General features: G+C 57.0%; 3 protein-coding genes and 1 long non-coding RNA gene across 9 annotated transcripts in view; 2 read left to right on the top strand and 2 right to left on the bottom strand.

Moving 5' to 3' along the window:
* The first annotated feature begins 5,090 nt into the window (after positions 1-5,090).
* Positions 5,091-5,963, top strand: LOC106844250 (mas-related G-protein coupled receptor member D-like). The gene has a single exon (XM_014861595.1). The coding sequence runs from the start codon at positions 5,091-5,093 to the stop codon at positions 5,961-5,963; it is 873 nt and encodes a 290-aa protein (XP_014717081.1).
* An 18,203-nt stretch (positions 5,964-24,166) lies between these two features.
* On the bottom strand, positions 24,167-52,488 carry IGHMBP2 (immunoglobulin mu DNA binding protein 2). Of its 3 annotated transcripts, none has more exons than XM_014861610.3 (15): positions 52,299-52,488; positions 50,103-50,272; positions 47,531-47,723; positions 47,213-47,310; positions 45,562-45,725; positions 43,722-43,922; positions 42,202-42,349; positions 36,858-37,032; positions 34,422-34,604; positions 33,958-34,076; positions 33,284-33,378; positions 32,205-32,328; positions 30,349-31,176; positions 27,974-28,146; positions 24,167-25,274 (listed from the first exon to the last, which is right to left on the bottom strand). In XM_014861610.3, the coding sequence occupies exons 1-15, from the start codon at positions 52,382-52,384 to the stop codon at positions 25,077-25,079; spliced, it is 2,955 nt and encodes a 984-aa protein (XP_014717096.2). In that variant the 5' UTR covers positions 52,385-52,488; the 3' UTR covers positions 24,167-25,076. The 3 variants fall into 3 exon arrangements, with proteins under 3 accessions (XP_014717096.2, XP_014717097.2, XP_044617880.1); XM_014861611.3 differs by having other exon boundaries at positions 24,170-25,274; positions 43,728-43,922; positions 52,299-52,477; XM_044761945.2 differs by lacking the exon at positions 34,422-34,604 and having other exon boundaries at positions 24,170-25,274; positions 52,299-52,477.
* A 10-nt stretch (positions 52,489-52,498) lies between these two features.
* MRPL21 (mitochondrial ribosomal protein L21) lies at positions 52,499-65,287 on the top strand. Of its 4 annotated transcripts, none has more exons than XM_070488332.1 (9): positions 52,499-52,612; positions 55,961-57,757; positions 57,916-58,166; positions 58,419-58,504; positions 59,676-59,839; positions 62,353-62,405; positions 62,707-62,810; positions 63,119-63,330; positions 65,170-65,287. In XM_070488332.1, the coding sequence occupies exons 3-8, from the start codon at positions 58,087-58,089 to the stop codon at positions 63,304-63,306; spliced, it is 675 nt and encodes a 224-aa protein (XP_070344433.1). In that variant the 5' UTR covers positions 52,499-52,612; positions 55,961-57,757; positions 57,916-58,086; the 3' UTR covers positions 63,307-63,330; positions 65,170-65,287. The 4 variants fall into 4 exon arrangements, with proteins under 4 accessions (XP_070344433.1, XP_070344435.1, XP_070344434.1 ...); XM_044761948.2 differs by having other exon boundaries at positions 52,505-52,612; positions 55,961-56,031; XM_070488334.1 differs by lacking the exon at positions 63,119-63,330.
* A 3,045-nt stretch (positions 65,288-68,332) lies between these two features.
* Positions 68,333-68,562, bottom strand: part of LOC139040822 (uncharacterized) — a 6,197-nt gene continuing 5,967 nt past the window's right edge. Inside the window, exon 3 of the long non-coding RNA XR_011495195.1 lies at positions 68,333-68,562. This exon is cut by the window's right edge and continues 1,863 nt beyond it. This is a non-coding gene — a long non-coding RNA (uncharacterized lncRNA).

The raw sequence follows: 68,562 nt of genomic DNA, 5'->3' as shown, positions 1-68,562 counted from the left end.
GAAGCCCGCCCTGATTCTAGAGGGTAGGGGACACCAGAGAGGGAGGCCCTGTCCCCTCACCTGGAATACAGCCCGGCTCCTGCCTCCCGGGGGCCCACACGACTCCTTCCAGCGCCTTTATTGTCTTATCCTCCTCTGTCTCCCCCACTACGGTCCATCCTCCTGCTGCTCACACAGCCCAGCGCATTTCTGACTGAACGCTCACTGTTATCTCCGCCTGAACCCCCTTCTCCCCAATAATTGGCGCCATCGCACCACTAAGACCCCAGCTTGGAATTTGCGCCTCCGAGGGCACCCCGCCCCTCCCTCTCCGGTATCCCCCGGCCACACTCTGTGTCTTCCTGCTTCTTTGTCTGCTCGTTTATCACCCAGAGCTTGTCCCCAGCTGCGTTCCAGCCCCAGCACTGGCTTACAGGTGGTGCCTCATAAATGTCCGCTGAATGCATGCATGAGTGAACCTCCGTCCCGGAGAAGACTCGGTGACATCCCGGACTCCCCATTTCTTGCTGAAGCAGCAAGGAAGACTCAGTCCCTTTAGGAAGGTTTTTCAACCACCCTGTTACAAGTCAAAGGAGGTCAAAATCCCTTCACTCATATCTGTGTGACAGTCACCGTTCTCAGGTTAAAGAGGCCCACGGGGGCTTCTGGCCTCATTAGTGACAAGCAGGATGCACTGGGTGTGGTCAGAGGCACCATCTTCTTCTCCTATGGCTCTTTAAAGTTGACTTGGAGGGGTCAGTTCCTCCCCCCCGGGGGTGAACACTTGGGCAGGCCCCGTGATTCCCCTGGTCAGAATGACCAAGTCCTGATTCAGAAACAACACCCCAAATCTTGCATCGTAGACCTGGGGGCACTCGTGGACTCGGGTGTGGACCCCTCTTGGGCTGTGGGCCTCCCCTCCTCCTTTATGGTGATTCTCGTTTCAGAGCAGTGGGAGGAGGGGCGTTCTGGAAAGTTCTTGCTGGATTGGCCCTGTCGCCATGGACCCACTCTCGCTGGGCCTGATGCGCATTCGCGCTGACTACCTCCCTCAGACGTTCCCCTGAGCTCCCGTGAGAGGCAGCTCTAGGAGCCGTGATGGTCGGCCCATCAGCTCGGCAGTGACAGCATGTTGGAGTTTGAGGCCAAGCGTGCATGCCAATGCCTTCAGTCACAACAGCCCTGTGAGGTAGGCGCATGCCAACAACGGGGAAACTGAGGCAGAGAGCGTTAGGGATTTGCCAAGGGCACCCTGGGGTGAGTGTTGAGCTGGGGGGCTGGCTCCATGAGCTACGACGACTGCCAGGGCCTTGCTGCGCCCGCGGGGCCCACGTCTGGTCCTCGGGGAAACGGTCCCGAGTGCCATCCTGAGAGGCACCCCACTCCCCACGCGGCGGGCCCCCTCGGGAGCAGCGCCAGCCTCGGTGCCTCCCAGGGGAGAGGTCACCGCCTCTGAGCAGTTCTCCAGAGAAACCCTCCTCCCCACCCTCCCCCAGGCTCCCAGCCCGGACCCTCGGCTCATCTGCCTCTTCCTGTCCCGCATCCCACTCTCTGGGGCATCATCTCATCTCTCGAAGTCTCCGTGGAAACTTGCTGTGACACATAAAGGGACAAACCAAGGTGGCAAGAGGGACCTGCCGGCATTAGCTGACTTAGGGCTCAATACGTCTTGGGATTCCCGGTCCAGAGTTCTGTCTTTCCGGTCCCTACTGGGAGTAGCTTCAGAGAACCAGAAGTTTCCACGTACCAGACATTCTGCTCCTGCTGGCGCTGCAGTGTGAGCCTCGTGGCCTCCCGGCTCCTGGAGGCACCAGCCCCTCTGTGGGCCCTCGGAGGTCCCAGCTGGGGACCTCCCACGGCCCTGGTGGCCCCTGTGCCCTGGACCAGCTCTCTCTGGGGTGAAGTGTAGACACCGGTACTACTCTGGCTGCCCTCCCCGCCTCCACCGCAGGCCCCCAGCCGTCCCTCAGGGCCCGGGAGCTGGGAGGGCTTCCAAGGCAGGCCCATTAGCCCACAGCGGGCTCGGCTCCTGCGGGAGAGGCTAATGCAGCTGCCTCACTGGGGCCTCCTGGGTCCCCGAGGGCTGTGCTTCCTGGAGCTGGGTTGGGTGCCTCTCCCACTTCTCAGAGGAGTCAGCGTCCTGCCCAGATCCCAGGACAGGCCTCCCCTGAGGTCAGAGAGCTGCAGAAGACAGCGCGAGCACACAGCGCCTGCAGCAGGAGCCGCTCAGGGGCCGTGGACCCCGGTGCTGCTGAGGACCCCAAGGACACCAAGGACCTTCTCCAGGAGGGGACGGCATGTGGGCAGGCCAGGTGAGAAGACCGCAGCTTCAGGCCCGAGTGAGAGAGGGGGCCCTGGGGCTGAGCGGTACCCCTCCTCCGTCCTCTCTGGTCCCAGGTTTCATCCGTAGTTGCAGATGATGCCGCCCGCCGTGTGGGGCCTGCAAGGTCAGACGACGCCCGCCATCAGTAAGGCGGCTTCTCCTGCGCATCCTCACCTTCCGTGGCCAAGGGTCTGGACCCAAGGCCTGGAATGTTCTAAGTCTCCACTTTTGTGGGAAAGACAGGGGAGAAACCAGCCAGCTGGTTGGGGGGGAGTCCTCCCTCCCGCGGGGTCCAAGGGGCCTTGAACCTCGGAGGTGACCCGCCCCTTCCTGGGGCACTTCGCTGTGCTATTGTCTGTGTTCATAAACGCAGGGGCAAGCACAGGGCACAGGGCGGGGCCGGGAAGCACTCTCGGGGAGCTGGGGCCCGCTGGCCCCCCATCCCCTGATGTCCCTGCCCCTCCTGACGACCAGGGCATGGAGGACCCACACGGCCCTCTCAGCAAACATAGGGGGGCCTCCCGGGGGCAAAGGAAGTCACGACTCCAGGGTCTTCACACGAGAAGTGGGCGCTGGGACGGGTGGGGCACACGTGCTGGCCTCTGAGGTGAATGGTGGGCTCGGAGCGGGGGACGGGCCTTGAGACAGCAAAGGGGGCAACACTGCTCCAAAGGGACTCCTCCAGCAGCAAGCCTCACGCCCGGGGCCATCCCTGTTTTCAGAGCTATTCTAAGGGCTCCTTAATGCCTGCCTGGCCTTCAGAGGTCAGATCCCTCCAGTGTCCTCCATGCTCATCTACACGAGAAATGCAATGGCGGGGGCGGGGGGGGGGGGGGCGGGCCACAGGGCCTCCTGGCATAAGGAGCAGTTGAGGCGCATGGCCTTGGGGTCCTCCCGCAGCCTCCCAGCCCAGAGCAGATTCTCCAACCTGCCCCGGAGATGTGTGAAGCCCCGGGGCTGGGGAGGGGTCCTCTGCCCCGTAGCCCCCCAGGCCTCGCACAGAGGAGGCCATCGGCGACGGGGTCAATAACAAACATAATCGGTAGCATGAATATCAGTAATAAGCGATACAGTCAAATTACATCGTTAGTCCAGAAAGAAGTGATATTTATGAAATAAAGTAGGAGCTGCCATTAGCCGGGGCCTCCCGCGAGCGGGGGTTGCACCCAAGGCCTGGGACGCATGACTCAATCCTCAGGAGACCCCGAGGATGCAGTAAGGCCTGGGAAATGGGCGAGATGACTCTGAGCTTGGGGGCACACAGGCCTGTGGGGCAAGTATGCATGGAGCCCCCAGCCTCGGGAGGGCAAGTCCACCCCAGGTCCCAGCCCAGCACGAGGCACCCTGGACTTTCCCGCCCCGGGTCTCCGTCCTGAGCCGTGCAGGGTGCCCGGGGGCATGTGAGGGGGTCAGACCAGGAAGGTAGTTCACAAAAGGAGCAAAGGAGGTCATGGGTGGAAAAGGCTCTGGCCCAACAGGGTGCTGGGCAAATGTCAGGGATGGTGACGTCGCCAGCCACCATCCAGGCAGCAGATGTTGGTGGAGACCCCTCCTCATGTGCAGAACTGTGCCCATAGTGAGCTCTGCAGCAGGGGGAGATCACTGGGAAGAGTGTCCTCCAGGCTGGCTGGGGATCGGGCGGGGAGCAAGCCCAGCAGTAACCGCAGAGAGGCCGTGCCGCCCCCAGGGTGTGTTCAGGTGCCTGGGAGCGGTCAGGGAGCTCTCTGGGTCATGACTGTGGGTTTCTGCGATCCGGCACTGTGCCAAGCATGTCACACTGTACCCTCGCCACAATGGGGTGTAAGATGCTAGGCCCAGGGACCACGTCCCCCAGGGGCACATTGTAGTGACCAGTCAGGTACAGCCACCCTGCCCATCCACGCTGAGCACTGTGGGGCCCAGAGCCGGACACTCGGGGGCTCGGAGGGACCAGCGCTCTGCAGGGCAGAGGCCAGGCCTGCATGGGTACTGACAGCCAAGTCTCGGGGGCCGGGCAGGGGGCAGCTGCTCAGGGAGACCTGCCCTGCTCTTGGCCACCTTCACGGCCAGCAACGGACAGGGGCCGTGGCCTGCCCCGAAGCTGGGAGCACACAACCTGGATGAGGCAGGAGGGGAGGTGACCTGGCACGCCAGTGACAGCCCCAAGGAGTGGCAGGTGGTATACCCAGGGGACATGAGAGTGGAAGCCAGGGAGAAGGGTCTAGACAAGGAACAAGGAGGACCCTACACCTCCCAGCCCAGAGCCAGGAACTCCGGAAGGATCCTGAGGGGAGGGGCTGCTGGGACCCGAGGGTGCTATTTTTCGTCGCCTTGTGATTGGAAGAACTGGGTGCAGATTCCAAGAGGGCATCAGCCAGCTTTCAGCCCATCCCAAGACAAACCACACGCATCAGTTGCTTGCACTTCCTCCTTCGTCCACTCCAGGGTCGTGCCTGAGGGCCCCCACCTCTGCCTCTGGCCTGCGCTTGAGCCCTGAGGGGCTGCCCTGGGGACACAGGTGATGGAAGAGGAGGCGGAACGCTGAGGCCCGGGCTGCCCCAGCTCTGCGGGCAGAGGGCTCTGGCGTGGCCCTAACTTCTCTCCGCTTCCATCGGCAGGGATGGCAGACGTCCTGCTCAACGGCATCAGCTCCAGGAGCAGCGGCCTGGGTGCAGCTGGCCCGGCGGAGGAGCCACCCACACGGCCCAGCTGGGGCTCACCACCCTGGTCACGAGCACCTGCGTGGTGGGCATGGCAGGCAACGGCGTGGTGGTCTGGCTGCTGGGCTTCCGAGTGCAGAGGGGCCGCCATGGGCGACTACATCCTCCACCTGGTGCTGGCCGACCTCTTCCTTCTCTGCTCGGCCACACTGACTGTTCTGGATGCCAGGTCCCAAGTGAACCACCTGGGCCACCGGGCGGTGAAAAGCGTCAAGTACCTGGCCTACACCGCGGGCCTGAGCCTGCTGACGGCCGCCAGTGCCCAGCCCTGCCTCTCTATCCTCTTCCCCACCTGGTACCACAGCCACCGGCACACACGCCTGTCGGGCCTGGAGTGCGCCAGGCTCTGGCTGCTGTCCCTCATGGTGACCATGCTGGCCTCGTTCTTCCACGAGGAGCCGGGGAACCCCCACCTGCGCCAGGGCCCCATGGTGAACACCGTCTTCCACATCCTCACGCTGGTCGGCTTCACGCCCATCATGGTCCTGTCCGGCGTGGTCCTCTTCATCCAGCTTCGGAAAAGCTCCCGGCCGTGGCAGTGGCAGCCCACGCGGCTGTACGTGGCCCTCCTGGCCTCGGTCTTCGTGTTCCTCATCTGCGCCCTGACCGTCGGCATCCCCAGGTTCACCCTCCACCCGCTGCACCCGCCCCAGCAGACCAAGACTCTCTTCAGCAGCTTCGAATGCCTCCTCTCGTCCCTGAGTAGTGACGCCAAACCCATCATCTACTTCCTGGCGGGCAGTCGGGGCAGCCAGAGCCTGCGGGAGCCGCTGAGCGCCGTGCTCGGCAGGGCGCTGCAAGAGGAGCCCGAGCAGGAGGGAAAGGAGATGCCCTCCAGCGGCACCAACCAGGTGGGGGTCCGAGGGCGGGGCCTCCTGCATCCCTGCCCGGAGCAGCCCTGCCCACTGCTCCCTGCCTGGCTTCCGCCCTTTCCTGATCCTGAGCCTCCAGTCATCACTTAATTGGCAAACAGCTGGTGTGGGCCAGGTCCCAGAAGTGAGAGCAGGCACAGGTAGTGAACAATCAGACAGCCCACGACGTTGGGCAGGTGCGGGGCCCCCACTGTCAGGTGCCAGCCCTTCAGTTGCTGATCATTGAGAGGAATTCCAGGGGTCCTGGGGGAGAGGCTGAAGAAGTAGGACAACTGGCGGGTGGGGGTGAGGCGACCAGGGGGTCAGGGTAAGGGCCAGTCATCAACCAATACAGAGATGGCTCCGTATTTAAGGGCCTCGGGGCCTTACTGTACACGCAGCAGCTGAAGGTCAGCGGGGGTGACAAGTCGGGACTGGGCAGCCTGTGCACAGCCATGTGAGCAGCACAGATGGGCCTGCGCCGGGCCTGTGGTGGGCCGTGGGCAGGGGGCAAGAGAAGGCGTGGATGGAGAGCGAGAGCGGGCGCGGGGTGCAGGGCGGGCACCGGAGTGCAGCTGGGAGACAGGCTCTGATCTGAGCAGCGTTCCTAGGAGACCCGGGTAGGGTGTAGGGTGGCTGGGGGCGGGGGGGGGGGGGGCGGCATTCAGGGCCATGTGATCCACCAGGGCCATGGGTTTCAGTGCCAGCGCATTTATCCAGAGGCCTGCAGACCAGGAACAGGGCACTGGGGTGGAACAGCCTCCCAAATGACTGCCACCCCACTGGGTCAGTGCCTCCCAGTCTCTGCCCAGCCACAGCCTAACCCCAGTGGGCACCCAGCACCCTGCACAGCCCATGCATACAGCAGGCATTTAACATGTGCTTGAGTAAGAGTAATGCTGCTTTGTGCTGGGCTTGGTGCTCACAGTGCACTTGCACACGCGTCCTGACTTCATCACCTTTCCCTTTGGGACCCTTCCCCTCCTTCTACATAGACTCCTGGATGGCAATGGTCACGTCCACAGGCAGCGAGGTACCCCCCCCACCACCACCCCTCTCTGCCTTCATCTCTCTGCTCCCCTCCTCCCTGCACACTCACTCCTTCCACTGAGTGTTCACCTCAGGGCCTTTGCACTTGCTGTTTCCTCTGCCTGAAATGCTCCTCCCCCGCTGTGTGCAGAGGGCTCTCCCTCGCTTCCTTCAGGTCACTGCTCAAACGTCACCTCTCTGGGGAGGCCTTTCCTGACCACTTTAGATAAAATAACACAACACACACACACACACACACACACACACACACCTAATCTTCCCTCCCTGCTCCATTTCCCCAGTGTGTTCACCACTGTCAGCCACGCCCCGTGTTTACACGTTCGCCTCGAGGGCAGGGGTCATGTTTGGTCACTGCTGCGCTCCAGGCTAGGGCGATGCCTGGGGCAGAGAGGGGCTGAGGACCTGCGTGTGGAATGCCCCACTGGGCAGGCAGACCTGGCGGCCAGGCGAGGGAGGGGACAGCAGCCACAGCAGAGGGGCAGTGTGGTAACCCAGGTGGCTCAAGTCCACATGCCTCTCCAGGAGGGTCACCCTCCAATGACACACCCCGCGAGGGCCCTCCCCCGCACGTGGGTGGGAGCCTTAGTGCTCACGTGGGCACACGTGTGACTGTGTGAATGAGAGACAGTGATGAGGGTGTCTGCTGTTGGCGTGTCTCTGTGGGTGTGAGTGTGTCTACAGCACATGGCCCACGCCCTCCTACCCTGGGGTGGCCCCTGGGCTGCAGCTGGTTCACGCATCTGTGATTTTTCTCTCCCCTCTGAAGGGCAAAGTTCCCGCGAGGAAAGCCTGACTCTTTCGGACCTTGTCCATCCAAGACTGATGGCAGAGCCTGCAGCCCATCGACAGACTCTGACTTCCAGGATGAACAAGTGAGCTCGTGCCTGAGCCGCTCGTTTGCTTTATCTGTTTTGAGGCCTTGTTATCAGGAGCATACAGATTCAGGAGTGTTATATCATGCTGGGGAACTGCAGCTTTGGGGATAAATTATGAAGTTACCTTCATCAATCCTAGTCACTGTCTATCTTGTCTGACATTAACACAGCGCCACCGGCTTCCTTTTGGTTGGTACTTGCCTGGTGCCTCTTCTCGCCTCTTTGACTTTCGACCTTTCTGTATCCTTACCGGTTAGATGTATCACTTGGAAACAATTCAGAATTGGGTCGAGTTGCAACTTTGAAAATTAAGCCCATCACTGCAGCGAGGGAGTCTGTGTGTCCTGACACCCTGTGTCACCCAGGAGGCAGTCCTGAGGAGTGTGCAGGTGAGCAGGTGGGAAGGCCCAGCCCTCTGAGGGGCCACAGTGATTGGGGAAAGCAGTGGCTCTGACTTTGGGTCCCGGCTCCACCACCACCTCCCTGGGCGCCCTTGGCCCATCTTGCGCCCTCTCTGAGCTGTCTTCTCATCTGTAAAATGGGGGACATCACCTCCTTCCTCTGTCAGGCTGTCACACAGAAGGGACGTGCAGGTCCTGCATCCAGCCCTCACTGGGCACTGAAAAGTGTTATCTTGAAGGTGGAACCCTGGGACTAGAGCGGTGTGGGCCCAGCCAGCCCTGCCTGAGCCATCCCAGGCCCCCTCCATCCTGCCCCTGGGTCCACCTAGGGTCAGATAAAGGATGTCAACCCCTGAGAGGACTTGCAGACTCTCTGAGGACAAGCTCTCACCCCCAATAAGGCCAGGACTTACAGGCTCTTGCACAGGCTATGCTTCATTTTCGGTGGCAAGGCTGTACCCCTCCTCGACTCGGGAGCTCCACTTCAGACTAGGAGAGGCCAGGGCCGGCTCATGCCAGAGACAACAAGGGGCGGTAAACAGAGGGCAGTCAGGATGACCAGGGGGGCCGGATGACAAAGGACAAAGGCTGGGAGACCAAGGGAAGCCAGGATGACCAGGGGAGGCCAGGGGGACAAGGGGCAGCCAGGATGACGCTGTCCTGGTCAGGCAGCCTCCGCTCCAGCCCGCTCTGCTGCCGAGGCCCCCTGCACCCAGAGGCTCCTCGGTTCCCTTCTGCCGAGCGGAACATGTGCCTTTCCCAGACCTGGCTCACTGCATGCAGCCTTGGCGGGCGAGAGCCAGGAGCACGCGAAAGAGGAAACGCAGAGAGAGAAAGAGAAACGGCTGTCACCTCACCAAGCCTTCCTCCCTCCCCAAACTCCTCTCCCTTTCAGGCAGCGATAGAGGGGATGAGGGGAGGGAGGCCCAGTTAAGAGAACCGAGATTCTAGCAAATGGGGATGTACAAGCCAGATGCGGCATCTCTCGCTCCACGAAAGAGGCGCATGGCCGCCCCACCACGGTGACCCCTGGCGGGGAGGCCGGCCCTGCAACAGCCATCCGAGGCTGCCTCTCCACCGCGCCAGGCCTTCTCTCCTGCGCCAAACGCGACAACCAGGAGAGGGAGACCAACGGGACAGCGCCCCAGCCCCGCCCTGCCCCGCCCCGATCCCAAGCCCCGCCCCGAGACCCCGCCCACCTAGGCCCCGCCCCCAAAAGACCCCGCCCAGGCAAGCCCTGCCCACCCAAGACCCGCCCCCCACATAGACCCGCCCAGCCAGACCCAGCCCCAAGCCCCGCCCTCCACCCCGTAAAAGGGAATTTCTCTGCAAGGGCTTGTGTGTCCCGTGCTGGTGAAGAAGCGCTGGGCCTGACTGGGGCAGAAGGGAGCAAGTAGCGGGGGGCCTCCCCCTAGAGCCCTTGCCCAAACTGAGGAGGGAGCCCACTCATGCAAACTGCTTCCAGCAGCCACATCCCCACCGTGGCTCCGGTGGACCCTGGGCCTCAGAGACCAGGGGCGCCTGCGACCACCCTCGCCCTGCGCCAGCATGATTGGGGGAGGCCGTGTGCTGGACGAAGGCCCCACCGCATTGGGACCCGCGTGCATGTTAACCCGTCATGATTTGCACGCAGGTCGCCCTCACTGGGGGCCAGGGGCCGTTCCAGGCACAGTACAGACATGAACCCACCCAGCCCCCCAAAAGCACTGACAGGGGGTCCTCTTAGCATCCTCTGTCTACAGACGAGGCAGCAGAGGTGAGGAAGGGCTGAGTGGCTTGTCACAATGCCAGAAGGCAGCAGGAGTGGACTTTGGGACCTGGCATTCAGCTCCAGAGTCTGAGAGCTCAACCCACATGCTCTTCTGTTTCTCGAGGGTCAGCACGGAGTGGGGAAGGCAAGTCTCCTTCATCCTGGAACTCTTCAGCAAATCTGGAGCCCAGCGCAAAGTCGCACTGGTAAACACCAGACGGACGCACGGATCCATCTTAAAACCAGCAAACCTCAGCTCTGCATCCAGCACACCAGACACGACTGAGAGCAGGATGAGGCTCCTTCTGAGAACTGGAGAAGAAGTAGAGGTCTACACTGGTCGGGGAGACCCCCCCGTTCCCCGGCAGAAGGTTGGAGGATTCTCTACTGGGTGTGTCAGTTTCCTGTAGCTGCTGTAACAAATGACTACAAATTCAGTGGCTTAAAACAACACACATTCATCACCTGACAGCTCAGGAGGTCCGAAGTCTAAAACAGGCCAGCAGCGCTGCATTCCTTCTGGAGGGGCTAGGACAGAATCCGTTTCCTCACTTTTTCCAGCTTCCAGAGGCATCTGCATTCCTTGGCTGGTGGCCCCTTCCTCCATCTTCCAAGCTAGCAGCATAACTTCTTCAAATCACTCTCTTGCTGCTTCCATCACCGTATCACCTTTTCTGTCTCCCACATGCCCGCCTCCCTCTTTTAAAGGACTTATCGGGCCCTCCCAGATAATCCAGAATAATCTCCCCATCTCAAGATCCTTAACATAATTGCATCGGCAAAGTCCTTTTTGCCATGCAAGGTCACCTAGTCACAGGTCCTGGAGATCAGCACACAAACATCTTTCTGGGACCGTTATTCTGTCTACCACACTGTGGAACATGGGCTGCCCAAGAATCAAGACTTACAGACAGTTGTGTAAGTTCTTCCCAATGAAACCAAGGGTCCCCTCCCCGCCACACAGAGCTTTCCGTCAGCTCTTGGTGCTGCCCCCTTAAATAAAAATAGAGTTAAGGATCTCTAGATACGTAAGGAAAGTTTAAACACGAAAGACAAGGTGCCAAAACAAAAAGGAGAAAAGGAATTCTGAGAAAACAGGCCGCAGGGTAGAAGGAGCGAGCAGAGCGATAGAAGATGATGCCTTCCAATGTCGGGGTCAAAGTTATCTTCAGCCATGGAGCCCACACCATCAATCCAAGAAACAGCAAAAACCAAGGAAGAGAAGTTTTTCAGTTTAGTGAGAGTGTTTGGGGATGAATTTGTGAAAGTACATAGAAAATTGAGCAAATGGAAAAAACAAGGCAATTGATAACTCCAGGAAAAACAAAGAGTTGAACAAGAAAGGAACTGTGATCAGAGTACATCCTGATTTGCCCTCCTAGGTGCTGGATGAGCCCTTCCATCCCATGGCCTTGAATACGTCATCGGCCAGTAGAATCTCCCTCCCGCACTCTGTCCCGTCACCCCCCACCCTCTTGAGCTTCAAACTCGCATATCAACCTGTCTTCTTAACATCTCCCCTTGGGTGTCTAACAGGCTCCACAAACAGCACGTCAATGGCAGAGTCCACACGGTCTTGTGCAGACTCTGGCTCCAAAACCCCATCCTTCTCCCAGTCTGCTCCGTCTTAGGAACGGTACAACCACGCATCACTGAATGACGTTTCAGTCAGCAACAGACCGCATGTCCCATGGTGGTCCCATCAGATCAGTGCCACACGGCCCAGGTGAGTGATAGGCTATACCGTCTAGGTTTGTGTGAGTTCACTCTGTGACGTTGACACGACAGCAAAATCATCTAACGACACATTTCTCAGAACGTAGCCCCATCATGAAGTGATGCGTGACTGTAAACCCAGCCACCCAGCTGCCCAAGCCAAAGAAGTGTCTTAACCTCTCCCTTCAAGCCCGCATCCCCCACATCCTTTCAGCAATCCGGTAAGTTCCAGCCCAAAATATATCCTGCACCCATCCAATCTCTCCCTCGACCCCTCGCCTTCTCCTCGCTTCTGCCTCTGCCCCTGCAATCCGTTCTCTGCAAGCCCTGGGGGCCCTTCCAGGACCCCCCACAGCAGGGCTCAGTAAAGTGCAAGCTCCCTCCTGTGGCCGCTGAGGTCCTGCCCCACCTGCCCCCCTCCAGTCACTGCCACTCACACTCGCCTTCCACTGGGACAGCCTCCATCTCGTTCCTGGCTCCAGGCAGTTGCCCAGAGCGTCCTCGCTCATGCCCTTTGCACAGTTGCTCCCGCTCCACGTTCTGATCTCAGTTCTAATGTCGCCCCCTGGCCGTCACCTCCTTGGTGACCCCAGGACCTTCCCGTGGCTACTCTCTGAGACTATCTTATTTCACTGTCCCTCTCCCACCCCCCCCCGACACCCCTTCCAGAATATGCCAGCCCCTAGAGCTCAGGAACCCCACAGGCTCTGTCCGCTCCACGCCCCACTGGACCCCAGACCCCAGCGTAACACCTGCGACTTAACAAAATATCTCGAAGCAATAAAGAATAACCAAAAAAACTGTAAATAATCTTAATCCGGGATAGGCAAACTTTTGTCTGTCAAGGGACTGAAGAGAAATATTTTAGTCCCTGTGGGCCACACGGTCCTCGCACAGCCACTCGACTCTGCCGTTTCAGGGCAAAGTCAGCCATGGACAACAGGAAGCGGTAAAGTTCCAATAAAACTTTACTAACGGATGCTGGAATTTGCATTTTATGCCACTGTCACATGTCACAAAATATTATTCTCCTTTTGATTTTTTTCTTCAACTATTTATAAATGTAAACCGCACTCTTAGCTTGTAGGCCACACAAAAAAGGGCAGAGGGCCCAATGTGGCCTGTGGGCTGCAGTTTGCCAAGACCTCATCTAAATAACAAACATCAAGGGCTGGCCTGGTGGCGCAGTGGTTAAGTTTGCATGTTCTGCTTCGGCGGCCCGGGACTCGCTGGTTTGGATCCCAGGTGCGGACATGGCACCGTTTGGCATGTCGTGCTGTGGTAGGCGTCCCACATAGAAAGTAGAGGAAGATGGGCATGGACGTTAGCTCAGGGCCAGTCTTCCTCAGCAAAAAGAGGAGGACTGGCAGTAGTTAGCTCTGGGCTAATTTTCAAAAAAAAATCAGGAAAATGGTATACTAAATTACGGAGAGCCCCAGGAGGCAATGCTATGAGGTCATTTAAAGTGACAGTTGTGACAAATGTAAGAAAAAAAGGGAAAATATTTATGACACATGAAGTGAAAAACAGCAACACGCAACTTAATGGCAACTGTGTTGAATTATGCAAGCATACGGAGGGTAGTCTGCAAAAATTAAACTAGCTGTTTAAGCTGGTTTAACATTACCGAGCCCCACTCGGTGCTGCAGCCGGAGCGCGTGGTGTGGTGTCCTCCTCAGCCCCAGGCCCTTGAGGGCACCTCCCTCACGGCTCCTTCCTGTGTCTTAGCGGTCAGCAAGTTCTCTGCTGTATCTCTCAGCCGGCCGGCCAGCTCTTGCAGCCCCGAGCGGGGCCCGGCCCGGCCCGCATGAGCACCAATGGAGCTCCTCCATCCAAGGGAGGCAGCCACGGAGCCACCGAGCGAGGCGCCCAGGCCAGACCGGCCAGTGGTGGCCGGTAAGTCTTCTTGCTGCCCTGTGCCTCTGTTTCCCCACCTGAAAAATGGAGATGACAACCACACCTCCCTCACAGAGGGGAGTGAGGGCCCAAGGAGATGAGAGGCACCAAGAGCCTGGCTCCGGGGGCGGCTGGAAGGCGTATGCCACTTTTTCCAAGAAGTCCCGGGGTCACAGAATGACCGCATGACCCAGCACATCCGCTCCCAGGTAAATACCCAAGAGAACTGAAAACACGTCCAGGTAAAAAGTCCCACAACAGCCAAAAAGGGGAAAAATCCAAACATCCACCAACGCGATGGGTGATTACAAATGGATAAACAAAACGTGGGACAGCCATACAATCAAATAGTATTCAGCCAGAGAAAGGAAAGAAATCCTGGCACGTGAAAACATTCTGCTCAGTGAAAGAAGCCAGACACTACAGGCCACATGTTGTAAGATTCCATTTCTATGAAATGTCCAGAACAGGCAAATCCATCGAGACAGACAGCAGATTCGTGGCTGCCAGGGGCTGGGGCGGGTGGAAGGGGACTGACGGCTCATGGGCACGGGGTTTCCTTCTAGGGTAAGGAAAATGTTTTGGAACTGGATAGAGATGACAGTTTTACAACGTTACGAAGGCCACCGAATTGCCCACTTTAAAATGGCTAATTTTACGTTACATATATTTTATCTCAATTAACAAAACAAAATCCAGAGGGAGCTGGCCTGGGGGGGGATACGGCAGCTGAACGGTGCCATCAAGAACAGGCGAGATGATCTAACAGCACATCACACAGATATAGACACCGATACGTCCAGCGGACAAGCTCCCAGGGACACCCACACAGGACAGCCCCCGGGGCGGGGAGAGGAAGAGCTGGGCCCTGTCCAGCAATCTGTTAGAGGCCAGACCCACGGCAGCCACCGCCTCTCTCCACTCCTCTCCCCTACCCTGGGGAGCTGCAGCCTTCCCTCCTTCTGCCCCCTGCCCCCCGCTGCCCCGGCGATGGCCCCAAGGGACTTCAGTAGAACATATCGCCGGCAGATGCCCGCGAACCCAGCGCACACAGCCGGCGAATCCAGAATGCCTCGTCCTCATCCATTTCCGGGAGTGCAGAACTTCTGGGCAGCATGTGTGAACCCGAAATGAGAGAAATACAGCTGTGATTAAGAACACGTGGGCAGCACTTCCTGAGCCGTGAAGTCACCCCTCACCCAAGCCAGACACATGGAAATCTTGCGGGTCCCTCACCCGCACCGTAGGTCGGCATCCAGTTCTGATGAATGCGCGACAGCTGTGCCCCCGCACCCCGCTCGCCTGCTCACCTCTCCAGCCTCCTGCTCCACCTTCCCTCGGCCCTTGCTGCACGATTCCTGTCCACCTCCGGCACCTTCTCGTGGCCGTCACCAGAGGAATCCTTCTAGAACAAAGCTGGCCCATCACCCGCTCCTGGCTGCCCACCTGCACCTCCTCCCATGCCTGTGAGACCCAGACTCGCCCCACAGTCCACCAGGACCACACAAGGCCCCAGGTGGAGAAAGCGCGTGGAGGACCCCAGACCCAACCCGGCCCGGGCCTCTCCCTGGCTGTGACCCGTTCTACTGCCTATCTGGAAGACCAGCCAGCGGGAATCGTCCTGTGCTGACTACAAAACCAACACTCGCCATTGTGGAAAACCTTGAAAATGCAAAAGGAAGTGCAAATGAAATAACAAGAAAACACACCAAATACCAAAAGTCAGAGATGCTTACACCTTGGCCTTCTGCCTGGCCACCTTTTTTATGCATATAAAGTTAGAGTATATTGAATATATGGTTTTGTGTCCTACTTTTATCTTTAAACATTAACATTAAATGATGACATAATGCAATTATAAAATGGTTCTACTGGGGGGCCGGCTCTGTGGCCGAGTGGTTAAGTTCGCGTGCTCCGCTGCTGCGGCCCAGGGTTCGGATCCTGGGCGTGGACATGGCACCGCTCGTCAGGCCACGTTGAGGTGGCATCCCACATCCCACAACTAGAAGGACCTGCAACTAAGATATACAACTATGTACGGGGGGGTTGGGGAGATAAAGCAGGAAAAAAAAAAAAAAGATTGGCAACAGTTGTTAGCCCAGGTGCCAATCTTTAAAAAAAAAAATGGTTCTACTGGATGGTTTTACAAAGTATCTGCAAAAAGAAGAATTCTTAAATATTAGAAAGGTGCTTCTGGGTAAAGATGGCTGATTAAACCATTCAGTCCGTTGACTGACCACTAAACAGACTCAGACCACAGAATCACCAAAGGCTCAGGAACTGGGGGCCCCGGGTGCTCAGGAAGTGGGGTGTGGGGGTGCTAAAGGAGGAGGATGGGTGAAAGTCTTAGAAAAGCCATCAGTCATGGAGACAGACAGCAGGACGGCACGGGGGCCGGGGCCGGGGGAGGGGAACGCGCAGGTACTGTTCAATGGGGACAGAGGGTCCGTTCGGGAAGATGGAAAAGCTCTGGAGATGGATGGTGGTGATGGCTGCGCAATATTGTGAATGTACTTAATGCCCCTGAGTTGTACACCTAAAAATGGTGAAAATGGGGCCGGCCAGGTGGCACAGCATTGAAGTTCACATGTTCTGCTTTGGAGCCCAGGGTTTGCCACTTAGGATCCCGGGTGTGGACCTATGCCCTGCTTGTTAGGCCACACTGTGGCAGGCGTCCCACATATAAAGTAGAGGAAGATGGGCACAGATGTAGCTCAGGGCCAGTCTTCCCCAGCAAAAAACAGGAGGATTGGCAGCAGAGGTTAACTCAGAGCTAATCTTCCTCAAAAAAAAATAAATAATAAATAATAAATTAAATAAATAAAAAAGCAACAGAATAAGAGAGAGAAAAGGGGAGAGGGGCCGTCCTGTGGCTGAGTGGTTAAGTTCGTGCGCTCTGCTTCGGCAGCCCAGGGTTTCGCTGGTTCGGATCCTGGGCGCAGACCTGGCACCGCTCATCAGGCCAGGCTGAGGCGGCATCCCACACAGCACAACCAGAGGGACTCTCAAGTAGAATATACAACTATGTACTTGGGGGCGCTTTGGGGAGAAGAAGGAAAAAAAAAAGAAGATTGGCAACAGATGTTATCTCAGGGCCAATCATTAAGAAAAAAAAGAAAATAGGAGAGAGAAGAAGATTGGCGGATCTGCCCACAATGAGAGACGCTCCAGGTAAGGGCGCAAAGAAGTCAGAGAGGAGAATCATGAGCAAAACCGTTCCAGAAAATTCCCCTGGACAGAATCCTGGAAGGGCATTGCACTGGCAACGGAGGCACTGACAAAATGTTTCCTGGAAAGCTCCCTGAGGCCCATCCAGGGGAAAAGACAGGGGCAGACCCCCCAGAGGAGCTTACAAACACGTTTAACCAGGACTGAGACAGAAATGCACGTCCGTCTTGACTCCACAACGCGGGATGGCCTGAAGAGAAGTTTCACGGAACGGTGCTGACTCTGACCGTGTTGGCTGCCCTCTGATAATTCCTATTCTAGCTTCATTTATTCTGTTTCATTCCACTTTTGTTAAAACACTAGTCGCAACTCACCATACTGACGTCACAGCCCACCATCGGGATATGACCCCGCGGTTAAAAGAAAAACAAAACGGTAAGCCAGAGGGGCAGGCAGGTGTCGTCGCGGCGGTTGTAGTCGTTTCCTGTGCTCCACTTTGCTGAGCTTTGCACTTCACCCCGAGCCCAGAGCTCCCTCCATACAGGTCTCTCCCGGCGCCCTGTCTTCCTGTGGCAGGGGACCCAGGAGGGAGGACTGCATTTCCAAGGACCCCCCCGACCGCTTTCTGGAGAAGAGCTCCTGGACGCAAGGCTGGCAGCTGGCAGACTACAGCAGCAGCTGGGGTCCGGCGAGGAAAAGGGGAAGCCAAGGTGGGCACTTCAAAGCGAGCGTGATCCAGAACCTGGCTGCACAGAGGAGACAGCCACGGGAGGCAGCCGCCTCCTTAGCACTGGAGGGACAGCAAGGGACAGAGGGGGCGTCCAGAACTCAGGAGCTTAGGGACGTGCCCCACAGATCTCCGAGGAGGGGGTACTGTGTGGCCTCTGAGGGCGGGCATGAGGGTGGTTCTAGAAGCACCTAAAGAGACCAAGGACAGGTGGCAGCTCTTGCTGCTGGAGTGACCCTGAGAAGGACACAGGCCCTCATCTCCCCGTCTCCCTCTGGGGCCTGCCACTGGCAGAACGTGTTTCGCTGAGTGTCAGCCCAGCAAAACAGAGCAGAGCAAAGTGGACTGGGGCAGAAAGATGCGCTGTCACCAGCCAGCGACCCCGAGGTGAAGAGCGGGGTGGACAGCGAGGGGGCTGTGCTGGGATCCAGGGGAGAGGCAAGCTGCCTCGGCCCAGGACTGTAGCAGAGGAGTAAGGGGACACGGTCGGATTCCGGGTGTGTTTTGTGGGCAAAGCGAAGTGGGTGTAAGAGAAAAGAAGCGTACAGGATGACTCCAAGAATTCAGGGATGAGCAACCTGAAAGATGGAGCTGCAGATCTGGAAGACGTGCGAGTGTCCTGAGGCTGCCGTCACAAATGACCAAAAACGTGTGGCTTAAAACAGAAACTCGTTTGCTCCTGGCTTCCAAAAATCTGAAATCAACGTGTCGCAGGGCCACACTCCCTCCAAAGGCTCAAGGGGAGGGTCCTTCCTGCCTCTTCCAGCTTCTGGGGACGCAGGTGTTCCTGAGCTTGTGGTCACATCAGTCCAATCTCCGCCTGCATCTTCACATGGCTTTTTCCTCTTCTCATGTGTCTGTCCTCTGTGTGTCTCATAAGGACACCTGTCATTGGATTTAGGGCCTACCGGCCACCAGGGTGATCTCAGCTCAAGATCCTTAATTATATCCTTTATACAAATACGGCCATACTCATAGGTTCTGGGTATTAGGACGCAGACATATCTTTTGGGGGCCACCATTCAGCCCCCCACTGAGGGGAGGCCAGGCGCTCAGATTTGGACATGCTGAGTTTGAGATGCCTCTTAAACATCCCAGTGGAAACGTGAGTAGCGTTCATTCGGAGTTGGGGAAAGACAATCCCCAGCATTAATAATAACTGGCATTGAAAGGCCCGAGGCTGCGGGGAGTGGCCGAGGCCCGGAGCTGAGGCAGAGCTGAGCAGAGCTGGGACTGAATCTCAGGTGTGCGTGGTTTAGGGGGAGCGGCCCCTCGGGGGAAGAGTGAGGGACGCAGGCTGGGCTGGGGAAGCTAAGCGAGGACGTGGAGACTGGCTGTGGTTGGAGCCCAGGACCAGCCCGACCCCACGGCAGCGCTGGGGGACACAGTTCACCAGGCTGGTCCTGCCTGAGGCAAAGGGCCGGCCTTTGGGATCTGTGCAAACTCCTGAGCCCCAGCAGCCCTGAACATGATAAACGGGTGTTTTATACCACAGAGTTGTGGGTAAATTTGTTATGCCGCCATGGAAACGGGAGCAGCCCTTCTTTCCTCTGACAAATCGGAAAGCCCTACGCGGCACCTGGCTCCCAACCCACCTCAGAACTCGCCCTTTTCATCCCCGAACCCGCAGGAAAAACACCCCCCACTTCTCTCCAGACCGGGAGCCCAGCAGGCCCACAGCCCCCACCTCTGACTGCCCTATTTCTGTGTTTTCTGGAATACAGGGATGTCTGCCTCCTTTTGAGGGTGGCTCCATGTTTTTAAAACTTCTTCCATTTCTCTATCACTGCCGAGTGCTGGGCCAGAGATGGGGGCGCTGTGCTCTGAAGAGCAAACTTACAAAGTCGTCTTGACCAGGAGTCTCAGTTACGCCTCCTGCAAAATGGGCTGTCCTCCACGATGGGGGGCTGGGGGACCCCCCATCGGGGCCTCGGCCTGGAAGACGGCTGCGTCCGCGCACCGTGGGACCAGGAGACAGGTGCACTCCCGGCTCCGAGTGCCCTGTGCGATGACCTTCTGGCTGCCCGCAGCAAGGCATCTTCCCCGTACGTTTCCAGAGAGGGCTGGCAGTCTGTATGGTTTGCTAGGGCGCGGCCCAATGGCTCTGAGTGCTGGAGGACAGGGAGGCGAGGTCACCAGCAAGCCACAAGCTCCGTCCTCTCCACTTAAGGACAGGGTATAAAAGGCACAAGGACGCTCCTTCACTCTCCAGGGTGATGGACCAGAAATCCCCTGCACAGGCTTGGCTGTGTGATAGAGTCCAAGGCACCCTCACCCCCACCCACAACCTCCGTCCATCCAGGGCCACTAGCAGCCTCCGCAGCATCTCTGTGCACATTAGAAACCGGCAGCCCTCCCTCTGAGTGGCCACAGCCTGTGTGCACGACTTGACGGGCAGGGCACAAGGCGGATGGCAGCCTCAACTCGCCCCCAAAAGCCCAACCTGCACAGCCTTTCGCAGGGGCCTGTTCCCTGGGGGCAGGACACTCTGACTGCTGAAGTTTTCAGCTCTGGGGCGGAGGGCTAAATAAGCAGGCTGACAATGTGACAATGGTTTGAGCGTTGCATTTAAGAGGGAATAAAGGGGCGTGAAGAACCCTCTGGTGGGTTTCTTGTCTTCACGACAAGAATCCAAGTACGGCTGCCCCATAAGGAGAGTTGTTTCTGATTTGGAGCAGATCTCAAAACAGGGTTTTTAATTGTTTTTAATCATATGCACCCATCAACAACATATACAAAAATTACAGGGGCCAGCCCCGTGGCCAAGTGGTTAAGTTCACGTGCTCTGCTTTGGGGACCTGGGGTTTCGCTGGTTGAGATCCCGCGTGAGGACATGGCACCGCTCATCAGGCCATGTTTGGGTGGTGTCCCACATAACACAGCCAGAAGGACCTACAGCTAGAATATACAACTATGTACTGGGGAGCTTTGGGGAGAAGAAGAAAAAAAAAAAGATTGGCAACAGATGTTAGCACAGGTGCCAATCTTTAAAAAAAAAAATTATACACCAAGACCAAGTGGGATTTACCCCAGGAATTCAAGGTTGGTTTAACATTCAAAAATCAATTAATGCAATGTGCCATATTAAGAGAATAAAGGACAAACCCCACGTGGTCATCTAAAAGGGACAGAAAAAGCATATGACAAAGTCTAAAATGTATTCATGATTTAAAAAGTTACAACTCTAATAAAAAGCTTATAAATAAATAAATGAAACCCCTCAGCACCCTAAGGATGGAACTCCCTCAGCCCAATAACGCAAACGGGCCTCAGGGAGCAGGTGGGGTGAGGGATCGCACAACCCTGCACATTTATTAAAACCCCTCGAGGAGTACACTCACGATGGGCGCATTTTTTTTTTTTTTGAGGAAGATTAGCCCTGAGCTAACTGCTGCCAATCCTCCTCTTTTTGCTGAGGAAGACTGGCCCTGAGCTAACATCCATGCCCATCTTCCTCTACTTTATACGTGGGACACCTACCACAGCATGGCGTGCCAAGGGGTGCAACGTCCACACCCGGGATCCAAACCAGCGAACCCCGGGCCGCCAGAAGTGGAACGTGCATACTTAACCGCTGCGCCACCAGGCTGGCCCCACGATGGGAGCATTTTGTGGGAAAAGAATCACTTCCCAATAGAACTGCACAAGGAAATCCCTCACCAGCAGTTGAGGGCAGGGGACAGAGAGCTGAGCGGGGGTTCTGGCAGAAACAGGGAGAATCGCTGAGGAAAAAGGCAGGCAGCCAAAAACAGAGAGAGTTGAGAGGTCAAAATAATTCACACACTGGACAACCCGGCCTGGGGGAATCAGAAATCTACTCGCCAGAGGAGAAGACTCTTCCTCCAAACGAAGAAGTTTCCAGGCCAAATAAGGCTGCAGCTTTTGCAATGCTCCTGGCACAGAACACAGTTCCTTTTAAGTGCCAGCTTATAACTCGGGCCTAAAGCATCCCAGGGCAGCCTGGTGCCCATCGGCCCACTCTCATCCCTCTGGGCAACGCTCTAAACAAACCCAGGTAAACACAGAGCGCGGCTGGCCCGGCTGCCATCCCTGGCCTACCGGCAGGGGTGAGGAGGCGCGCCCTGTGGCTCGGAAGGATGCCCGGTGTGCTCACGTGGAGGGGCAGGGCTCGCCGCACCAGCAACCTCTGCTGGCGGCCGACCGGCTCCAGGGGACCCGGGCGCCCTGGCCTTGGCCCTGAGCAGTAAGGCCATTTGCTGAACCCGTATGAGGAGCTACGTGTGCCATCTCACGGCATCTCCCCTGCAGCTCTGCGAGATGACAACAAGGACAGCAGACATTTCCTCCGCACTGTTTCAAGGGCCTTGTGAGTCTAAAGCATTTAATCCTCACAACCACCCTGTGAGCTGGGTCCTGGCATTGCCCCATTTTACAGATGAAGAAACAAAGGCACAAGACCGCACAGCCAGCACCGGGTACATGTGGGAATAAACCCCAGGGCTGACAGGCTCTGAAGCTGGGGCTCCCTCCTGTGCCGTTTTTCCCCTCACCCCAAAAGAAAAAGGCAGGGCCCCTCCCCGCCGCCTCTGCAGAGGAGAGGAAGCACGCCCACCCGGAAGGGCGTTCTCACGCCTGGGCTGCCCCTCCAGCAAGGGCTGCAGCCTGCTGGTGACCGGCAGCTCCCACTCGCGGGCCGGGAAGATGTTTGCTTGGTGCATTTGTCCCTCATGGGGCTCCCCTGTCCAGGCCAAACTGCAGGGCATTTCTCAAGCAACCAGTGACAAACATTTTCCTAACAAGGTCTCTCTGGGATGAGAAATGGAAACTTTTCGTGCTGCAATGGTCAACTCGGACATTTTAATGATGCGTCAAAACCGGCTTGAGTGGCGGTCAGTCGGGGGGTGCGGAGGATGCACCGTGCAGGAGCAGGTGGGCGCAGTGACCACAGGCAAACGTCATTGGTCCTGACCCGGCCCAGGCCTCGCCAACACACGGCGCTGCTCGCTGCTCATCCCGCGGACTCCTCCGCCTGTGTGGTGGAGGCTGGTCTCGATGCTGCTACAGCCGGGCAGACGGGCTCGGGGAGGGGCCACTCGCTGCAGCCACGTTTGACAGAGTCCGCATTCAGATCAGGGCCTTCTCGTTCCAGAGGCTCCCCAGCACCCCGGCCCACGCTGCGTCGCCTTCCTTCCTCTGCTTCAAGTTCTTCCTGGCAGACGGCCCACGGGAATAGGACGTGGATGGAAGTATGGGGCCTGCTCCTTCTCTGATGAGCAGAGGTGCGCCGATTCAGCACTGCCTCCATGCTAGGACTGGGGATACACGTAAGATATACAGACATGGGCACAACTGGACCAGCAAAGACCCTTTTAGCTGCAAGCAACAGACACCCAAGGCAGACTTTCTTTAGCTAAAAAAGAGGATTTTTTAGTTCAAGACACTGGGAATAATGGGGTGGGGACCAGGTGTGGCTGGATCCAGGTGCTCAAACAATGTGATCAGGTTATTCTCCTGCCCCTATTTTTGGCTCTGTTTCTGTGTTGGCCTCCTTCTCTCCTGCAGACAGGCTTCCTCTAGGAGTTAGAGAGGGTGGCTCCCAGCCACCCCCAGAAAAAAAGAGCCAACATCATTCTTTCAGCATCTGTGTGTAGACCCCAGGGTGGAGCCCAGATGAGCCTTATTTGGATCATCCCTGGCTCAGCCCTGAACCTGGCCACACAGCTCTGACTGATCCAGCCGAGGACACGGAGCCTCCCTGTGGCTACAGGATTGAGGCTCATCACCAGAGACACAGCAAGCCTCCTCAACAGGCAAAACGGCTGCCACATGCCCCTCAACAACCGAGACAACGCGTCAGACACAGACGTCTCATCCCCTCGTAAGCACCGAGATCGTGCTGACGTGAGTCATCGGACGGACTGTGTGGGGCACCTAAACACACAACGTGAGGGGGTCCCAGTCCCTCCCCATCCTGAACATGTCAGTCCTAAAGCCACCTGACAGGAGCAAGCAAGGAAGGCGTCTACGCAAAGGGGAGGGCGCCCTGGTGGCACAGAGTGGACATGGGCCTGGGCAGGGGATGGGGCATCCTCATGCAAGTGGCTCAGTGCTGGCAGAGCCGAGTCAAGTGTTGGGCCTGGCAGAGGACCCGCTCCATAAATGCGCTGAATCAACAGCATTTGGGGCCAGTGGCATAAGGACAGGACGACAAGGCTCCTGGGGGAGACTGAGGCTGACACAGACACCCTGAGTGCCTGGTTGAGGGGGCTGAGGCCACAGAGACATCAATGGCACTTAAGGACAGTGGACGCAAGGCCTGAGTGAGGAGGGTCAGGAAGGGGGCGGAGGGCATGACAGAAGAAGGGCAAGTGCCGATGGTCAGAGCCCGCACAGCGACGGGGATGGGGAGGAGGCAGCTGGACGCGGGGCAGACCCGGCACCCGGGCACCACCTCCGACGCTGGTGTTTGCTCCTCCTCCGTGGCAGCCTCTGCGGCCCACGCCCCAGCCCCTCCCCTCGCTCTGTCCACAGGGCCAGCCTGTATCCGTCATGGGTTCACAACTCGCGACCAGCCCACTTCAAAGTGCCCTTGTCCTCCCCGCGGTCACTCGCCAGCAGCACGCGCATCCCCCACACGGCCTGTGCCCCACCTTCTTGTTGAAGCATCACTGTCCCTGAGGACGCAGAGCAAACATCGTCCCTGCTCCCAGCCATGTCAGGACAGCACACTGAGCAAAACCGGGAAGAACATCCACTTCAGACACACAACAGATGGACAGACTGGACAGTGTGCATACGTTTTAATTTTTAAATAATTTATCTCCCTTTGAAACAAATAAGACTCGGAGACTACAATAACACCCCCCCGAGGCTCTCTTCAGAAGCGTCGGCAGGGAAGGCCACAGAGCACCTCCAAGAAGGCACTGGGCTGCAAGGGGAGCCGGGCTGGGACCGTCCCCAGGGGGATGCAGGAAGGGCTCACAGGCTGGCAGCCTGCAAACCACAGCCAAGGGCCACGCTCCAGCCCGCTGCCCTACAGCGTCAGGGTGGGGCCACTGCAGCCACCGGGGAGCCACAGACAGACGGGAGGGGCTCAGCGAAGTCACGGTTCTGACAAAGGGCGAGCAGCCGCACGGGACACACGGAGAAGTGGCCAGCATGCAGGGGCCACCGCCAGGCACATTCTCTGAGCTTGCGAGCGCCCTCTCTCCTCCACACAGGCAGGAAGCTGGCTGGCCCTGGACAGCAGGATGTCACTGTCAGGGAGTTTGCGGCCCGGATGCCTCTGGAGGGGAGTGGACCCTTCCCGACCCTCACGGCAGCTCCCGAGATTGAGACGGTGGATTTCAGTCTTGACAAGGAGGGAGGGAAGAGACTGGGAGACGTCCGAGGCGGGAGTGAGGACGGAGACGCAGTGTGCCCGGGCCTACCCCTCACCAGGCCCCGAGGAAAGGTCAGCTGGCACTGCCAGAGCACCCAGGCGCCTCCTCCACCAGCGGCCATGCTAGAAAGCCCCCCACAGGGCGTGTCGCCCTGCGAGGCCTGGGTAGAGACAGCATGGGGGGCGGGACTGTCACCCAAGCAGCCACAGGGAGCGGGAGCTCTCGGGCAGCCCTGATCGCCCCCGCCACCTCTGCACAGACAGGCGCCCTGGCGGCCGCGTCCTCTGAAGACGGTCCGTCACTTCTCCCTCTCCTGCCTCTTGCTCTTCCTCTGGCTGGTCAGCTCGCCCAACTTCTTATCCAGCTTCCTCTGCAGCTGGGCCCTCTTGGCTGGGTCCAGGGCCCTGTCCTTGGTCCCACTGCCAGCGTAGAGGACTCCTTCCCGGCTGATCCTCTGCCGGGCGTGGGCTCGAGCCCGCTCACCACAGCCATGGATCTGGGGGGACACAACGATCAGTACTGGGCCAAGGGGGACGAGGTCCTGCAATTCTGCCCATCGCAGAGCTCAGGGACCATGAAGCCCCAGCGTAAGATCTCGGAGGGACTCCCTACTCTGGCCACACATGGATCCTGCAGGCTGCTGGGGGTGGGGGACACACCACACCCGTCCCTCCCCGCTCCTGTCCTCTGTGCTGATGTCAGCGCAGGGCCGGTTCCCCACAAACTCCCTGCAGGGTGAGGTCATCCTGTACATGGGTAACACAGGCCCACGTTTTGCACGTGTGACACATACGGTGACACGTCAACATGCTATCTGTAAATCACACTAGTGAGGTCACGCTGTCTTTCCTCCTAATCACTTCACGGCACGCATCCCAACTAGGATTAGATTCCCCTCTGGGAAAACTACTTTCATGTATGTCTTCCACATGCTAGGCCTATCATAGGGGCTCCAGTGACAAATGTCCATCGCAGGGGGACATGCGTCCCGCTGCTGTGTCTCAGGGAAACCCCAGCATGCCTCCCGTGCCTGCAAGGAGGGAGGGATGGAGAGGGAGGCAGGAGGGAAGAAAGCACCCAGCACCCCGTGCCAGCACGTCCAGGTGCCCGACGTGTGCGATTCTCGGACTCCTCCTGGGCAGCGGAGGGGCGGACTGAAGCCGCGGCCTCCGTCCCCAAAGCCAGTGCCTCCTCTGCTGCACGAAGCAGGGTGTTCCCCTGGGAACTGCCAGGCGGGACCTGAGTTAGGGCCTAGTAAGATTCCAGAACAGCTACTGGCTCACCCAGCCCTGTGCACAGGTCACCAGGAGCCCGGGGGCTGCCAGCTGCCAGGGCCCATCAACACCCAGCTCACTGAGTGTCCTCAGCCCCGTCCTCTGCCCCTTCTGGGCTGTCCCCACCTGGCAGCCCTGGCCCAGGCCCTGCCACCACAGCTCTCCCAGAGACAGACGTGCAGTCACCCCTTCCACAAGGCCCAGGACCCACATCCATCACCATAACTGCTCCTCACAGCCCAGGGGACGGGGCCGGGGCCAGGCACACAGTCCACCTAACAGGTGGGGAGAGGGGCTCAGAGCCACCGTAATGTTAATCTGCCCATGTTACAAAGTGAGCAGGTGATGGGGCTGGCGCTGGAGGCCACATCCCCAATACCGAGCCCCGTGGTGCTTCCTCGAGCCCTCTGCCCGCACGCCGTCTCTGAGCGGGGGATGTGCGCCCCGGCACAGCCCTCTCTCCTGCTGGAGGAGCCGCTGTGCTCCCCCTCTGATGGCCAGGCTCGAGGAGCCCACCAGCTCCCTGTCCCGGCGTGGGAGCTGCTCCTGCACAGGAGCCGCCGGGGGCTCCCCACCCCCACGGCACTGGCGACACGCACAAGCCGTGCAAACTCGCCCCCAAGCCTTGCGTTTGACAACTTGTAAACGTTGTAGGTAAAAACCTTTCTAAAACACTGTATGTTTTATCGACAGGCGTGAAGACGGGCAGGCTGCTTGGGTGTGTGAGGAGGGACAAGCCCCTCGCCCGGGACGAGGCCCTTCCTGGGTTCAGAGCAGGGCACAGTTGCCCAGCGGGCAGGCAGCGCCAACCCCTGACCTGGAGCGGGGACCCCCCGGGACTCCGGTGCAGCCCCTGCAGGACGGTGTCACCCCAGGGGCTGCACGCCCTCCCTCACACCTGCCCCCCTCCGACTTCAGAGAGCCCCACTGCCGGCCTCCCATCTGCCCAAACCAGAAACCCGAGGGCCACTCTGGGTCCTCCTTCCTCCTCTCAGCCTGACACACAGCCAATGGAGGCCGCCAATCCACGCCAACTCCCTTCCCGCCACACCTCGGGGATGGACGCCCAAGACCCTCACCACGTCCCTGCGGCCGCTCCAGCCTGCCTCCAGCCTTGTCCTCACCCAGGCCAGGCCTACGGAGTCCCGGCCCTGCTGAAGCGCCCAGGCCCCCCCACGGCCTTCAGAACCAGGGCTGAACTCCCCCAGGCAGCTCACGGGGCCCTGCTCACACTCAACTCTCAGCATCCTGCCTCACACTCTCCTCCTGGCTGCCTGAATGCCACCACCTCTCCCTGGGGGACCCGTGCAAGCCGTCCCCTGCCCTGCTCCCCACCTCCATCTGCCACGTCAGCCCCAGGGTTACTTCCTCTGGGAAGCCCACTCTGCGGGCTGCATCTGGGCAGCCCCCACCCCTGCTGCACCTTGCCCCCGCATCACTCCCTTGGTGAGGCGCTCAGCGCACTGTACCACATGCTGGTCTCTCATCCAGCTCGCCCGCCCAGGGCAGAGGTGAAGCCTGCTCTGGCCCCCGCTCCCCACGCCTGCAAGAGGGGCTCCCATCGACACATGCTCAAGGAACGAACGAACGAGCAGCCAGGCTGCCGGCCCACTTCACACAGTGGCCCCCAAGGCCCTACCTCCCCTCTCCCCTGCGCTGACCCACCGACAGAACCCAAGGACGCTGGCACCACATTCCCTGCCCAGAATGCCCAGGATGTGGCCCTAACTCAGCAAAGGTGACGTCTGACTTACTTGTGCCCTGACACACTCAGAACAAACCGAGAGTCAACGTCTGCTTTAAGGCTGGCAGAGCTCACCACCAGCTGCCGCTTCCATCTGGAGCGTGTGTGCCCTGGCTCCGAGCCCTGGAGAGGAGCCTGCCGCCCTCCCCACTGCCTGGGCCGGGACAGGCTGCGTACCTCGGGCAGGTGGTGGCTGAGGCAGTACCGGCGGCCACAGTGCAGGCAGAGCTGGCCCAAGGTCACCACGCTGGCTGTGCACTTAGCGAAGCCACAGGTGTTATCAGCCTTAATGGCAGCCGAGACGAGGGCATCAAAGTCCTCCTGGGCAGGCAGGTTCATGGCCGCGTGTCCTGGAGGAAAAAGAGCGTCACTCAAACAGGGAAGAAGGAAGTTGACAAGGACTCTCCCGCTGGGCCCACGTGGGCCCGCCGAGCAGCTGTGCCCCGGGCCCTGCTTTTGGGTTCACAGTGAGCGAGCAAACAGCGCAGCTGAGCTGGGACCCTTCTCCACGGAGCTGATACCCACTCGCTGCCGGGAGGCGAGCACGGACTTCCTACGAGGCGCTGGCTGCGCGCGCAGAGTGCCTCTCAAAAGCTCAGCCTCTTTAATCCAGAAAACACTTAGGCACGAGGATGTTCCTTACAATGTTAACTATAGAAACAAAACCCCAAAGCACACTCGACACGCCACACCCGGGAAAAGGCCAGATGGACCAGAGCGCACCCACGGGGCATGATGTCAGGAGACCCTGATGTTTGCAACCAGATGCGTGGAAGTCTTAAAGTCACAGGAAGATGCTCAGGAGTGGAAAGGAGATATAAAACTCCACGTGGCTGTAATTCCGTAGAATGCACACGTGTAACAAACACACACACCAGGGACGCAGCTGCTCAGGCAGCAGTGGGAGGGCTCCACCCTGGGCGGCTGGTAGTGACGATCCAGGTGACGGGCACAGGCAAGATTCGCCACCGCTTCCTGAGTCATTCTCTCATGGGAACCCCAGGTGCACAGCACAGAGGCCACGACGGCCAGCCTTGGAAGACACCGGGATAACTGTGACACTGCCCAGGGGCTCTCAGAGCCCCCACTGGCCTGCAGCTGCCTCAGTCTGCAGCAGTCACTTCAACCCTTCTAGGCAGACACTACTTTGCCATGGCCCCCTGTAAATGGGGAGATGCCCCCACCCCATCCCGGCAGACAGGCTGTAAAGCAGACACGCTCTCCTGCACTCACACAGGCCCAGTGGACACTGGGCTCAGGGCAGGGACATGAGCACTGATGCCCCGAGAGCAGCACCGGGAGGCTCGGAGAGGCCTGGACATGCTCGCTGCCCACAGGTGCCCACTATCTCACAGATCAAGTGACCTGGGGAGACGGACGAGACGCAGCGACCAGGCAGAGGGTGTTCAGGCCCCAATCCAACAAGAAATCTCATCCACACAAGTGCTGGCCCCTCTCCTCCAGGGACTGCGCACCCACCGTCCTCACCCCGTGACCGGCAGGCCGTCAGCCCTCGCTCCATCCGGCAGCGCCCTGCGCAGCGTGGCCTCCAGCTGTGGCCCCGGACCTGCTCAGGCTGGCCTCTGCTTCTTGGCTGCTGGGACGTCAGCACAGAGGCCAGAGGCCGACTAGACAGGCCACGTGGCGAGATGGACTCTGAAGGCGGCTGCCTGAAGGCCTGCTCCGACCCTGAGCTGTGCCAACAGCCCTGAACGGGCCAAGCCCCAGGACAGCCTGTCCTCAAGCACCACGCCGCAGGCCTTCTCCCAGAAGGAGGCCAGGCCTGCAGTCTCTCCCCCGGCCCCGGCCCGTGGCGGAGTCTGCTGCGTTCTCAGTGCGGTTCAGGAAGGCGCTCAGCGTCTCTCTCCTCTGCGGGACTTTGGCTCCTGGAGGCAGGGGCGACGCCTGTGCCCTGGAGGCCCAGCGCATGGCAGCTGCTCACTCGATACCATGGAGTGGACCCAGCAGAGCCTCCAACCCTGGGAGGCCAGTATGAAGCCCTGATTGTGCTGACGTAGTTGTGCTCGCAGGAAGCACGTGAATGAAGGGGGAGCTGAGCGGCTTCATGGTCCTGCTGAGGGGAAAGGGCCGCAGCAAGATGCCCCAGACAATCCAGGCCGTGGCCACCAGGACACTCACCAGAGTGCCAGACGGGGCATCGCAGATGCCCACAGGACCACCGAGACACAAGACAGCGTCGCACGAGCATCTGAGTGGGCAGCAGGGCTGGCACTGCAGCAGGGGGTCTGTGATGCTCCTCCCACCCGGAGGCTCCCCACGCCGCCCCCGCTGCTCTCCAGACCCCTTCCCCACAGTGCTGCCATCTGCCAGCCCTGCACGTGCCCTGGGGACGCCAGGATCACGTGACTCGGCACCACCCTCACGGATCTAAGGCCGATTAAAAATAAGGTGCAAAATGCAGAATCAAGCCAGTACCACCAGGAGGAAGTCTTAACTCTTCTCAGGGGCAGTAGGCGGGCGGGTTTCAAGTGGGGCAAACACCCGGTTTAGGGGACAGCAAGCCTGTGCCCCCGTGAGTTGACCCAACTTACCTTTACCATCTTTCTTCTTCTTCTTTTCCGGCACCTTCCGCGGCCCTGAGCCTGCGGCCTGTGGCCCATCCTTGGCCCGCCGCTCCTGCCCGCTCCTCTCCCTCTGCAGTCTTTCCAGGTGCAGGGCCTTCAGGTCCAGCGGGTTCCGGCCGCTCTGCTCCTGGACAGGGGGCTCCGTCTGCACGGGGCCTGGTGGCGGGGGTGGGGCCGGTGGGCTCGCCGGGACCCTCTTGCTCACAGTTATGAACCTCTTCCTGCCCTCTCCGGTGCTGTCGTGCCTCAGCCCGTGCTCCTCGGCGATCTGGTGGACCTGCATCCTGTCGTGTGAGTTGAGGGAGGCGGGAAACTCCAGTTGTGTCTCCTCACTTGCCATAAAGTCGGCGATCAGGGCCCTGAAGTGGTCTGCACTGTCTCTGCTCTCTGCTCCCTCGGGGCTGCCTCCGTTGAGGCTGGGCTGACAACGTGCCTCAGAGCCCAAAGCCCTCCCGCCTGGCTTCTGGCCCAGCCCGGCAGCCGCCCGGGCCCCCCGGGGCCCCTCCTGCTGCCTGCTCCTGGGAGCCTTCCTAGCAGGCGCAGCAGAGCCTCGCGACTTCACGCCAGCCTGGCCAGGGCCCTGGGAGCTCTCATGGGAGTAGTTCTCGGGGACGATGTCGTCCAGGTACTCAAAGGCTGTGCGCACCTCCCCATGCACTGTGCAGTAGTCCAGCAGGGTCTTCAAGAAGGCGTGGTTGTTGACAGTGCGAGAATCACAGATGACCGCCACGTGGCGCCGAGCGCGGGTGACAGCAACATTGATGCGCCGGTCCTCGGCGAGGAAACCAACTTCCCCTGAAAAACGAGCCGGAGTGAGTGGCAGGGCAGGTGGGAGACTAGGGAACAAGGAGCTGGGCTTTCGCCCCCTAATCAGCAACGATCACCCCACAAGGACCATCCATCCCAGCGCCCCATCCCTCCCGTGACATCAGTCACGCCCCCTGTCGCCCACCATGATCCACCCCCAAGCCGCTGCCTAATCCGCCGCACGAAGGCACCGCCATGACACAGGTCATGCTGGTGGCTTACCACAGCCTATCAAGCCTGGCGCCATGGCACCTGATGTGATTTTGGCAGCTATTTGACTGTTGCTCATTTCCAAGAAGGACAAACGCCTCCTCCCTAAGCCTAGACCTAGGAGATGGCGCAGAAGACACAGCTGCAGTCGATGCGCAAGGGAACGCACACGTTCCAGTATCGTCTCCCCACTGCAGCTTTTCCCTCCTCTCTCGTCTGTTTTCAACCTTGCCCTGAAAATGCTTTACAAAGCCCGTGGACTGGAAACCACTCTGGGTTCGACTTTCTTACTAAATGAGACATCCACACCCCCAGCAGCACCAAAACCACAGCCTGAAGCTACACTCACCTAGAAGATGCAAGACCACCTCTGGCTTTGGGGGGCTCCGCCTCCTCGGCAGGGCGGCTGGCCAGCCTGCACGCCCAGCCCACCACTCCCACCGCACACTCGTGCCTCTGAGCCGCCACACTCTGTTGCCTCTGCCTGGAACACCTTTCCCCACCGCCTCCCCAGGCTGACACCAGCTCATCCTGTGACCCTTGGCTCAGATGTCCCCTCCCCAGGACCATTTCCTCCCACCCCAGGTGCTGCTGGCCCTGAGCAGGTTCCCATTAGCGCTCTCGTCACACTGCACTCGGGCCGGCCTTCAAGTTAGTGCCCTTGCCTGACGGTGAGCTGGTAGAGGAGAGACTACTCCACGCCACGCTCCCAGCCCCCGGCACAGCCCCTGGCAGAAACCCGGCGTGCCCTCTGAATAAACAGCTTGCTTCTGCGCTTCCCCTTGGGCTCTGACGAGTGTCCGCACCTTTCCTATTAGACCTGACGAAGGACAGGATCACGGCCTCCTTCTCCCGGCCCTGGAAGCCATCGACAGACTTGATCTCAAGCTCGGGGTGCCTGTGAGCGAGGCTCTGTCTGAGCAGGTCCACCTGGAACAAGCGAGGCACAGCCGCGTCACAGCCCAGGTCAGGCGGCTCTGAAGCTCTGCCCTTCAGCTCGGCAGAGGGCCTGGGGCCACGGAACCGCCAGGACCGTGGGGAAGCCCCGGAGCGACAGTTTCCAAGCCGCCCTGCTCCCAGGGGTGCAAACGAACAGACAACACAACACGTCAACATGGCAAATGCAACCCCCAAGCCCCCGCGCTGATCTTCTGTCACTCCTCTTGGTCCAGGACAGCTCCCACCCCAGACACCCATGTGAGGCCTGTACACCCGGGAGGCGCCATGCTCACAACACTTCGAAGCAGGTGCGTCTTCCCACCAAAGGAGATGGGCTTTGCTTCCTAAGCGCACAGGCACGGAGAGAGAAAATGTGAGAGAAACTGAAAAGGAGGGAGCAGATGCCTGTCGCTTCTGCTAGCCCGCCATCTACACCTCTCCAGGGACAGTGGCACCTCTGATTTCCCTAAGGAAACCGCCGCTCCCACGCTCAGTCCTCCCAGAGCCCATGAAGCCACGCCTGCCCCAGCCCAGAGATGGGTGAGGGCCCCAGCTCCCCACCACAGCGACTGGCTCAGGGATGGGGACCGCCTGAGCCAGACCAAGATGATTCAAAGCTGAGACTCTGGGAAATGCCGCAGGAGGATAGGCTGCTCCCCCGGGACGGCCCGTGTCAGGACAACTGGGCTGCAGATGAAGCCAACACAGGGAACCAGGCCGAGAGGTCACGACAGGCGGGGTATGGCATAGCGAGTGAGACAGCCAGACGGACACACAGAGGCTCTCGCTAATACCACCTCAGCCCTGGATCCAGCCGCGACGCGGTCAATCCCACCCTGGTGCTTTCAGTCACAAGAGCCGATAAACTACCCTTTTTCTCCAGCCACTTTGGGGTGGTTGAGTCCCACCGATATACACAGAGAGGCGCGAGGGGGCCCTCTCACACCTGGAGGTTGTACGGCGTGATGACGGCAATGTCACTCGCGCAGACACCAGCATCCACCAGAGCCTGGACGTGCAGAGCAACGAGGCGCACTTCACCTGGAGGGGCGTAAACAGGTTCTCAGTACAGGGACACTGAGCTGACACCTACCACCAATGCTTGTCGTTAAGCGCTCCTGTCTCTCACAGTGAGCTGATTTTACATTGTGCCTGTGGTAGTGTCCGGGGAGCTGATAACCTGAGTCGGACGGTTGCCAGATTTAGCAAAGAATCAGGAGCCCCAGTTGCACCTGCCTTTCCAAAAACAGCGAGCATCTTTTAGTCCAAGCACGGCCGGTTCCTCCATTCACCTGGCAGCCCTGGGAGTGGAACCCAGCAGTCTGCTACCACCAGCTGAGCAACAATCTCGCCCCCGGGCTCCGCCAGGCAGCGCTGGGCCAGCCTCCTCAGAACAAGACTAGAAACCCCGCCCAGGCCTACGTCTTCCCTGGGGAAGAAAGCGATGGTGCTCAACCTTCTGAAGCTTGTGGCTCAAACCTCCCACAGTCCGTCAGTGCCGCGTGCCCCCCGCCTTTGCTCAGCTCGTCTCTGAAGCGGGCAGTCTGGAGGGACTTCCGTGCTTGGAGAGGAGCTCAGGTGTGTTTAAGCTGCAGGCCGGCCCTTCCCAAGCAGGCTCACCCGGGTTCCCCTTAGACTGCTCATCCTCCTCTTCCAGCTCAAAGAGCCCGCAGCCAGCCGTGTCCACCAGCAGCAGGGGGACGCCCGTCTCCTCCGTGGCAGCCACGCCCGGGAGGTCCCTGCTCGAGGGAGGAGACGGAACAGTGAGGCCCGCAGGAAGGAGTGCTGAGGCCCTCAGACCAGACCTCGCCTCCCCCTCACTCCCTGCAGCGCGGGCCCCTCCCACAGAAAAACGGGGAACCGCCCCACGGGGAACACAATGAGCATGAGGAACGTCAGAGACTCAGAGGGGCCCAAACCCAGCCCTCCAGGGCAAGGCCACACTCCTTCCCAGAACACCAGGCCCAGAGCCAACTTTTACCCTAAAATCTTTACGGAACACAACTCAGGTGACACGGGGGGCTCTGTCAGGCAAGGAGGATGAGACAGGGGACGCCAGGCGGGGGTGTAACTGAGTCACTCACCGCAGGAGGTGCCCAGCCACGGAAGGGTGCGCCGTGAGCTGCCCGGCATACAGGGCCTCCGAGGCCCATTGCATGATGGCCTGGTGCATGCGGTACTGCACGGTCAGCGTCCGCACCACCCTGGCGCCATACTCCTGGTCCAGGCGCTCCATCAGGCTGAGCGACAGCCCGGCCAGCGCAGCCCTGCACCCGAGAGGAAGGAACCGGAAGGAGGGCCTGAGTCCCTGAGTCCAGCTTGAAACCAGGGCCCAGGGAGGAAAGCGGTCCTCAAAGCTCAGGACCTAACAAAGCCCCTGCTCTGACCTAAGCTAAGTGTGTGGGCAGCTGAAGAGTGGCCCCTCAAAGACGCCCACGTCCTAACCCTGGGACCTGAGAACATGTGACCCTACGTGACAAGACGGACTCTGCAGACGTGATGAAATTAAGGGTCGAGATGCGAGACGATCCTGGATGATCCAGGTGGGTCCAATGTCATCACGAGGTCCTTAGAACAGGGAGGCAGGAGGGTCAAAGTGGGAGAAGACGAGGGGACAGGAGAGACAACTGAAGATGTTATGCTGCTAGCTTTGAAGACGGAGGAAGGGGCCACAGGTTAAGGAATGCGGGCGCCTCCAGAAGCAAAAAGACAAAGGCACGCATCCTCCCCTGGAGCCTCCGGAAGGGACGCAGCCGACGCCTGCACGGAACCCACTGAGGCCATTTTGGGTCCGACTTCCAGAACCGTACGAGATAATAAACCTGTGCTGTTTAAGTCTGCGGTAAGCTGTTACAGCAGCAGCAGCAACTAACAGAGACATTCTTAAAATTCCGCACTCCAGGGGCTGGCCCCGTGGCCGAGTGGTTAGGTTCGCGCGCTCTGCTGCAGGCGTCCCAGTGTTTCGTTGGTTCAAGTCCTGGGCGCGGACATGGCACTGCTCGTCAGACCACGCTGAGGCAGCGTCCCACGTGCCACAACTAGAAGAACCCACAACGAGAAATATACAACTATGTACTGGGGGGCTTTGGGGAGAAAAAGGAAAAAATAAAATCTTTAAAAAAAAAAAAAAAAAAAATTCCGCACTCCAGCCGTGAGAGTCCACCACCGCGGGGACAGAGGCTGACGTTCACTGAGCATTCCTCCGTGCCAGGCTCTGCCCTCAGCACCTCACAGCCATCCACTTGCCCGCTCCCCCTCCAGAAGCACTTCTCCCCCACGACAAGCCTTCAGAACACACTGCCGCCTTTACTCCACCCCAAACGTCCCCCTCCCAACGCCCCACTTGAAGCACCATGTCGGATGGCCTCGTTCTCTGCGGGCCCCTGACCGAACCGCCCCCAGCTCCCTGGGAGGCTGCACCTGACACACTCGCTTGCACATCTCGACTCAGAAAACAACGAGAGTTCCAAGGCTGATCATGACTTCCACGCACACGGCAGCAGAGAACTGTGTCAACCAGCACCAGGAAGAAGAAAGCGATCTTCAAGTGACTCGGGAGTCTTCACGGGTTTCCTTCCTTCTGGACACGGACTCTGGAACTGCCTTGTAAAAGGCCAATTTGTTCACAGATACCCACATGCTAGGCTCTGTCCCCAGGCCTCATGTGACCCACATTCTAGCTGGGAGGATGAACGAACAAGTCCACATGTGCCACCGCAGGGAGTGACGAGAGCTAAGGAAAACGAAGTAAGCTGACTAATGGACCACAGGTGACGGGGATGTCCCTGCGACGGGGCGGTCACGGGAGACCACGCGGAGAGTCCAGCTGAGAGACAACTACGTGAAGGGAGGGCGTGACCTCCAGATATCCGGGAAGGAGTGGTCCAGACGGGGGGCCCTCACGCACAGAGGAGGCCAGCGTGGCCAGAGCAGGGAGGGAGGGGGAGTGGTAGGAAAGGAGGCGAGGAGAGGGGCCAGGCGGCAGCGGCACGTCCCCCACCCAGGAGGGAGCTGTGCTCGGTCACACTAGGGACACCGCGTCTCTGCAGCGGGCAGGATCGTATTTACTGAGTCCCTCCTCACGTCCCAGGCTCAGAGAACCCGTGCTGGGTGGTGAGCTTGTCAACCCCGAGGTGAGCACAGCCCTCGCAGCGGCTCTCACGGTAACGTGCGCATCAACCTGCCTGGCTCCCTGACTCACTGCGGGATGCTCCACTCGGCAAGCGAGGACTGAGACCGTACCAGGTGCTGAGGCTACAAAGATGATCGCCATCCGACCCCTGACCTCATAAAGATGAACTCCATCCGACCCCTGACCTCAAGGAGCGCACGGCCTGACAGAGCAGACGTCTAAACGACTCAGTGCAACACAACGGGGTAGAAGTGCCATCAGGAAACGTGCAGAGGAGGGCAGACCCAGGACCTCCCGGTGAGCCCGGCGCCTCTGGGCTGGACTTTGAGGGACGGACCAGAGGGGTGGCGGGCGGGGGCGGAGAAGGCCCTCCCGCAGACGCTCTTACTTGTGAGAGACGATGGTGGGGGGCAGCTGTTTGTGATCTCCAGCCAGGACGCACTTCCTGGCCTTCAGCAGGGGGATCCAGCAGCTGGCTTCGAGGGCCTGGGCACACTCATCGATGACCACCACGTCGAAGTAGCCGTCGGGCAGCAACTTCAGAGGGCCGTCGGGAGAAGCACCTGCCGGGAACCAGAACCGTGAGCCCTTCCAGGAGGCGCTGGCGTATCCTAACAGCAGCAAGCACACCGGAAGAGACACACAAGCCAGCTGTTTCATAACCCAGTCTTGCATTAAAGACTGTGTGTGATAACCTTGAGTCTTGGAATAAACACTTGGGAAGGACATTAAAAAGCTCATGGTTCCAGCCCACCTGTGTCTAAGAGGGCAGCGGTGTGTCCCTAGCCACGGGCCACTCCGACGTTTCAATCAGCAAAATCAATCACCCCTTTGGGGCCGGGACCCCAAATCCTGGAAGGCTGTCTTATTTCTAAATATTACTTCCGTATCATTTTCTGAATTTAGAATTTAATTAATTCTCCTCTAAGTTCTTCTTGAACACACAGAACAACCAACTGCTGAGAATTCACCAGGAGAAAAAAACTCCGTGTACTTGACAACATAAACCACCATACCAGCTCCTCCTTCCTGGAACGCAGAGTGGTACAGCGGACCAAGTCCAAGCGTGAGCAGGACCTGAGCCCCACGCCAGTTCTCGCGAACTGCGGCGGGGCCCGGGCAAGCCACCCAACCCCTGCACCTCATCCACGAATGTGGACAAGGGCTGCATCTCTTCGATGGTCGCGATATCTAAAAACTAATATACCACGTGCATGCCAAGTAGTATACAGAAATCGCAAAAGGATGCATATAAAAATAAATACGTGTATTTAATAATATACATAAAGTGCCTGCCACAAGAAGGCAGGTGTTAACACATGCTGTAAATGCTAGCTCTTGCCCTTTTCTGCCCTGGTTAATTATGCTGAGATATACAGAGATGCACACCCCCACATACGTTATTTGATGACTAAGATAGAGAACTTGAACCTCCCCAGCTTGACCCTCAGGACACGGGCGGAAAGCGTCCCCAGCACAGTGAGACTCAGGACCGCGGTTTGGAGAACTGAGAGGCGAGTTTAGACTATGTGTGCAACTTCACGGAGCAAAGGGAAGCCAGCAGACTCCTTCTAGCTCCCCAAGCCAACCAGCAGGGACCTAAAGGCCACACGCCAACCTTGCGGTGGGGGTTGGGGGCCAGCTGCTTTGTGATTTACAGAAAGCGCTGCATTTAAAGTCAGTCGGAGAGGATGTCAGCAGAGATGGCTGAGTAAGGACCTGAGAAAGTTCCCTCTCCGACTAAAGCACCGAGAACACTGGCAAAATTGTCAGGAGCAGCTTTTTCAGAACTCTAGAAATTAACCAAAGGCTTGCAGCCATCCAGGAGCATTTATTCAAAAAATAGCTAAGTCTGGGCAAGAGCAGCAAGCTTTATGGCGTTCCTATGGAGCAGGCACTGCTCCCCAGTTCCATGGCAGACTTGAAGCCAACAGCCTGCAAGCACGGTGAAAACCAGCAGCCTGACAGCCACTGGGGAACAGGGCTCCTTCAAAGCCCCATCCAAGAGAACTGTCACCACCAGACCCATCTGTGGGTCCCTAGTAAGATCTCCTCACACTGCCGTCAGCATCTGACCTGACCTGGAGCTCACCCCGTGCAAACAGCCGTGTCTCCGGGGGTGTCTGCTGAAACCATCAGAGGCAAGTGTTGAACACTGGAGCTCTCGGGGGCCATGGGCAACAGGTGGAGCCAACGACAGGAGGACCAAGAGCTTCAAACGAAAAGCGAGGCAAAGAGATGTCCACAGGGTCTTTGAAAAGCTCTGACACATTCCTGCGAAGCCGGAAGGCCACATGCGTGTAGTGGTGTGTGCACACCCAGGAATGACCCGAGGAGGCCCCAGCTGCGCGCCTCTGGCTCACCTCGAGGCTCCGCACGAGCAGGAAGTGAAGGCTGTGCTGCAGACCGCCTGGCTGGGCACTCAAAGTGCGCCCTACGCACTCGGAGCCCCTCGGCAAAGACAGGAGACTTCCTGGTGCCAGGAGTTCAATGAATCGATTTAATCATGACCAACCGCTAAGCCAATGAGCAGAGGCTTCAGTGGCCACCCTGGGCGAAAAACACAGACTCCGCAGAATCATCTCAGAAAAGTCACTAAGCAAACAAACAACAACAGAGCAGCGACAACCAGCCCTGCGGAGGGAAGAGAACCTGACGTCTAGAGGGGCCACGGGATGTTATTGCAAATGTTCAGGCTTCCAGGGAAAATTCAAGACGGGCAAGGAGACACAGTGTGGCCCACACATGAGGAAAGAGCAGTCACCAGAACCTGTCCCTGAGAAAGCACAGACGTCGGTCTCACTAAACATCAGCTATTTCCAGCCCGGTGGAGCAGCAGTTAAGTTTGCACGTTCTGCTTCAGCAGCCCGGGGTTCGCCGGTTCAGATCCCAGGCATGGACCTACATACTGCTTGTCAAGCCATGCTGTCCCACATATAAAGTAGAGGAAGATGGGCACGGATGTTAGCTCAGGGCCAGTCTTCCTCAGCAAAAAGAGGAGGATTGGTGGAGATGGTAGCTCAGGGCTAACCTTCTTCTTCAAAAAAAAAAAAGCAAAACAACCCAACAGCAAAACAAAATGTTCAAACAGCTGAAGGAAACCATATCTAAAGATAAAGGAATGTATGAGAATGATGTCTCACCAACTAGAAACTATCAATAAAGGGACAGAAATTATAAAAAAAGAAATACAAATTCTGCAGCTGAAAAGTATAATAGGGGTCAGTCCCGTGGCTGAGTGGTTAAGTTCGCATGCTCTGCTTCAGCAGCCCAGGGTTTCACTGGTTTGGATCCTGGGCACAGACATGACACCGTTCCTCAGGCCACGGAGGTGGCGTCCCACATGCCACAACTAGAAGGACCCACAATTAAAATATACAACTAGGTACTGGGGGAATTTGGGGAGAAAAAGCAGGAAAAAAAAAAGAAGATTGGCAACAGTTGTTAGCTCAGGTGCCAATCTTTGCGGGAAAAAAAAGTATGATAACCAAAATTCACTGGAAGGGCTGAACAGCAGATCTGAATAGGCAGAAGAATTAGTGAACTTGAAGAATTATTCAGTATGAGGAACAGAAAGAAAAAAGAATGAAGGCAAATGAAAGACTGCAAAGACCCATGGGACACCATCAAGCGCATCAATATCCATACCACAGGAGTCCTGGAAGGAAAGGAGGGAAAGGTGCAGAAAGAATATTTGAAAACATAATGGCTGAAAACTTCCCAAATTTGAGGAAAACATCAATCAACACATCTAAGAAAGCCAGCACACTCAAAGTGGTTTACTCAAAGAGCCCCGTGGAGACACATCGTAATCAAGCTGCCGGAAAACGAAGAAAGCAGCCATTGGTCACGTACCAGGGAATCCTGGATACGGTTAACGCCCACTTTCTCATCAGAAACTTAGGAGGTCAGAAGGCAGGGGGTGACATAGTCTTAAAACCAAGAGAAAGACTGTCAACCAGGAATTCTACATGCAACAAAGCTATCGTTCAAGAAGGAAGGAGAAAAAAGATACACCCAGATACAGAGAAGCGAAGAGGACTCGCGCACAGACCTGCCCTTCAAGAAATACTGACGGGCGTCCCCTGGGCTGAAATGAAAGGACTCCAGACAGGAACTCAAACCCACAGGAGGAAACAGAGAGCAGAGAGCAGGAGGGATCTGGTGTTTGACTCTTCTTCTGTCCTATCTGATCTAGAACACAAGTGGACAGAACGCTAATGATAAAGCCAATCAGAGCCTGGACTCTTCCTCTGTGCCCCACGTCCTGGCCCCCTGCTGTGCACGCCTTGTGCGATCCCCCCACTTGTGCGGGCCAGACCTGCGCCTTGCTTCTAACCAACAGAATATGGCAAAGGTGACGGATGTCACGTCTGACAACATTACGTAGGATTACGGCCCCTCCTGCTGTAGGCTGTCGCATGCTGTGAACAACGATGGGGAAGCAGCTAACCCCATCGCCAGCAACTGATGGTTTTCACACCACAGGAGATTTCAAAGAAAGAACATTACCAGTGATAAAAATGCTTATTTCATAATGATAAACTGGTTAACGAATCAAGAGAACGTAACCTGACATTTATGCTCCTAATAAAAGAGCTTCAAAAGAGATGAGGCAAAAACTGACAGAACTTCAAGGAGAAACAGACAAATGTACGAGAAAGATTTCAAGGCCCCTCTCTCAACAGGCGATAGGACCAGCAGACAGGAAATCAGTAAGAATAGAGAAGACTCGAACACCACCATCAACTATCAAGACATCGATGGAATATTCCAACAAAACCAGAAAACACACTCTTTTCAAGGGTCCACAGAACATTCACACAGACCGTATTCTGGACCATAAAATGAGCCTCAGGGAAACGATCCAAGTCTTACGCCCCACGTCCTCCGACCACACGGAACCATGTTATAAATCAATGACAGGAAGGTATCTGGAAAATCCGCAACTATTTGGAAAGAAAATAACACCCTTCTAAACAATCACGGGTCAAAAAAGAAATTGAAGGGAAATTAGCATTTTACAAGGGATGAAAACGAAACACAGCACATCAGACTCTGTGGGACAGCACGCGAGCGGTACTAGGGGACGTTTATAGCAACAAATGCCCATATCAGAAAAAAAGACAGGTCTCAAATAAACGGAAATCAACGACCTCAGCTTCCACCTTAAGAAAGGAGAAACACAAGAGCGAACTAAATCCAGTGAGCAGAGAAAGGGAATTAATAAGGATCGATGCAGAAATTGATGAAACAGAAAACACAAAAACTAGAGAAAACCAGGGAAACCAAAAGCTGGTTCTTTAAGAAGATCAATAAAATTAATAAACCTCTATCCAGAAGATCAGGAAAAAAACAGGATACAAACGACCAACATCAGGAATGAAAGAGGAGACACCATTACAGATGCTGGAGATACTAAAAAGATAATCAGGGACTATCATAAGCAACTTTACACCTATAAATTCAACAACTCGGATTAAGTGGACAAAGTCCTTGGAAGATACAAGCTCCCTCGGGCAGAGAGAACCTGACCATCCCTACATCGATGAAAGAAGCTGGATCTGCAGTTAAAAACCTCTCTACGAAGCAAACTCCGGGTCCAGAAGGCTTCATGGGTGAATCCCCCAACACTAAGGATGATGCTACACAGACCCCTCCAGGACCCTGAGGAAGAGACCACCCCGCCCGCTCCCACTGAGGCCGGAGGGCTGGAGGCCGCCCCTCCTCACCCGTGTTTGTCGCAAGGACCACGTCCGCCGACGTGAGGCTTTCCAGCATGGCCGCCTCCTCCCGCTCCTTCAGTTCTTTTCTTAGCAGCTTGATTTCACTGCGAAAATTACTTTTCTCTTGCTTCTCCTGGATCTTTTTGTTTTTCACCTACAAAGGAAAGCAAAGAAAATAGAATTATTCGGACGTGACTTTGCACTTATTTAGCTCTTTTTCATTGATGAGGTGCTTTTATTTATAATCAGTTGGTCCACTTCAGTAAGTTCTTTAAAAGACACTAAAAGTCAAAACTCTTTCTTGAAAGAGGACACACACACACAGGTGACTAGGCGCCTGACAGCCCAACGGGCATCAGAGCCGGTGTCGCCTGCACAGGGAGAGGCGGAAAAGGAAAGTCCAGGGCCTCGAGGCAGATGGCGTTTTACTCTGAATGCAGATGAGACCAAAAAGTGGCCCCCAGCCCTGCCCTGCCCAGAGTCATGGACGTGCTCTCAGGGAAGAAAAAGCCCCTGCTCGCCCAGGGTCGGGGTGCGAGGCGCTCACACGCGGACAGGCTGAGCTGCACTTCCCGCTCCACACTTGTCAGGAGGGGAACAAGATTTCTTCAGCCCATAAAAGGCTCACCTGAACCTCAACTGACTTTAACACCGGAAGACACGTAACCCCTTCCTTATCCGTGATTTCTGCTTTGGAGGATGGGGATTTGGCAGGAGTGACATGAGGGGTTTTATCGTGCCTAACTCACAGAGAAGCAAGTCCTGACTGACTTAAACAGGAGCGAGGAAATGAAATCCCCCACATGTGGGATGGAGCAAACAACGTCGCTGCACATTCCTGTACAGCTTTAATTGCGTTTGCCCTGTTCCCACCCCGCTATTCCCAATACGGCACCCTGCGCGCTATCCCACTACTCCTCGGGCCCACGGGACAGGCTGACCCGCAGCACCGCCCTGAGGGCCCAGGACACCGAGGAGTGCTGACCTGAGGCCAGGAGACCAGCCGATGGTGGGCAAACACAGGGCAGGACAGGCAGTTAAGGAAATTCGGGCGGACATGTAAACTAGAGAACCAAAGAGCTCGGAAGTACTGGATTGCCAGAGAAAATGCCATCTCAAATTGACCCGTCACTGACCACGCTCTCTTTCACAAGGATAAGGCAAAATGGACCAAAACATTGGGGAGGGTGCATATTTTCTGAATTTTTATTTTCAGGCTTTTTTTTTTTGGTTGCCACTATTACCCAGACAACATGACCAGCCATGAGGAATACCTAAGAGAAATGTTTTTTTTAAGACGATCCCTCAGCTTCTCATGGAACTACCCTGAAGACAGCTGAGTCCCTATGAAACGCTGAGTAGAGGTCTCTATCAGAAAGGGGCAGACACAAGGCTTGAAATGATCAGATGAGTCGACGGAGGCCAGAGAAAGGCAAGAAGAATACAGACAGATAGAATCCACTCCTTGAAAAGGCTGCAGATCAGAACACCACACACTAAGTGCACACTGGCTGAGAGACACATACAAAGACCTGGTCGATGTCCTTTCTGATATCTGCGACAATCTGTGCATTGTCACTCCGCGCTAAAACCGCGTCGAGGGAATGCTGCTGAATGGATTCCAGAAGTCGGGCAGGGTGCCCGAGGCGCAGGATCCTCTGCTTGCACTGAGCCAGACGCTCCACCAGATTGTCCACTGCGATGTTGGAGGGCGCGCAGCACAGCACCTGGGGAAGCAGAGAGCCACTTGGGCTTGGTGACTTCTTTTTTAATGAAACCACTTAAGTTTACGCTAGAATAAACAGAAAGCCTTACAGGTACAGACAGGCGGGTGGAGTGTGTACAAGTGGGAGTGTTAAAGGGTAAACACACAGCTACAAGGACGAGCAAAGACGCCTAAAGGGGACACAGCACTGTGCACTGACACGACATCTGGGTGCCTAGCGCCAGGTCTGAAGAACCTTTAGTCTCCAAAGCACCAGAAACAGTAAGTGACTTGCAACTGGAAGGAAAAGGACTCGAAGATTAAAGTGTGCCCTGAATAACTGAGGCTGGGACACCCATTATCACCAATCAAACCATTCTACCATCCGACCAAGTGGGACAAGGAAACTCTTTCTGAATGGACCCAGTCTGGCTCCAGAACCGCAGCCCCACTACAGAAGCAGGTGGCAGCCGGCAGAGGAGGCAGGGAGGAGGGTCGTCACCCACAACAGGCGGCTGGGCCTCCCCACGTCCTGGCATCGCCCCGACCCACATTGGGGCGGCCAAAGGCGCACCTGCGCCCAAGCGTGCACACAGGTGCGTCCGGTCTCACCATGTACCGAGACAGAAGGCACCCAATTAAACCACCAACTCTGCTGCCTGCCCATAGGTCATCTTGTGATCCAGTTTTCAAATGTCTGTGTCAAGACATCCCTTTGTAGGAAGGCATTGGCCATGGTTTTGCAACCGAGTGACAGATTCCCTGCAGCTCCCAGGAGCAGTGGTTCTGCCCAGAGGCTCTGGAGGGACCGTGTGGCCGGGCTGAAATCCCGGCCCTGCCGCTCACCAGTGAACGACTGGAGCACGTGACCCTGCTTCGCAGCTTCCTCTGTAAACTGGGGCCACTGACCGACCGTGGCGCCCAGGGTCTCTGTGGGGATTAAAGGAGCGCATATGTGGAAAGCACTTAGAAGGGTGCCCGGTTTATAAAAAGCACCCAGTAAACGTCAACCTACAAGTGTTGACCGTTATTATTCCAATTCTCACCATTATTCAACATTTAGAAACCAGAAAGATTTTTTTAAAAGCTTTCTTGTGCTCAGAATCCATGATGACTCGTGTTGATGCAGATGAGGATGAAAGAGCCTTTCCCAACCATTAAAAACGTACGTGAACACTAACGCACATTAGAGTCCACGTGTTGGAAAAACCAGTGACCTGCGCACTGCACCCGTGTGTCGTCTCAATTAACCAGACCACCTGACTGCCCGTAAGCCATCCGTCTCTCCCAACCAGCCACACCTCTGAGGGACACAGGCGGCCTCAGTCCATGGCACGCCCCCTGCACACCCGGCATGGGCCTGAACCCAGAGCGTGGGCCCACGAGTGCACTGAGGGGACCAGCTGGACTGGGACCCGGTGACAACAAAGACCTCAGCCACAGAGGGCTCGTGGGGCCTTTCTCAACAACTTAGACCGAGTGCCTGGGCATGGACACAACAATGCATGCAGCTGCCGAAAACCAGAAAGGGCTGAAGCCAGTGCCCGGTCAGTGAATAGCCAGGAATGTTCCCAGACCCCAGGCTGGGACCCCACGGGCGCCCACGAGCACGGCACACCAGAGCCGCTGGGTGCTGCCGGGACACGGTGTCTGTTGCCCACCTTCAAGCCCTGCTTCACAACTTGGAGGATGACTTCAACTACCGTGGTGGTCTTCCCAGTGCCAGGAGGCCCGTGGATGACGGCCAGTTCCTTCTGGGACAGCGCGAACTTAACAGCTTCCTTCTGGGAGGCGTCCAGGGAGGCGTTGCAGAACGTCAGCGGGCCTGCAGGAGAGGCGGCAGCGTCAGGCTCCCCGCTCGGCCCCTGAGCTCCGGCCACGCAGAGCACACGGAGGACACAAGGAGAAAGCCGGCCCTTCCCAGGAGGCACAGTCTATGCAAAATCGATCTGCTTTGTTTCCAGAGGGTTCTCCTAGAACAAGGATGGGCGACTGTGGACCACAGGCCAAACCCAGCCCGCGCCTGCTCTGTGAGTCAGGTTTCACTGGAGCGCGGCCACGCCCGCTCGCCTGCACGGTCTCCGGCTCTGGCCCGCCAAGCTACAACATTTACAACCTGCCCCTTTATGGACAAAGTCTGCCAACTCATGCTCCAAAATAACAGACTTTTCTGAAATAAATGTTTCCTGGAACACATCTGTTTCTACCATATTGTCCCTTTTAAACTGCCTGTAAAATGACAAAAACAAATAATAAAAAGAACTACGAGCAAATTCCAGGATTGCGTTTCTATTCTGCATCTTTCATGACCAACACTATCTGCTCCGTAGGCCCTGGGCTTCCGGAGAGCAGGTGCTGCTGTGTCCAGCTCTGTGCCCACAGCACCTGCCACAGGGCGCCTGCTCCCCAGAGACACCCGACACAGGAGCGCGCCCGTCTCTCTGGCACAGGGCACCATCCAGCCTGGACGACCCAGACAGACTAGGAAGCCGTCACAGGCCGTTGGACCGAAGTCCCAGTGCGCGCTGCCCTGCTCCATACCGTGGCCCTCTTTCCCACCACGATCAAGATATATCGTGTTTCTTCAAACATAGGATCGTTAAATTATAGGCAGCCGCTTGAGGAGATAATAAATGCTTCTCAAAAATGAGGTTCTTCCAGAACACTCAAGAAGGATAGGAGAAAGTGCACAGACTGCCGTAAGTTAAAAGAGCATGCGTGTGCATACACACACGTACGTACGTAAAACAGACATACTGTTCTGCACGGAAGTGGAAAAAACTAGAAGAATGCCCACAAATAGCAGTGAGGCTGACTCTAAATGGGAGGTTTTTCACTGATTTGTTTCCCGTGTTTGTACGCCTCTTTATTTCCAAATTCTCTATAATTAACACATATAACTCTTATAATCAGAAATAAGCTATCTTCAGTTTGAAGGATGCTGAGAAAATAATCAAATGCATTTAGAATTGAGAATCTTCAATCCCCGAAAAAAGCTATGGAGCATAAAGTATGATCAGCTAGCCTCTATTTTCACAGAGCACTGGGCTACGAGAAATGTCCCTACGTTTCAAAGTAAAATATTTAGACATTAGAAACAATGTTACCAACAAGTCAATGAATGAGCCACTCCTTTGACATCTGAGTACAGAAAAGAGTCCAGTTCATTCTAAGAAACTGACACAGAGATAAGAAGGTGGGTTTCTTCTCATAGTACATTCTCAAACTCTTGCTGAAATGGCCCGAGGTCACGCTGTTCCCGAGACTTTCTGTAGTGATTTCAATCAGAAAAGAAAAACCAAAGGTTCTTACCTATTTCGCTGGCGGGACTGGGGGCTGACGCGCCGAAGAGGACCTCTATGAGCGAGGATGCTGGGCCAGAATGGTACTTCCTGAGGGTAATCAGAGCTCTGCCGAGGGAGAAGAGAGTCAGGAGCTCGCTGACAACCAGCAGCTAACTCAGCACCCGAGCCCTGCTCCCACCTCACGCGAGGGGCACGCGAACCACCCAGAAAATGGCGAACCACCCAGAAAATGCGGCCGCTCTCTGCCCAGCGGGGGAAGAGCAGCCGGCGGGAGGGAGCTGCCCTTGAGGAAAGCATCCCACGTGGTTCCCAGGCCCATGCTTACTTCTTCAGTCGCTTATACGTGACGTCATTGGCAAGTTTTAAAAGTCTGTAGGAACTCTCTCGGTCCAAGCTCAGCTGGCAATCATGGGATTCGTCAAAGGCCACCGAGACCGATTTCTGGGTGATGCGGGTCAGGATCCCAGTGGCCAGCTGACTGCCTTCATTAGCAGCATCATACAGACCCACTATATCACCTGCGGAAACAGAGGCTCGGTTACATACAATCCTGGACAAAGTTAAATGTGAATTATTCCACGTACGAGGTCTAGCATACCTCAAATATCAGATCTGTTACTTTCTTTAGAAACGAAATCAGTAGCAGTAAAACAAAATTTTCTTAACACACATCTAATGAAAACTGACTTGAGATCACTGAGCTCAATGAACAGCTTGAGACAATCAGCAGAGTCTGCGCAGCGGTTACGTGCCTCCTCGGCCAGGCACTGGTCTAGGCGCCGGCCCGAGGAGGAATAAAACCCAGGCCCTGCCCTCCCACTGGGGACAGAGGAACAAACACTGCCGTCCGTCAGACGTCCGCGTGGAGGGCTCCGGGGAAGACAAAGCACAGGGCCGGTGGGAGGAGCCAGGCCTCTGTGGGGACCCGTAAGCAGGGTGGGCCCTGAGGTGGGGGCCACGGGCACATCTCAAGGACAATGTTCCAGGAGGAAAGGAATGTCGACAGAGGAGGGCCAGGGAGTGTGTGCTGCCCACTCGGCACAGTGCTCCCCACTCGGTGATGCTGTGCGGTGATTTACCCGGCCACCAGGTGAGTCTGAGGGGTTTCCCCCAACGCAAGGGACAGAGCAGGCAACCCACGCTGGAGCCAATCAGGGTGTCCCAGCCCCCCAGTGACTGGCTCAGGGAGAGCCCCTGAGAGAAGAGACACCCTTGCGTGGGCATGTGGGAAAGAAACCCTCCCTCTTTCCAGCTGACCAGAAACCTGAGAGGACACAGGGGCTAGCACTGCCACCACATGGCGCCTGAGAAGGAAGCCAACCCAAGAGAGGGCAAAGCCAAGAAAGGGAGAGAAGCTGAGTCCTCCCAGCCGCGAAGCCAGCCTGCCGCTATCGCGACCAACGCAACCCTTCCTGCCCAAGCCAGGCTGGCCTGGGTTTCGTCACCTGGAACACAGATATTCGGACCCAACAAGAATCCACTGAGACAAAGCCAGGGCTCCCCCACATCAGCAGCCCCTTCAGTCTGTGTGGGAAAGCACGCGTCACGCCGCAGCCAGGCGCAGCCTCAGCCCCAGGAGATGACTTCTCCTGCACCTGACTCTTTCCTCTGCCCTCTCCCCGACTTTTAAAGACAAAGAGCAGGCTGCGGCCACGCCGCCGGGGCAGAGGTCTGGACCCGTGTGCCGAGACCGCCACGGGGACCCCACCGCACCGTGCCCTCCCCGTGGGCGCCCTGAAGAGGACCTCACATCTCGGAATTTACGTCTGTGAGCTACTGAGCTTTCGAACGGCCCCTCGGAAGATAAAAAGTAAGAGCTCCGCCTGAATCGCAGGAACAGCAGCAGCAGCACACGGAATTTCCAGCTCGATACTTTTCCATTAAAGGCCACTTTCTCCGACTGCCTGTCACTCCTCGATCTCTGAGGTCACTCACTCCACAACGCTACTAACTGAATGCAGATTGTCACCTTTGGTTTCCAGAGTTTACAAGCCCCTGCACAATCAGTCCTGCTCACTGAATCCCAACGGCGAGGCCGAGAGGCAGTGCGGTGACCCCTTAGCCCGGGCTCCAGAGAACGGTCACTTACAAGGAAGCGTGAGACCTCAAACTCTGCTCGGGGAGGACTCGGACCAGCGGCTCCCCTCATCGCTCTCCTCCCATCTGTCTCCAAACCCAGCCAGTGTTCCAACCACTGCGGGGCAAGCATCCAGGAAACCAACAAACTGCCCCACCAAGACGAGGCACAGAGACACATGTAGGGAAAGTCAGCGGGGCTCTCTCCAGGTTTCCAGTCTGAGGTCCGCACAAGCATCCCTGGCATGTGGTCAAGAAGCTGCCTGTAAATGCCCCTCCTTTCCAGCAGGGCGGCCGCAAGCTTAGCTGAAGTGCCTGGACGAGAAAGGTGTGGGATACAGAACTACGCCTGCTGCACCCTGAATGATGGGGACCAGGGCCGCCCAGGAGAAAAATAATGACAGTCATGTGTAACCTTCAGCTTTCCAGGAGCCAAGTTAACAAATGTAAAAGAAACAGCTAAACTGATTTTAATAATAACATATCTCATTACTCAACCCAATATATGAAAAACACTATCACTTCAACATGGGGTCAGTATTCAAAAAAATTACTCTTGAAGGATTTTAACTTCTTTTGTGCTAAATCTTCCAAGTCTGGTGCGTGCCTTACACGTGTAGCCATCACCAGCCACACAACTGCCACTCAGGACAGTGCCCATCTGGGCTACGAAGAGCCACGTAACTGCTGGACTTCTAATTAAGCATTCATCATGGCAACGCTTTCTCCTCCAACCGATCACGCGCAACCCAGTCCTCGCGAGAGTAAAAGACACAGGCTGCAGGCCAGCAATAGTCAATGTACGTCAAACATGCACAGACCGGAAGTAAAGCTGTTACTGGGCAGCACGGCCGAAGACACACATCTCCGGGGCTCAAAGGTGACCAACAGCCGTCCGTACAGCCCAGTGCGCTGGCTGGACACCTGCAGCTTCAGCAGACAGACGCCTCGGCTCTGGAGTTCCTTCAGAGAGATGTTTTCCTGCCAGGACCTGGAAGACACGATATTGAAAGCTTCATGCAGGAGGTATGGAAAAGGGAGAGAAAAGCAGACAGAGATCTGTGCCTGGGCCCTCACTATGACCCAACGAAACTCCCAACCTGCCCCTCTCGAACCTGCCCCTCCCACATCTTCTGGTGCAGTCACGCCACGGCCCTTCTCCCAGGTCCCGAGACAGAACCTAAGGTCTTCTCGACTCTCTCCCCACATCCCAGTTCCACGCGTCACGAAGGCCTCGCAGGCCCCCCATTTTCACCCTCGTGACTCCGCCTCTGCCTCTCACCTCGCTGCCACAGCCTCGGTCCAGGCCCCCATCACTGATCCTCCAGACTATCGAGCCTCCCACCTGCCTGGCTTCGGGGCTCTCCCATCCAGTCATGGGCAGCAGCACCCAAGTAATCCTGCCAAAATGCCCTTCTGTTCGCCTCCCTCACCCGATTTAACTGTGCTGGGGACCCCCTCTGCACACAGGACAGCACACGAGCTCCTTGGTAAGGCATTTCTCAAACTGAGCCCTGTGTGTCTTTTCGTGGGCGCTGACTCTGCATGGGTGCCACGCTGAGCACTTGATTCACAGCAGATCACTTCATTCTCACAGCAGTCCTGTGGGGTGGGAATGACCTATTTCACCGCTGCAGTAACTAAGGCTCAGAGACGTAACCTGCAAAGTTGCACAGCCATAAACAAAGGAACCCAGATTCCAGTAAGGACCGAAACAAGCGGGGCTCTGGCTGGCTCCTTCCTCACAGGCAGGCTGCCCGCCCTCCCAGCGCCTTTGCCAGAAATGCTCCTCTGCAGCCACCTAACTCCTATTTTCCTGCAGTGCCTCCTCCTCCCTGAAGCCACCTCTTTTAGCCGCCCCCCCACCCCAGGGTGAGCCGCCGTCCCTCTGTCTGTCCACGGCGCTGTTCGTACCTGCGCTTGCACAGGTCACGCTGCAAGGGCACTGCCCAAGCTTCTATCCACCCCCCTGCTTGGACTCGGGCTCCGGGCAACCACACAGATCGCCCCCTCCCTCGGGCCTCTGGGGGATGGGTGTGAACATGCACAGGGACAACAAGTGGACAGGCCAGGAGGAGGGTGGACAAAAGTGGATGAGAGTGGACAGGCCAGGACAAGAGCAGACGGGCCAGGACCAGAGTGGATCAGAGTGGATCAGCCAGGACAAAAGTGGACGGGCCAGGATGAGAGTGGATGAGAGTGGATGGACCAGGACCAGAGTGAACGGGCCAGGACAAGGGTGGACAAGAGTGGAGAGGCCAGGAGGAGGGTGGACAAAAGTGGATGAGAGTGGACAGGCCAAGACAAGAGCGGACGGGCCAGGACCAGAGTGGATCAGAGTGGATCAGCCAGGACAAAAGTGGACGGGCCAGGATGAGAGTGGATGAGAGTGGATGGACCAGGACCAGAGTGGATGGGCCAAGACAAGGGTGGACAAGAGTGGACAGGCCAGGAAGAGAGTGGATGGGCCAGGACCAGAGTGGAAGAGAGTGGACAAGGGTGGAGAAGAGTGGATGAGCCAGGATGAGAGTGGACGAGAGTGGACAGGCCAGGAGAAGGGTGGACGAGCGTGGACGGGCTGGGACGAGAGTGGATGAGCCAGGACCAGAGTAGAAGAGAGTGGACAAGGGTGGAGGAGAGTGGATGAGCCAGGACGAGAGGGACAGGCCAGGAGAAGGGTGGACGAGAGTGGACCAGAGTGGACCGGCCTGGACAAGCGTGGACCAGAGTGGACGGACCGGGACGAGAGTGGACCAGAGTGGACGGGCCGGGACCAGAATGGACGGGCCGGGACGAAGCTGGAGGCCCGCGGGGACGCGACCGGGCAGACAGGCGGGCCCGCGCGAACGTGCAGGGGGCACTCTGGGAGAGGAAAGAAGGGGCTCCCAGGGTCCAAACCGGAGCGGGCTGCCGGGAGCGGACGCGATGTCCATACCCGAGGCGGCTGCTGGGGCCGAACCCTCGGAGGCCCGCCCGGGGCCGAGCGCGACGGGGCTGGGGCCCGGCCGCCGCCGTACCTGCGCTCCTCCACCTCCGCGTCCCTCTCAAGCTCCAGCAGGTCCAGCTGCCTGGCCACGAAGCTCTCCACGGCCGCCGCTGCCATGGCCGCCACCTGGCCCGGCCCGGAGCCGCCGAGGTCCCGCCGCTGCGCGGGCGCTGTTCGCCGCCGGGCGCGGTGCGTCGACGCACCAGGTTCGCGCCGCTTCCGCTTCCGGCCGAGGCTGCGGGAAGATGGCGGCGGCCGTGGCGGCCTGGGCCCTGCCGGTCACCTTCGGGCGTGTGGTGTCCGCGTGCAGCCGCAGCATCCGCAGACCGCCGGGGCCCGGAGCAGGTGAGAGCCACGGGTGTGTCTGTGTCCGGCCTGTTGCCTTCGGGGCTGATCGCCCTTGTTGATGCGCTGAATACAGCACGGGCTTTGGAGTCGGGGGCACCTGGGTTCAAATCCTGGTTCCTTTAGGTTAGTAGCTTAAATACGGACGATAGCTCTTCAACTTTTGAATATGCTCTGTGTTATCGGGGAAGCAAACTGAGGCTCAGAGAGGTTGACTAACTTGCCAGAGTCACCCAGCAGGGAAGTGCGACAGGAGTGATTCAAACAACTCGGTCCGGCTCCAAAACCTGTGCCTTACCATTGCCCCCAGGCTTCGAGCCACTTTCTAAGCCTCATTGTCGTCATCTGGAAAATGGTGGTGAATGTCCTCGCCTAAACTTAACCCATTCGGCAAAAACCAACAACTGTCTTTTAGGCCCTGAGTTGTTATGAGGCCCGAAAAGGGTTATGTTCATCAAAAACATAACCTTTATGCCAAAAATGTAACCATCTGCCTAAAAACAGTCCGAGTGTGTGTTTGTGTGCATGAGTGCTTATATATGGTTTTAAATTGGGTTAGATGTGTATTTGATGATGTTAAAATTTTCCCTGTTTTAGGTAATATGATAGTGTCGTCGTTATGTTGGGTGTTTTTGAACAAATACTTACCTGTCATAGAAGTATACTGGCATCTTTACTGATGAAACAGTATATGATTTGCTTTAAAATAACGGCAGAGTTGAGCCAGAGGCAGTGGAAATCGAACAAGACTGGTCGCGGGTTGGTAACTGTTGAATCCAGAGACAGAACTTTGAGGGCTCAGGACTCGCTATTCTCTTCTCTTCGCTTTTGTATGATTGACATTTTCCATAATAAAACTTGAGTTTAAGTAGCAGGGAAGTTTTTACAAAAGCAGTAGGACTCACTCTGTTCTGCTGACGTGAAACCGCCTCTCGAAGGCGGTGTTCCATCCCAGACTCCAGCTGTGTAAGAGAGAAACACAGAGGAGGTGTCTCGAGTACAGAGAAGGTGACCAAAATGGTGAGCAGATGGGGCCTTGAGGAGTGAGTGAAGGAATTGGGATGAGAAGAGGCAGTCACAGCCCTGAGACTCTGAACGACGGTCCGTGGAGAGGAGGGAGCATGTCTGTGCCCTGTGGGGTCCAGGGCTGGGCAGAGACCGTGGGCGAGAGGTGCAGGGAAGCAGGGCGGATGCAGAAACTGATGGAGCTTCTAGCGGTGGGACGGCTTCCAGGAAAGTGCAGAGTTCCCAGTCGTGGAGTGTCCAGGGGGCTTCATTCAAGGATGGAGCAGAGTAGATTTCATTCATTATTCGCCATTTATTGAGTATCTGGTAGGTGTCAAACACTGGTCCAGGGGTGGGGATGCATCAGGAATAAACATAAAACAATAGTCCCCAGCGTCCTGATGGGAGAAGGAGTCTGCGGAGAGACAGCAATTTTTAAAAATAAGCACATGACATAGCGTGTTGAGCTAATGGGTCTTATGGAGAAAACTAAGGCGTGAGTCGGGAGGGAGGGGTTCGGTTTTAAATAGGATAGTGGGGAAGGTGTCCCGGCTGAGATGGTGTTTGAATAGAGACCCAGAGGAAATGAGGGAACTAGCCTTGCGGATCCCAGAGGGGCAAGGGAGGTTCTGGGGGAGGAGCCGGCAGGGCACAGGCCAGTAGGCAGGCACGTGTGCCTGGCGTGTTCCAGGAATAGCGAAGAAGCCAGAGTGAACGGGGGAAGCGCTTGAGAAATGGGCTCCAAGTGACAGAGGGTCACACCGCCTGCCACCCTGTTGGCCACTGGAGGGGCTTCGAATTTTTCCCTGAATGGAAGGGGAAGCTCTTGGAGACTTCAGCAAGATAGCGACATGATCTAAGTCTAAACACGGTCACTCTAGCCGCTGTGCAGAGAAGGGAGACGAGAGGGGGAGGGAGGTGTTCATCATCATCCAGGCAAGAGGTGGTGGTGGCTCGGATGATTCAAGTGGTTGGAGCCTGGATCTCTTGAATTGAGCCAAGAGGGCTTGCTGATAGGTGGCTCAGATGTGGGAGGGAGAAGGGTCAAAAATGACCGAGCCTTTTGGCCAGAGCAGCTGGAGGATGCCGTCGCCCTTACGTGAGGTGGCGGGAGTCTGGGAGAATCGGGCGTGAGGGGGCGGTCAGGAGCCTTGTTCGGTTCTGAAATGCCGTTAGACGTGCACGTGGCCATGGCAGTGGACAGGCGGCTGTCCAGGCCCGGGCTACAGGGTAAACCCGGGAGTCAGCGGCACAGTGATCCTTAAATCCAGTCGACTAAAGCCATCACCAGAGGAATGGCCACAGATGAAGCAGAGGGGAGGTCCAGGGTCCGAACCCCGGGCACCGCACCATGGTGGGGAGCTGAGAAACCAGCCAGGGAGAAGAACAGGGAGCGGCTGCTGATGGGTGAGGTTTGAAGGGTGAATTTGTGGTATGCAAATTATAGCTCAGTTTAAAAAAAAAAACAATAGTTACAGAGAAATGTGTCCTCTGCTTTCTTCCCTAAGCACGGTGAGTTTTGTGCCTGAGCCCTGCCCGCCTCTGTAGACTGCGAGGGCCTCTGTCTCTCTGTGCGTTAGTTGTCTACTGCTGTGTAACAGATTGCCCCACAGCTTAGCCGCTTCATGTGACTAACTTTTATCCCACACCATTCCTGATGGTTGGGAGTGCAGGAGGGGCTCAGCGGGCCTTCTGCCTCCTGTCTTTCCATCTCTCGCCGGATTGGAGTCACGCTGTCAGCTGGGGCCGCACTTCCCTCGAGGCTCCAAGAGGCTGGAGAGTCTGCTGCCCGGCTCGCCGCCCCGGCTGTGGGCAGGCAGCCACAGCTCCTCCCCACGCAGTCGTCTCCATGGTTGCTCACAGCCTCTACAGCCAGAGATGAAAGAGTGCACAGCCAGGGGGAGCCACAGTCTCTCCTAGTCTCGCCTCGGGAGCCGTTCCATCGCTCTGTCACACGGCGCTGGTCACAGAAGCCAGCTCCACGTGGGGCGACAGCACAGGGGCAAGGATGCCCCGAGGTGGGCTCACGGGGTCATCTTGATGGTTTCTGCACACGGGCACAGCAGGACCTGAGCCTGCTGGGCGCTTGGTGGTCAAGGAGTGGGTTCTCGGGGGTGATTCGGTTTGAGGCTCTCAGGAGGAGGGTGATGAGTGCATCTGCAAGCTCATAGTAACAACAAGTAGCTATAAACTATGCTCTTTTCTTTTTGTTCACTTACTTTCCTGTAGACAAGTCGTGATGCGGTTTAAACTGTCGCCAGTGACAGCAGCTGGCGTTCAGCATCGTGACGGGCGGTGTGCGTTTCGTGTTGGTAACCACCCGTGTCTCTCTTCCTCCCTCAGCTTCCCTGTGGTCTGCTCCTCGGAGGTTCCGTTCGCAGATCGCTTCATCTCCGCAAGGGTAATATCAAAATGTGGGTCTTGGTGACTCTCCTCCCTTCATTTGTAGGACTGTCTTTCTAAAGTCAAACTTGATACGTTGGGGTTTTCAGGAATGTTTAAATTTTCCCTTAACTTTTTTGACAGTATTTTTCTCAGACCCTAAATGTGGGAGAACTCCCAGAGTCCACACAGGAAGGGGTTCCTGGGCCTGCCGTAGCTGTGTGTTATTAAGGAAAAGCTTTCACCTCCCACTGAGAGATTTCTAACTGGGTGGCTGAATCGCAGGCAGTCTATGTCAGAATCTCTAGGAGGAACTTACGTAATTTGGAAAAGCATCTTCAGTGTTAAAATTCTATGCTTAGGAAAACACTTTTTATATTAACATACATTACAGAAAATAAATGACAAAGTCACACTCGCTGGTAGGAATAAACGGGAGCCACACAGGGAAGCCCCTCGGGGTCTATCCCAGCCCCTTGCAGCCTGGGGACCCGGAGCTAGTGGTCCACTCTGAGCTTTGTGTCTCTTCTGCAAAATGCAAGTGGTGTTAGTACCTACCTCACTCGGTTTCTGTGAGAATAGTCATTTTCTACGTTGTAGAAGGTAAGTTTCTGCATTTGAAGCGCTCAGAGCAGTGCCTGGCATGGAGCCAGCACTCAGAAAATGCTGGGGCTGCTGCCATCACTGTGCCAGAGACTCAGCCGGGGGAGACCCCCGGGGTCTTGTTTGTGTCTGAAAAGAAGTTAAAAAGCCGAAGCAGGATGTGGGGAGAGACCCTGACTGGGCATTTGAGTGAATCTGGCTTTTTCCCTGTCGCCTCGATGAAGGCCACTGCCTTCCCGCCAGGCCCCAGGTTTCCAGCCTTCGTTCCTCTCACAGTCTTCAGTGGGGCCCTCCCAAACAGGCCAAGAGGCGGAGGTCCCGCGGGCAGACGGCTCCGAGGGGAGACACCAGCCCTACCACTCCTCCGTCCTTCGGGGCCATCTCGGCCGCAGAGTGTGGCGTTCATGCTCCCGGGTGTTCTGAGCTTAGCACGGTGGGGGAGCTCAGTTCACTATTTTGGCCAATTAATGCCTAAGGGCCAGTGAGCTCCAGCGGGGAGAGCGTTCACCCGTTGCACGGGTTTGCGTGGAGCACCTTTGGGCGCCGCTGGCAGAGACGCCGGGGCCTGTGCTGGAAGCCAGCTGTTTTTCCCTGTGGAGCAACTTCCTTTTCCTCATGCAGCCCTGGAGCAGAGAGACTAGAACTTCACTTTCTGGTGGCAAACAGCACCAAGAGCTTAAAACCCTTCTGAATGATTTGATTTGGCTCTGCCAGCCTCTCCCCTCTCTGTGGACTTGAGGAATTCGAGGCAAAAATAGGTGTGGAAGTTAGGGAGACCCCCTCCTCCTTTCACTTCGAAGCTCCCCTCCTTGTTGTCCCCCTCCCCTCCCCGCACGCCCCACTCGATTGCCCCAGGCAGAGGGCAGACAGGTGGCCCCAGCACAGGACAGACTCGTGGTAACAGTGCTCCCGAGCACTGCCTGCATCTCCACTCTGCCGCGTCTCGCCGGGCCCATCATCCCCTCTGATCCCCACAGCCTTGCAGGCAGGCACTTTTATTGCCATTTCTCAGTTAAAGACAGCAGGCCGCGGAGAAGCCACATGCTTGCCGAGGTCACGTTCGTCTTCGGTGGCAGAGCTGGGCTTCAGACCCAGCCTGCCCGCCTCCTGTCTGGACTGGTGGAAGAGGCGGCAGCTGCCCGGTGGGACTCAGAGGTGGGCTGAGCGGCTGAGGGAGAGCGAGGGAGGTGGTCGCATCCAAGCAGCTGCAGGCAGGGATTGGAGGTCCATGAGGGCCCTTGGATGCCGGGTGAGGCATGGGGCCGAGCTTGGGGGGCAAGAATGGTTTCTTGTCCCCGCATTGTGTCTTGTAGGGAACTAGGGAGAAGGGGGCAGCGTTTCAGCCTGGACCTCTGAGAGAACATGTGTCCTGAGGGCACCAAGAGGGCGCAGCCTTCCTCGGTGGGCCACCCTCCCAGGATGGAGTTATTCCAGGGAGGGGCCCTTCTGGAACAGAGTGCTTAGGTTTCCTGTTCGATCATTGAATGATGAGCCATTCGTCCTTGAAGTGCATGGCCCTTCTAGAAGGATATGTGGGAGCCTGTCCTCAGGATGACGCCAAAGGGTGGGTCTGTGCTAAGGAGGCATGCCACGCCGCACATGCTCGCCCCCTCCCACATCCAGGGCTCCCGGGGCTGTGGGGGCGCGGCTCGCTCTGGCTGCAGGGGCCGCCCCAGCCAGTGACGTGAGCATCCGAGACGTGAACTAGGGACGTCATAGGTCCTTGTCCACCTAGTGTTTTGCGCACAGCTGCTTAGAGATTTTGAACTGCTGTTTCACATGTGTGTAACATGCATCTATAAAATATTTTTTACAGATATGTTCCTAAAACATCACTGAGTTCACCACCTTGGCCAGAAACTGTCCTGCCAGAGCCAGCTGAGGAGACCAGACACCATGCAGGTAAAAGAGGCGGGAGCTCAAGGCCACTCTGGGAAACGGCCCAGCGGGAACCTGAGGTCCATTTTCTGCTACGCAACAGCAGAATGCAAAGCCTCATTCGTTGAGCGGATACTCCTGGAGCACCAGCCGTGTTCGGGCGGGTCGCGTGAGGGATGGAGGGGGCCGTCGGTCCGTCTGTCTTCACTGTTGGGAGAAATGTGGGTTGAGGGAACGACTTCCCTCCAGTCAGAAGAATGATACGCACGATAATCAGTGGGGCCGGTGCTGTCCAGGTGTTGGAGAAGCCATCCGGGTGTCAGGAAGCGTGTCACCTGCACCACGGGTGGTGAGGACGGACAGTGTGGCCGGCCACCACAGCCACCCTCACATGAGGGAGAGCAGGATCCTCGGTTTTCGAAAAAAATGCTGGGGATCTGAATTCCCGTGCGGGCCCTCCCAGCATTAGAGCAGTTTCAGACGCCGTGCGAGATCACCAGACCAGGCTGCAGGCTGGGGCTGCCTGCTTGCAGGCGCGCTCTGGTCCTGACTGCAGGGCAGGAACTGGATCGTATTCATGCCTGGGCGCCCAGCCCCAGACGAGGCCGGTGGGTCAGTGACCAGTAGATGCTGTTGTGACAGTGACAGAGCAGGTGGAAGGGCTTGTGACCTGTCAGGCAGTGACCACAGACACGGGAAGCAAGGAGCCAGAATCCAGCACCCCAGGGTGTAATTCAGGTTTCCTTGCTGGCAAAAGGGGCTCTGCTCTCCCTTCCTGGGGTTTGCACACCCCCAGGCCCCTGGCTCTTTCTCAGCACTGTCTGGGAATCCAGCACCGTGACAGTTTTCCACCCCAGCATCGGAGAGAACGAGCCAGGCATGCTGAGGGCCGGGCCAGAGACTCTCAGGGCAGGGAGCATTCTCTGACCTCCAGGGACCCTCCATCTGTAAAGCCCCATGTGTGCACATGCGGAGGGGCCGGTGCTCCTGGTGCCAGGGCGTGCAGTGGGGAGAGCGAGGGCACAGCCACCAGCAGTGAGCTCACCCCACAGGAGGGGTGGCTGCGACGCCTGCCCTGTGCCACTCCACGGGAGCTCATGTCACCTGCTGCGACCTCAGAAGCAGGCCGTGGTTAATATAGTGGAGTCCCTGCAGCCTCTGCAGTGGTGAGTAACCGGCTGCCCTCTCCCCACAGAGGTCGTGGGGAAGGTCAACGAGCTGATCGCCACGGGCCAGTATGGCCGGCTCTTTGCCGTGGTGCACTTCGCCAGCCACCAGTGGAAGGTGACCTCTGAGGACCTGATTCTGATTGAAAATGAGTTAGACGTTGCGTGCGGAGAGAGGATTCGGCTGGAGAAGGTGAGACTGTGGGCTCCCTTGTGCATTCGGGGACTTGGTCACCACGTGTGCAGTCCCTGCTCCCCGGGGTTCGTCACCAGGGAGGTTTCCTCAAGTCGGGGGGAGGCTGACAGTGGTCAGAGCCAAGGGAGGGGGAGCGAGAGGCCGGCCTCCTCCCCCAGGAGTGCGGCACAGGCCCGGCGGGTGATGTGGGCAGAGCCCTCCCTCGAGGGTTCCTCCTCCCGGGAGACGGTCAGTGTATCTGCCGATTGTCTCACATCTCCCGAACGTAGTCCTGTAGAAAAGTATTTGATCTCAGATACACTAAAAGTCCCAGCCAAGGATGGAAAGAGTTTTCAAGCCCATATTTTTTTCTTTTTTAAAGATTGGCACCTGAGCTAACAACTGTTGCCAATCTTTTTTTTTTTTTCCTTTCTGCTTTTTCTCCCCAAATCCCCCTAGTGCATAGTTGTATATTTTAGTTGTGGGTCCTTCTAGTTGTGGCATGTGGGACGCCGCCTCAGCACGACCTGACAAGCGGTGCCATGTGCAGGCCCAGGATCCAAACCAGCGAAACCCTGGGCCGCTGCAGCAGAGCGTGCAAACTTAACCACTCAGCCACGGGGCTGGCCCCGTCAAGCCCATATTTGTGGGGAAGAAAAAAATGCTCAGTTCTGGCTAGAACACCACTGTGACGTTAGATTTGATGGCCACCTCGGCTTTAGACGGTAAGGACTGGTTCGGAGGCATTTCCCTGGGCACCGATGTATCTTCCTGGCCCTTCTCAACCGATGGCCTGTCTGTTGAGCTCAGCATTTCCACCCGTCGGTTATGATTCTGTTTGCTGCGTTTAGGGGATCTATTTGTTTTTGTCTATTCCACATATAGAACTATATATAAAACATTAAGCTCTCTGGGGCCAGCCCGGTGGTGCAGCAGTTAAGTGCGCACATTCCGCTTCAGTGGCCCAGGGTTCGCCAGTTCGGATCCCGGGTGCGGACATGGCACCACTTGGCAAGCCATGCTGTGGTAGGCGTCCCACATATAAAGTAGAGGAGGATGGGCACGGATGTTAGCTCAGGGCCAGTCTTCCTCAGCAAGAAGAGGAGGCTTGGCAGCAGATGTTAGCTCAGGGCTAACCTTCCTCAAAAAAAACATATATATATAAGCTCTCTGTATGTACTTAACTGTTAATATAGGATGTACTCAACTGTTAATATAATGTAATATATGTGATTTTCCTTGTTAAGTGAAACTCCTCCTTCCTTTGTGATGACAGAGTTTTTGCGTATTTACACCAAGGAGAGCATTAAACTCTCTTTCTTGGATGGTCTTCTCACAGCCTGCGGCCTGAGCACAGCCGCTTAGCTCAGAGCTGGACTAGTTAAACAATAGGACGTGTGCAGCCAGCAAAGCTCGCTTCTCCGTGACGTCAGTGACTGTCATGAGCTCGTGAGCAAGAGCACATTTAATGTCTGAAATAAGTAGGAGACTTCAGGAGTGTAGCTGCAAAGATTTCTAAAAAGACATCATTTTGAAACATTTCACATTAAAAAAAAAACGTTATAGAAAGCCCCACTTAATACCAACTGTTTTTCATAACTTAGGAAATCCGGTGGAGAGAGCACGCTGCTCTGACAAGTGTTTTATTGTCTGCCGTCCACTGGTGTGATCATGAAATAGGCTTTGTCTTTAATCATTTAAGTTTAGTCTGATTGGATTTTTTTCTTAGGAGTAAAATTTAAGGGTCTTCCAACATCTGATAAAAACCCCGTTGCACTTGGAAGGTGAAGATGTCTCCTTGTGAGGCCACACTTCACGTCCCAATTTCCCTGACTCCAAGAACGTTTGCCTGACTGTACGGAATTTTGCAGTCATTAGAAGTTATTGAAAGAATACCTGGAACCTAATCTTTGCACTATTAGCAGTGCTGTGAACAGCTTCAAAAGGCAACAGAGTATGATCTGTGCGTTTTTTCCCTGTATATGTTATACTTCAATAAAAAGTTTAAAAAAGGCCAGCCCCAGTGGCCTAGTGGTTAAGTTTGGTGCGTTCCACTTCGGCGACCAAGGTTCAGTTCCTGAGTGCAGACCTACACCACTCGTCTGTCAGTAGCCATGCAGTGGTGGCAGCTCATGAACAAAAAGAGGAAGTGGACAGTGGATGTTAGCTTAGGGCAAATCTTCCTTAGCAAAAGAAAAGTGTAAAAAGAGAAAAGAAGCCACCATTTCTGTAGGATTTTAACGCACTTATCTGGATGTGTGGTCACCACAACGAGTAATCAGTTTATACCTGCCTTGCCGCCAACAGGCTGGGACATATCCATAAGATGGCCCCAGGGCTGTCGCACACCCCCACATTGTCAGCTTGCGTCCCCACTTCTTTATAGTTAAGGGAAGAATTAGATAGCAGATCAAGTCCGTATCTCAATTACAGGTACCGATATCTTTCTCATTTCCCAGTGCATTCTTGTCACTACCTCTTCTGGCGACTTTTCAATTACGTGTTGGTAATGCACCTGTTTCATTTTCCAGGTCCTGCTGGTTGGGGCTGACAACTTCACGTTACTTGGCAAGCCCCTCCTTGGGTAAGTTGCTCTCAGATGCTGGGCTCTGGAGGGCGCAGGCAGCGAGGCAGGCGGAGAGCCTCACACCAAATCGTTGGTCTGTTAGTAGTTCATTACAGTGTGGCCTTTAAGATTTGTTAACAGACTACACCGTTCTTTATTATGCTGCCTTGTCACTTTCAAAATGTCTACAGGGAGGGCGTGTTACTTTTATAATCAGAAAAGAAGGTAAACCTTCATTTTAGAAATTCTTACATAAAGTCTCAGTAAAGCTGAAAAATAATCAAGAAGGTATATCATTGTTTCTTTTCCTCCTTTTTAGAAAGGATCTTGTTCGAGTAGAAGCCACAGTCATTGAAAAGACAGAATCATGGCCAAAAATCAATATGAAATTTAAGAAGAGGAAAAACTACAAGAAGAAAAAAAGTAAGTGACAGAAAGCATTAACTGGCCCGGAGTGTTCGAGTCTTGCTGTGGGTGTGACCCATGCGTCCTGCTGCTGGGCTGGCTCGGGCCGGGCGCCTCTCTGCCTGGCACCACTGGGGGCACGGTGGCCACAAAGACCATTGAGAGAGCTCTGCCCCGGTCTGCAGGGTGTGACGGGGGCAGGAAGAGGTCCTTCTGAACCAACCCAGGGGTTGTGGAGGGAAAGGGCCCTGGGAGCCCTCAGACACTGCCACCGGACGTGACCTGGCCAGTCATTGCGGCGAGGTGAACATTTGCCCTCCCTGCAGCCAGGCACAGCACGGGCCACAAGACACGTATGGAGACGTCAGTGGCACCCTCGTTCATGCTGGAAAACACCAGAAGCCCCGTCCGTGTCCACCACAGGGACTGGACAGATATGTGGAGGGGTGCTCTCAGAGGAGTAGTATCTGGGGGCGGGGAAGGACTCTTCCTTCACAACCGGAAGGAGCCTTAGGTCCCGGCAGGGCGACGCCTGCAGGTGAGCAGACTCAGCCTTGCACTTCCGGGCCCACGTGGTCCTCGTACATTATATATGCTCATCTGTGTGCACAGAACATTTCCCACGGCAGCACAGCAGTGCACAGGCTATGGTGGTGGTGGTTGTCTGGAGGGGGCAGGAGAGGGGCTCCGGTGGATGCAGAGGCTCTGTCGCATCCTTTCAGGTGCATGTGGCGGCTTGCCCCAGCTTGTCATGCTGTTGGCCTTCTGATGGCTCGTGTTGGTCCACGCGTTCTTTCCTGTTACAAGGGTTACATTAAAATCCACCACGTGGGCTGTGAAATAGAAGCGGGAGGGCACAGCATCCTTTGAAGGTGATTAGAGGTGGCGGCAGGAAGGGGGTGAGGTCAGGAGGGGCTGGTCCCTTTTAAGTGGCCGGAGGTGGAGGAGGGGCACTCCTGAAGCCTGGAAGAAGCGAGACGTGGGCGAGGAGGAGAAAGAGAAAGGCAGTCTGGAGAGGTCCAGGGAGACCCAAGGGCGCATGGCCGCTGGGCGCGAGGGGTGTGTTGGTTGTCCGAGGCGTCTGGATGCTCTGAGCCCCCAGGAGGCGCGTGGGCTCTGGGGCACAGGTGGGGAGAGGCCTCGGACGGGCAGGCCCCCATCCTGGCTCCGGTGAGATGAAGGGGCACCCAGTGCGGCTGGGTTTAAAAGGTGGGTAACAAGGCCAGGAGCCAGTGGGAAGGAGAGGAAGCCCAGCGTGCTGTGTGGACACAGATGTGGACAGAGGGGCTGTGGGCGGCACGGAGCGGAGCCATAGCAGCAGCCAGTCTGAGGGGTGGTCTTGCCCGTGGGTGTCCTCCCAGGAGGGCGCACAGGCAGTGGCCTTGTTGACAAGCGCGTGAGGGGGCGGAGCGGCTGGGTGTGAGCTCCCAGCCGGTTAGCGGGAAGTGAGAGGAAGCTCCCCTGAGTGGCGTTTTGCATCCCGAGGAAGGAGTGTTGGGCTGACAGCCCCTGGGTGGGTGGGGATCAAGGTGAGCGGTCTCGGAGGGAGGGAGATGTGAGTTCCTCCGCCCTCCCTCTCGGATGGGTGCTGGGCTCCGCGCCTCCGGGACGAGGGCAGTGGGGCACGTGGGCGGTGGGGAGGAAGCCCTGGGCAGGTCTCGGTCCAGCCGGCGCTGCCCACTTCTGCCGTCCTGTGCTGGAGGGAGCCCGGCCGAGGCCTGGCCTGCGCGCTCCGGTTCTCCTGGAGCCGTCACGTTCCCTTCCTTGATTCCGATCCCCGGCCGCCAGCACTGCCTGCGTGCTCCACAAGCAGGACAGGGCTGTCCTCGCAGGAGCCTACCCCAGAAGTCACAGTCCCCACGAGGCGGCCCGCAGGCTGGAGAGTCTGCGGCACTCACATCCTCGGGTACAGCAGTGACCGCTGGCCTGAGCTGCCGCTCACGGGGAGGGATTGCCACATCCCTGAGGCAGGGGTGCAGCCTTACCCAGATGCAGGTCAGCAGGAGCCTCGAGGGCAGCGAGACGGGCCGGCCACCCCGCTGCAGTCCAGGGGGCTTGTGGTGTGCATGCCGGGGCGGGGGGAAAGGCTGGGGCCGCCGCAGGGGCTCTCCTGGCCACCAGGCTTCTGGGGGTCACAGCCTCTGCAGCTCCGGACGGGCTCACAGAGCCAGTGGGGGACACAGTGCAGCCCATGAAGTCCTCGGGGCACGTGGCCAGCAGGGCCCATGCGGGCTGTGGGCTGTCACCTGGTGCCACCTGGGGGGGGCTGGTATGCGGCAGAGCCCTCGTGGAAGGAGCGGGCGGCAGGGCTCCCGTAGCTCACTAACAGCATCCGAGTTTGTGGTCCAGCTGTGACCATGTTCTCGCTCTGTTCCAGTTATTGTGAGCCCGCAGACTGTCCTCCGGATAAACACCATTGAGATTGCGCCCAGCTTGTGTTGATCGTCCTGCTGATGGTCACAGAAATGTAGAAATAAACTCCTGTTTTCTGAGGAGACTGCGTGTCTGTGTTCACATGGGAAAAGCTCTGCGTCCTGTTCTCGATGGTTCTCCCTTGAGCGCCGGGTCTGTGAGCTGCTTCTCAGTAAGCGGCAGCCTCCCTGAGCCAGAGCAGCCCGGAAGTCGGGAGGAATTACAGGCGGCCCTCCTGGGGCTGGAGCCGGGGTGCTTGTGTAAGAGACTAGCGGGTGTTCTTGGCCGCCCTCCACCCGCACCGCAGGCAGCAGGCCGAAGGGTGGGGATGCAGCTGGGCCCCGGGCCCACGCCAAGAGACACAGGCTGGACTCCCCCTCTGGGCCAGATGGACGAAACACCAGCCAGCTCCATCTCGGAGTAATCCCGCATACCTGTTTCTGGCGATGTTCTTTTTTTAAAAGCTGGTATTCAAACCGGGCAGGCAGCTAATGCAGGTACAAAAGGAAAGGTCCCCAACCCGGAGTGGCCAAGGAACGCAGGGAAGGACTCAGGGGAGCGGGCATGGGGCAGGTGGGGCTCTCAGGTTCCCCAGGGCCCTGGTTCAGAGTCCTTCACAGAGGCGGGGACTTCCTCCATGTGACTTCCTTCAAGGGACATCGCAATAAAACCTTTTAACAAACCGGAGTAAATACTTTCTTCTGCATGATTCCTTTGGGAATCTTCCCTGTTGTGCAGAAACAAGAAAGGAAGGCAGGGCTGCGCCAGGAGGCCTCGCCCATCCCCCCATCAGTCATCCCCATTTCAGGTACCCTGGCCCCCTGGGGGGATGCTGGCCAGCCCATGGGGCGCACTCTCCACCTGCAGTGCCCTCCGTGTACAGCAGGGGGCAGCCGTTGTGCTGGACGAGGGGGTCTGGAGTCAGGCCCTTGCAGCTCCCGCGGTGGTTGCTGGTTCCTGTGTTGGTTGCAGGCTGCGGTGATGCTGGGGTTGGTGGGGTGGTGGGACCCAACCTCGGAATGTGGCGTGCTGTCCCTCAGTGCTGCCACCTCGGGAATTTTTGGTGGCTTTCTACATGCTGAGGCTCCCGCCAGCTGCTCTATCTGAGACTGACACCTCCAGGGGCCTGGTACCTGGTGTTCTCTTGGGGGTCTCTCCCTGCCAGCCTGGTGCCGTCTTGTGTGGTCATTGTTCCACATGCAGGCTGTGAAACATGCAAGACAGGACTGACCTCGCACGTTCTTTGACGTGCGCACGTCCATGTGCTGAAATCTAGGGCAGGTCCTGAGGTCGTCCGCTGTGTCAGGCACTGCCGCCTAGTGCTCGTGTGGGTTCTGGAGCCGGACAGCCAGGTGGGAGCCCCAGACCCACCCCCAACAAGCCCCGTGTGTGGTCTCGGGGAAATTACCCAGTCCCTGGGCCTCAACCTCCTCATACGTCAAATGGGAGTGATGCCAGGATCCACCCTGCTGGACCAACGTGAGGACTCAGGACACCAGTAATTGCTCAGTCAACATTCGCCATTTGTAGGAACAGGCAGAGCCACCAAGCGGGGCGCTGGTGATGTGCCTACAGAGCATTCCTATTGGTATTGAACTGGCGAAAGTTTACTCCCTTTAAAAACTGGACTAGGGGCCAGCCCAGTGGCGCAGCGGTTAAGTGTGCACGTTCCGCTTCAGCAGCCCAGAGTTCACTGGTTCGGATCCCGGGTGCAGACATGGCACCACTTGGCAAGCCATGCTGTGGTAGGTGTCCCACATATAAAGCGGAAGAAGATGGGCATGGATGTTAGCTCAGGGCCAGTCCTCCTCAGCAAAAAGGGGAGGATTGGCAGCAGATGTTAGCTCAGGGCTAATCTTCCTCAAAAAAAAAAAAAAAACGGACTAGGCTTGGTTCACAATAGCCAAAGGCAGAAAGTACTGAGTGTCCATCAAGAGGTGGACGAATAAATAAATGTACCCTGACCACATGATGGCACGTCATTCAGCGAGAAGGAATGAAGCATGGCCACATGTCGTGTTCACCGCGAGACAGGTGCACCTTGAACACACTCTGGTAAGTAACAGGAGCCAGACACAAAAGGACAAATACCGTCTGATTCCACTGCTACGAAATACCTACAATTGGCAAATTCATAGACACAAGCATGAAAGCTTACCGGAGGCTGGGAGCCCGGGAACACGAAGTTCTTGCTTAATGGGTATGGGGTTGCTGTTTGAGGTCATGAGAAAGTCTGGAAGTAGATGGTGGGGATGGTTGCACAACATTGTGAATGTCCTCAATGCCGCTGAATTGTCACTTAAAAATGGTTGAGGTGGTAAATTGTTATGTGTATATTTTACCATGATAAAAAAAATAGAAAAAAAACTGGACTAGGTTAACGATGTCACTTGACTTTAAAAAAAGGCAGAAAACAGATCCAGGTAACTCTCTGCAGAGGGTGCATGTTCCCTGGCAGGTTCTTCCTGACGCAGCTGTTCTGGGCGAGAGGTCACAGCCACGCTGCGGGTCAGCTCGGGGTGGGGAGGAGGCTCTGGCCCACACCACCCCCCGCTGTCTCTCATGCTGGCTGCCGGCTGGGTGCGCCCGGGCCAGGATTCTCTGTTCCCTTTTCTGCAGGAACGCTTGGCTGCTCAGTGAGCAGCGTGGCCTTCACCCAGGGGCCTCCAGGCTCCTTCTTGCCTGGCCTCCCGTTGACCCAGCCACCACCTGGTCCGCGCCCACCTTGGCCCACCCTGCTCCCGAGGCTCTGTGGCTATCCTCCCCGAGCATTTCCCCTCCATCTTCCCCCCGGCTTGCTCCCCTGGACTGCAGAGCTTGGCTCACCCTCTCCGGGCCAGGCTGGGCCCGAGGCTGCTGCCACCCCAAAACCTCCCAGCCAAGCCTGCGTGTACCAGAGATGGCAGTAGGGGGAAGGCATATAAGGAGGGTGTGAAAGGGGACAGCGCAGGACACAGGACAGCCAGGGGTTAGGCACGGGGACTTTGACTCTGACCGTCACCTCCGTCACTAACCAGCGTGCCTGACAGCTCTTGACGCATGTCCTAGCTCAGATGGGGCTGCCCAGCCCTCGCATCTCAGGAGGTCCCTCCCTCAGGACCCTGCCCGCTCCCTGACTTCTTCCTTGTGTCAGCACAGGCGTGTTTATTGGTCCGGGTTTCCCCCACCTGGGGGAGGAGGGGCGTACATCTGTTGGCTCACTAAGGCACACCCAGCGTCCGTGGCCACGACTGGCCCGCGGCAGTCCTGCAGTTAGCACACTGGATGGGTGCGGGTCTCCCTCAGAACCCCGAACCCCTCACTGCTGGTGAACAGGGTTGCTGCCGTGTGGAGGGCTGGAGTGGCTCCTTCCATGAAG

This window comes from Equus asinus, chromosome 17 (genome assembly GCF_041296235.1).
Source record: "Equus asinus isolate D_3611 breed Donkey chromosome 17, EquAss-T2T_v2, whole genome shotgun sequence".
Classification (NCBI taxonomy): Eukaryota; Metazoa; Chordata; class Mammalia; order Perissodactyla; family Equidae; genus Equus; species Equus asinus.
The sequence above is the reverse complement of the archived record's forward strand: the minus strand, read 5'-3'. Positions and strand labels throughout refer to the sequence as shown.

Excerpts from the sequence above, each read along its gene's own strand:
- LOC106844250 (XM_014861595.1), top strand. The coding sequence starts at position 5,091 with ATGGGCGACTACATCCTCCACCTGGTGCTGGCCGACCTCTTCCTTCTC.
- IGHMBP2 (XM_014861610.3), bottom strand. The coding sequence starts at position 52,384 with ATGGCAGCGGCGGCCGTGGAGAGCTTCGTGGCCAGGCAGCTGGACCTG. Across the intron at positions 47,311-47,530 it reads ACGTATAAGCGACTGAAGAA|AGCTCTGATTACCCTCAGGA; the intron begins GTAAGCATGGGC and ends CTCCCTCGGCAG. Across the intron at positions 45,726-47,212 it reads CAGTCCCGCCAGCGAAATAG|GCCCGCTGACGTTCTGCAAC; the intron begins GTAAGAACCTTT and ends CCTCTCCTGCAG.
- MRPL21 (XM_070488332.1), top strand. The coding sequence starts at position 58,087 with ATGATGAGCCATTCGTCCTTGAAGTGCATGGCCCTTCTAGAAGGATAT. Across the intron at positions 58,505-59,675 it reads GGAGACCAGACACCATGCAG|AGGTCGTGGGGAAGGTCAAC; the intron begins GTAAAAGAGGCG and ends CTCTCCCCACAG. Across the intron at positions 62,406-62,706 it reads CTTGGCAAGCCCCTCCTTGG|AAAGGATCTTGTTCGAGTAG; the intron begins GTAAGTTGCTCT and ends CCTCCTTTTTAG.